At 45.0% G+C, this 66,861-nt stretch overlaps 2 protein-coding genes across 3 annotated transcripts; both read right to left on the bottom strand.

The window, feature by feature from the left end:
• Nucleotides 1-5,390: 5,390 nt before the first annotated feature.
• On the bottom strand, nucleotides 5,391-8,272 carry LOC135563717 (putative proline-rich protein 21). The gene is made up of 2 exons (XM_065006831.1): nucleotides 7,289-8,272; nucleotides 5,391-5,405 (listed from the first exon to the last, which is right to left on the bottom strand). Exons 1-2 carry the CDS (start codon nucleotides 8,270-8,272, stop codon nucleotides 5,391-5,393), a joined length of 999 nt encoding a protein of 332 aa, XP_064862903.1.
• A 12,175-nt stretch (nucleotides 8,273-20,447) lies between these two features.
• LOC115105893 (putative cytochrome P450 120) lies at nucleotides 20,448-66,275 on the bottom strand. Of its 2 annotated transcripts, none has more exons than XM_029628366.2 (11): nucleotides 65,738-66,275; nucleotides 65,105-65,182; nucleotides 64,713-64,797; nucleotides 64,567-64,602; nucleotides 62,935-63,074; nucleotides 61,558-61,681; nucleotides 61,302-61,446; nucleotides 61,035-61,142; nucleotides 53,847-53,974; nucleotides 30,933-31,020; nucleotides 20,448-22,980 (listed from the first exon to the last, which is right to left on the bottom strand). In XM_029628366.2, exons 1-11 carry the CDS (start codon nucleotides 65,925-65,927, stop codon nucleotides 22,810-22,812), a joined length of 1,293 nt encoding a protein of 430 aa, XP_029484226.1. In that variant the 5' UTR covers nucleotides 65,928-66,275; the 3' UTR covers nucleotides 20,448-22,809. The 2 variants fall into 2 exon arrangements, with proteins under 2 accessions (XP_029484226.1, XP_029484225.1); XM_029628365.2 differs by having other exon boundaries at nucleotides 61,035-61,145; nucleotides 65,738-66,274.
• Nucleotides 66,276-66,861: the final 586 nt, after the last annotated feature.

Raw genomic sequence — 66,861 nt, 5'->3', positions numbered from 1 at the left:
TGTAACTTCTGCTTAGAAATTTCAGACTTCATTTTCCCTTATATAAAATATAGAAACCAATACAAAAATCGGCGTCGATGTCCACGGTCCTGCAGAAATCTAATTAGCATAATAAACATTTCCCATCAAAATCTGTCTGTTTAAGCTTGAGATATGTTTTTTCATGGGTTGCGTCTCAATCCACCTCATCCACCATAATTCACATTTCATGTTGCTGCAGAATTATTGTCCTGTTGTGTGTGTCCGGTATGTTTTTGTCACACAGCTATTTGTCACAGGCTTTAAATTCAATTGAAATGCCAGACAGACTGATTTCTCCTAGGATTGCTGCACTGGGCTGAGGGAGCAGGGAGTTGACTCTATGTTTGGATCGAGAACCATTCAAAAAGGCCAGACGGTCAATTCATCTAATCCTCTTCAAGTGGAAACACCTCAGGGTTTTGTTTGGGTCATAGAGGGGTTGCCCTCTCATCATGGCCAAATATGTATTAGCCAGGGTAGGGTGGCAGGATAGCCTAGTGATTAGAGTGTTGGACTAGTAACCGGAAGGTTGCAAGTTCAAACCGCCGAGCTGACAAGGTACAAATCTGTCGTTCTGCCCCTGAACAGGCAGTTAACCCACTGTTCCTAGGCCGTCGTTGAAAATAAGAATTTGTTTTTAACTGACTTGCCTAGTTAAATAAAGGTTAAATAAATAAAAAATACATTATTCCCTACATCGGGTTATGGGAAAGGAGGATACCTAGTCAATTGCAGAACTGAATGCTTTTAACCGAAATGTGTCCTCCACATTTAACCCAACCCTTCTGAATCAGAGAGGTGCAGGGGGCTGCCTTAATCGACACCAATGTTATCAGCGCCCAGGCAGCAGTTGTTGTTGGGGGTTAACTACCTTGGTCAAGGGTAGAACAGCAGATATTTCCACTTTGCCAGCTCAGGGATTAAAACTAGCAACCTTTGGTTGTTAATGCTCTTAACAACTAGGCTACCTGCGGATATGAGATACATATGGTGTATCATAAGGAAGTAGATTCAAATGAAACCCAACATTTGGGAATATTGTACACATCTAGTGTATGACCTTTAACGTCAATACACTACAGGAGCAGCAGTGGTGTAAAGTACTTATGTAAAAAGTAGTTTTTTGGGGTATCTGTATTTTTCTTTATTATTTATATTTTGACTACTTTTACTTTTACTTCACTACATTCCTAAAAAAAATTGTTTTTACTTTTTACTCCATAGATTTTCCCTGACTCCCAAAAGTAATTGTTACATTTTGAATGCTTAGCAGGGCAGGAAAAGGGTCCAATTAACACGCTTATCAATGCAACATCCCTGGTCATCCCTACTGCCTCTGATCTGGTGGTCTCACTAAACACACATGCTTGGTTTGTAAATGATGTCTGAGTGTTTGGAGTGTGCCCCTGGCTTTCCGTAAATTAAAAAAAACGTAACATGGTGCCATCTGGTTTGCTTAATATAAAGAATTTGAAATGATTTGCACTTTTACTTTTACTTTTGATACTTAAGTATATTTTAGCAATTACATTCACTTTTGATACTTAAGTATATTTAAAAACAAATACTTTTATACTTTTACTTTAAGTATTATTTTACTGGGTGACTCACTTTTACTTTTTTCTATTAAGGTATCTTTACTTTTACTCAAATATGACAAGTATGACAACTGGGCACTTTTTCTACCACTGCAGAGCAGCAAAATACTGTGTGTTTTTGGAAAGTCTGTGAGTTAATCAATGACAGTTTGTGTGTCAATAACCCCAACCCGTCTGTTGACTTCTCATTCATTTGCTGGTGCTGGATCTGTATAAGATAGTATTGGTTGGGCAGCAGGCTTAATTCTCGGCATGGAATGTTCACCCTAGCCTCCATGGTGTTATTGACTTATTGAGGTTGTGAGTCTGGAATCTACAGCTCCAGCTCTATTGTGGATGTTATGTGACTTGACAACGTCCATCTCTTTATGTACCATGCATTCATGCAGGTTTTGAATTGTTGAGGTACGTTCAATGCACAATAACAAGCAAAAATGGAATTCGCAACTCGCTGGTTTGAAAGAACATATTTTATGTGTCTGAGACCTTGAGATGAGTGTAAGAATAGAATAGGAAGGCAGGCATTGTGTTTCTATAGCCTGTAAAGGCAAGCCAGGGAACTCTCACTCTTGATGGAACCAGCTCAGACTCAGAGCAGAGGTCATTTCATTACAATGGTGTATAAAGGGGGATCGGAAGAGATCATGCATTCCCTACTTTGCTCAATGTCGAACAAATGTTGAGTCCTGTAGTCTAGGGAGTCAGGACTATAGTCTTGTAAAGCTTTCCCCTATAGCTGTATTGCTCAGCCTCAGACAAGCCAATTGTGTTCTGCCCACAGATGCCAGGCATTGTGGTAGAGACACAATGAGAAACCGCAGGCTCAGTTAAGGCTGAGTAATATTTTCCTAATCAGTCATCTAGTCCTGAGGAACAGTCTCTCTTGTTCACTCCTATCCTCTTCAGTTATTCCTGATGGCCTGCGTGTTTCTGCTGACTGTTACAACAATTACAGACAACACAGCTAATTTGTGCTCAGGCTATTTATTCAAACTGAGGGTTTGAATAAATAAAACAGCCAAAGCCTTTGTCCAGCCTCTGTCCCTAGCTTTCTCCCCACAGCCAAAGCCTTTGTCCAGCCTCTGTCCCTAGCTTTCTCCCCACAGCCAAAGCCTTTGTCCAGCCTCTGTCCCTAGCTTTCTCCCCACAGCCAAAGCCTTTGTCCAGCCTCTGTCCCTAGCTTTCTCCCCACAGACAAAGCCTTTGTCCAGCCTCTGTCCCTAGCTTTCTCCCCACAGCTAAAGCCTTTGTCCAGACTCTGTCCCTAGCTTTCTCCCCGCAGCAAAAGCCTTTGTCCAGCCTCTGTCCCTAGCTTTCTCCCCACAGCCAAAGCCTTTGTCCAGCCTCTGTCCCTAGCTTTCTCCCCACAGCCAAAGCCTTTGTCCAGACTCTGTCCCTAGCTTTCTCCCCACAGCCAAAGCCTTTGTCCAGCCTCTGTCCCTAGCTTTCTCCCCACAGCCAAAGCCTTTGTCCAGCCTCTGTCCCTAGCTTTCTCCCCACAGCCAAAGCCTTTGTCCTGCCTCTGTCCCTAGCTTTCTCCCCACAGCCAAAGCCTTTGTCCAGCCTCTGTCCCTAGCTTTCTCCCCACAGCTAAAGCCTTTGTCCAGCCTCTGTCCCTAGCTTTCTGCCCACAGCTAAAGCCTTTGTCCAGCCTCTGTCCCTAGCTTTCTCCCCACAGCCAAAGCCTTTGTCCAGCCTCTGTCCCTAGCTTTCTCCCCACAGCCAAAGCCTTTGTCCAGCCTCTGTCCCTAGCTTTCTCCCCACAGCTAAAGCCTTTGTCCAGCCTCTGTCCCTAGCTTTCTCCCCACAGCAAAAGCCTTTGTCCAGCCTCTGTCCCTAGCTTTCTCCCCACAGCCAAATCCTTTGTACAGCCTCTGTCCCTAGCTTTCTCCCCACAGCCAAAGCCTTTGTCCAGCCTCTGTCCCTAGCTTTCTCCCCACAGCCAAAGCCTTTGTCCAGCCTCTGTCCCTAGCTTTCTCCCCACAGCCAAAGCCTTTGTCCAGCCTCTGTCCCTAGCTTTCTCCCCACAGCCAAAGCCTTTGTCCAGCCTCTGTCCCTAGCTTTCTCCCCACAGCCAAAGCCTTTGTCCAGCCTCTGTCCCTAGCTTTCTCCCCACAGCAAAAGCCTTAGTCCAGCCTCTGTCCCTAGCTTTCTCCCCACAGCTAAAGCCTTTGTCGAGCCTCTGTCCCTAGCTTTCTCCCCACAGCAAAAGCCTTTGTCCAGCCTCTGTCCCTAGCTTTCTCCCCACAGCCAAAGCCTTTGTCCAGCCTCTGTCCCTAGCTTTCTCCCCACAGCCAAAGCCTTTGTCCTGCCTCTGTCCCTAGCTTTCTCCCCACAGCTAAAGCCTTTGTCCAGCCTCTGTCCCTAGCTTTCTCCCCGCAGCAAAAGCCTTTGTCCAGCCTCTGTCCCTAGCTTTCTCCCCACAGCCAAAGCCTTTGTCCAGCCTCTGTCCCTAGCTTTCTCCCCACAGCCAAAGCCTTTGTCCAGCCTCTGTCCCTAGCTTTCTCCCCACAGCAAAAGCCTTTGTCCAGCCTCTGTCCCTAGCTTTCTCCCCACAGCCAAATCCTTTGTACAGCCTCTGTCCCTAGCTTTCTCCCCACAGCCAAAGCCTTTGTCCAGCCTCTGTCCCTAGCTTTCTCCCCACAGCCAAAGCCTTTGTCCAGCCTCTGTCCCTAGCTTTCTCCCCACAGCCAAAGCCTTTGTCCAGCCTCTGTCCCTAGCTTTCTCCCCACAGCCAAAGCCTTTGTCCAGCCTCTGTCCCTAGCTTTCTCCCCACAGCCAAAGCCTTTGTCCAGCCTCTGTCCCTAGCTTTCTCCCCACAGCAAAGCCTTAGTCCAGCCTCTGTCCCTAGCTTTCTCCCCACAGCTAAAGCCTTTGTCGAGCCTCTGTCCCTAGCTTTCTCCCCACAGCAAAGCCTTTGTCCAGCCTCTGTCCCTAGCTTTCTCCCCACAGCCAAAGCCTTTGTCCAGCCTCTGTCCCTAGCTTTCTCCCCACAGCCAAAGCCTTTGTCCTGCCTCTGTCCCTAGCTTTCTCCCCACAGCTAAAGCCTTTGTCCAGCCTCTGTCCCTAGCTTTCTCCCCGCAGCAAAAGCCTTTGTCCAGCCTCTGTCCCTAGCTTTCTCCCCACAGCCAAAGCCTTTGTCCAGCCTCTGTCCCTAGCTTTCTCCCCACAGCCAAAGCCTTTGTCCAGCCTCTGTCCCTAGCTTTCTCCCCACAGCCAAAGCCTTTGTCCAGCCTCTGTCCCTAGCTTTCTCCCCACAGCCAAATCCTTTGTCCAGCCTCTGTCCCTAGCTTTCTCCCCGCAGCAAAAGCCTTTGTCCAGCCTCTGTCCCTAGCTTTCTCCCCACAGCCAAAGCCTTTGTCCAGCCTCTGTCCCTAGCTTTCTCCCCACAGCTAAAGCCTTTGTCCAGCCTCTGTCCCTAGCTTTCTCCCCACAGCCAAAGCCGTTCTGAGAAATGAATCCTGGGATCTTTGCCAAGTGGCTGCATTAATTGATAATGTCCAGACATGGTAAATATAAATGTTATCACAATGTTGCATTCTTTGATGGACCACAAAAAGTTCAAGCTCATCTAGGTAGAATAGCGAAGCTGGTGGTTTATGATGTGATAGGTCACAGAACCACAGCCTCGCTGTATCCTCATTCAATTTCCCTGTTTCGAATAGTCAAATCTGTCAGAGCATATGGCAAGACCTGTTCGGGTCAGGCCACTGACAACATATAATTGGATGATATTACTGGATAAAGCTCTTGGATAAAACACGAACCAATTCATTCTTCAGTGATCTGTAACCATGGGAGATTGGAATGTTCACAGAGTGGATTGCAGAACCTCATACTTTACCTAACCAGTTTATACAGCAGAACCTCATACTTTACCTAACCAGTTTATACTGCAGAACCTCATACTTTACCCAACCAGTTTATACTGCAGAACCTCATACTTTACCCAACCAGTTTATACTGCAGAACCTCATACTTTACCCAACCAGTTTATACTGCAGAACCTCATACTTTACCTAACCAGTTTATACTGCAGAACCTCATACTTTACCCAACCAGTTTATACTGCAGAACCTCATACTTTACCCAACCAGTTTATACAGCAGAACCTCATACTTTACCCAACCAGTTTATACAGCAGAACCTCATACTTTACCCAACCAGTTTATACTGCAGAACCTCATACTTTACCCAACCAGTTTATACAGCAGAACCTCATACTTTACCCAACCAGTTTATACAGCAGAACCTCATACTTTACCCAACCAGTTTATACAGCAGAACCTCATACTTTACCCAACCAGTTTATACAGCAGAACCTCATACTTTACCCAACCAGTTTATACAGCAGAACCTCATACTTTACCTAACCAGTTTATACAGCAGAACCTCATACTTTACCCAACCAGTTTATACTGCAGAACCTCATACTTTACCCAACCAGTTTATACAGCAGAACCTCATACTTTACCTAACCAGTTTATACAGCAGAACCTCATACTTTACCCAACCAGTTTATACTGCAGAACCTCATACTTTACCCAACCAGTTTATACAGCAGAACCTCATACTTTACCCAACCAGTTTATACAGCAGAACCTCATACTTTACCTAACCAGTTTATACAGCAATCCCCAACATAAATAGTGCTGTGTAGTTCAGTCTTCAGATGATTCCAAGCAACTTTTCAAGACATCCAAAAACTGTGTCCAGTCTCTCTCTGTAACTTTCTCCCCACAGCCAAAGCCTTTGTCCAGCCTCTGTTCCTAGCTTTCTCCCCACACAGGTACATTCAATGCACAATAACAAGTAAAAACGGTGTCCGCATCTAGCTGGTTTGAAATAACATATTTATGTGGCTGAGACCAGCCTCTGTCCCTAACTTTCTTCCCACAGCCAAGGCCTTTGTCCATAATAAAGCGCTGTTCTGCCTTATTAACAGCATTATCAACAAGGCAGGTTCTACAGGCCCTAATTTTGTCGCACCTGGACTTCTGTTCAGTCGTGTTGTCAGGTGCCACAAAGAGGGACTTAGGATAATTGCAGTTGGCTGAGAACAGGGCAGCACGGCTGGCCCTTAGATGTACATAGAGAGCTAACATTAATAATATGCATGTCAATCTCTCCTGGCTCAAAATGGAGGAGAGATTGACTTCATCACTGCCTGTATTTGTGAGAGGTATCGACATGTTGAACGCACTGAGCTGTCTGTTTGAACTACTGGCACACAGCTCAGACACCCATGCATACCCCACAAGACATGCCACCAGAGGTGTCTTCACAGTCCCCAAGTCAAGAACAGACTATGGGACGTGCACAGTACTACATAGAGCCATGACTACATGGAATTCCATTCCACATCAGGTAACTGATGCAAGCAGTAAGATTAGATTTAAAAAACAGATACAAATACACCTTATGGAACAGCAGGGACTGTGAAGCAACACAAACATACTGTAGACACAAACACATGCATACAAACACACACAATAACATATGCACTATACACACATGGATTTTGTGCGGTAGATATGTGGTAGTAGAGTAGGGGCCTGAGGCTCTCTTTCCTCCATCCCTCCATCTCCAGTCTGTCCAGATTCAGGCTGTCTGCTCTGCTGTGCTATGGGTGGATGAACAGGGATTATCCCCGGCCCTGACCAGCCCACCAGGTCAGCCAGAGTGGGAGGCATGGAGAGAAGCAGTGCTATGGGTGGATGAACAGGGATTATCCCCGGCCCTGACCAGCCCACCAGGTCAGCCAGAGTGGGAGGCATGGAGAGAAGCGGTGCTATGGGTGGATGAACAGGGATTATCCCCGGCCCTGACCAGCCCACCAGGTCAGCCAGAGTGGGAGGCATGGAGAGAAGCGGTGCTATGGGTGGATGAACAGGGATTATCCCCGGCCCTGACCAGCCCACCAGGTCAGCCAGAGTGGGAGGCATGGAGAGAAGCGGTGCTATGGGTGGATGAACAGGGATTATCCCCGGCCCTGACCAGCCCACCAGGTCAGCCAGAGTGGGAGGCATGGAGAGAAGCGGTGCTATGGGTGGATGAACAGGGATTATCCCCGGCCCTGACCAGCCCACCAGGTCAGCCAGAGTGGGAGGCATGGAGAGAAGCAGTACTATGGGTTGATGAACAGGGATTATCCCCGGCCCTGACCAGCCCACCAGGTCAGCCAGAGTGGGAGGCATGGAGAGAAGCAGTGCTATGGGTGGATGAACAGGGATTATCCCCGGCCCTGACCAGCCCACCAGGTCAGCCAGAGTGGGAGGCATGGAGAGAAGCAGTGCTATGGGTGGATGAACAGGGATTATCCCCGGCCGTGACCAGCCCACCAGGTCAGCCAGAGTGGGAGGCATGGAGAGAAGCAGTGCTATGGGTGGATGAACAGGGATTATCCCCGGCCCTGACCAGCCCACCAGGTCAGCCAGAGTGGGAGGCATGGAGAGAAGCAGTGCTATGGGTGGATGAACAGGGATTATCCCCGGCCCTGACCAGCCCACCAGGTCAGCCAGAGTGGGAGGCATGGAGAGAAGCAGTGCTATGGGTGGATGAACAGGGATTATCCCCGGCCCTGACCAGCCCACCAGGTCAGCCAGAGTGGGAGGCATGGAGAGAAGCAGTGCTAAAGATTGGCTGTGGCACATGGCAGGCGAGCGGGGCGAACACTCAGGGATTAGGGAGTGGAAAAATACTTATATCAAACAACATGTGTGAGAGCTGACCCCCCTGGATCCAGGAAGCTGTAGAGAGGTCAAGAACACGTGGGCTCCTCTGTCCAACACTGCTGCTGCTGCTCAGGTTTTTCCATGCCCCTCTTTGACTCACTCCTGTACAGAGTAGGCTATGTCTGACGCTTACCGCATACCCCACCCTCGGAGCAAAGGGGTGGTTGGATCAAGATGGTTATTTCAACTTGTTATGACCGTTATCATGTTGCATCAACATGGCCAGTTGGTTGAATTAGGTTTGGTTGGTTTTGTCTTATGGCTCTCTCAACTAACATTTGTTTCCATGGTTACCCTGCAATTGCGTTTGTATACATAGTCTACTAATGTACTGCTCACTTTTAGATACCTCTTTCATATAACAAAATTATGCAGATTTCCTTTGAACAGTGAAGGCTGGTGGGGGGAGTTACAGGAGGACGGGCTCATTGTAATGGCTGGTATGGAATTAATGGAACTGAGTCAAACATGTGGTTTGATATAATTTGATACCGTTCCATTTATTCCATTCCAGCCATTACAATGAGCCTGTCCTCCTATAGCTCCTCCCACCACCCTCCACTGCCTTTGAAGCAGGGACAATGTGAGTGTGTGAGCATGTGTATGCTGTGTGCATGTACTGTGTGTCTTTCTTCAGATGTTCAGACTCATGTAGGATATTTTACCACACACAACAGTGATTTACGATGATTTGTTTTGATGAGAAATATTTCAGATTTATCTTTATACTGTGAGGGATCCTGTACTCCTGGAAGTATTACATCTAATGTTGCATTTCCTGGGTAGAAGCTCTCAAGGGTGCTTAACAATAATATTTTATTCATACAGATATTTATTTTCATAGCCAAGGTATCTTAACTAACAGGAAAGCAGGAAACTGACGTTAATCGCTAATGACATAGGCAGGAAGTGGGTTCTAACTAACGGCTCAGTACCTTGACCTTATCATCTCTCTCTCTCTCTCTCTCTCTCTATTTCTCTCTCTATTTCTTTCTCTTTCTCTCTCTCTTTCTCAGTGGATAAGGAGGTTACAGTACAGCACCCCATTCAGTCACGCCACAACCATTTTCTCCATAATAAGCAGGATATTGGAAATGAAGAAGTTTGATTTGTTGCTAAGCAACTGGAGATCTATGCACCAGACTCACCTATCTCTTATGGTAAGTATCTTCAGACGGGTGAGTGGTGAGTGGCGAAGTTACAAAATGGCTTCAGCATCTCAGCGGAAAAAATGAATCATACCTTGATGAATACTGATTCTGCTACAATACAATCTTTGTACGTGTCAAAAGATGTCCTTCCAAATACAGGAAATGGTGTGCTTAGGACCCAAAGCCTCATAAAATTAAGTGGAATGTTTTGGACAGATACATTATAAAATTAAAGATGAATTGAAATAAAAATGAAATCTCCGCCCTTTAATGCTCTGGCTTGAATGTGTAGTACAGACACTCACAGAACCAGCACCCAGAGATGTGTCATGAATCATATGCATAATACTGTCTGGCCGTTTTCTAACATTGACATCCTTGCCTTCACCGTGACCATGGACGGGATTCTATACTGCTTCTGGGAGGGGTTAAGATATTACAGCAGATGTCATGTTTTCTATCTTTGACATCCTTCCCTTCACTGTGACCGTGGACGGGATTCTCTGCTTCTGGGAGGGGTTAAGATATTACAGCAGCTGTCATGTTTTCTATCTTAGCGTTTTTCCAAATAGCTAGGAACACAGTAACCAAGGCGAAGCAGTCTGTCTGATGATGGCACATCCACTCTTACAGAAAATATGGTTAGCAACAGGAAATGATTAGAGATTATAATGAATGGATACATTTTTCATTAGGGCAAATCAAAATGGAAATTACAAACTTTAGAAGCTTTTTTAATCCTCAAATACACAACAAGTTTGCATTTCCTTCTGGTTGGGAAATGATCCGTTATGAAAGCGTGATCAAATTAAGATCCTACATCTGTAGCTGCAACGCCTGCTTGTATAGACTTTAGAAAAGCAAGCAATAACTAAATATACTGAATAAGACTCACATTCCTTTCAATCTTTTACCCAGATGTTAGGAGATATGCAGAGAAGCATATTTGGTTTTTAGAACCACCAGCCAGGTGGATACAGACAGCTCAAGAGGTATGCTTAGATATGTAGAAAAATATACAGATTTATTTTTCACGTAGAATTAAGCTTAATGATTATGGCTCTAGAATGCAGGAAAATGCAGTTACAGATGTTTGAAAAAATTCTCCAACAACCACCCCCCCCAGACATCCTCACACACTTTGTGATTCGTCAGATTTTTGGAGTGTATTATGCCCCTGCTCAAGATCTTGGCACCTCCATCACTACAGCACTAAGCATTCATATTTTAGAATAATGTCAAAGATAGATTATGCTCAGTATTCACTTGCACTGATATGCACTAAGGTGTCCTCCCTTTTATGCTTCACTAGACTACAAAGCGACAATGGCCAGACACAGGAAGCCTCCCTCTCCTGTCAGTGAACGTTAGAAGGGAGGAGGCAGACTTCAACGTGCAGACTTTTGGCACCTGGTCCCCTCCCTAGCAGGCTGGGGGTGCGAGTGTGGACAGGAGGGGTGATAGAGAGGGAGGAGCAAAGGAGCTCTTGCCAATGTGACAGTGGTACTTCCAAGTGATTGAATTTCCTTTCCTGACTGTTAATTGATTGGCGGGCCAAGACAGCTAAACACTTTGGAATGAATAATCAAACACCTGGGTGTGTACTATTGGCCAATAATTAAATGACACTTATACAGTCAACTGACATAAATCAAAATATGTTGTAATATTTTCCAAGGGAATATTAGCTCAGACACACCGGTAGGATTGTCAAACATTTGCCTGCCGACAGTACTTAGCACCTCTGAACAGATTGTCGGCAGTCAATCTCTTTTGTGTTCACACAGCGAAGACCTTGAAGTCGTCAGCCACTCAACCTTGTTAAAATACTCCAAACCAGAAGGTGGCAGTAGCATTGTTTGGCAATGCATGTCTGTGTGTGTTGCTTAGTTTATGGTCTAGATTCCAATGTAAGCTAGCTAGTTAGCTGCGCTAATTTTGTAGAAAGCTCTGGTTGATATTAGCCAAATGGCCACAGCTAGATAACTACCTAGCAAGATGAAACAATTTAATTCACTCTCTGTAATCACATACTGCCAGTTAGCATATTCGCTAGCTAGCACAACGTAGCTAGCTAGCTAAAGACACTGCACTAACTCTGCAGCTAACACAGGCAGCTGATTTATGATTGAATTAAAATGTCAATACTAGCTACAGTGGTTAGCTAGCTTGGAGGAAGTATTTTGTTTTTTGCATTGTCTGTGCACTTAGCTAACTACCATCCCATAGCCTACATTGCATATGAAGTGTGACTGGCTCATGACATTCAACCGTGATGTTATTGCCACTCATGTTGGCTCCCCACGTGGGGGTTCGTGCTCTCTAATTGGCTCAAAGTCAAGTTGTTGGCCACTGACATGATTTGCAATTCTACAAGTCAAGTAGAAACGTCAGGTTCGTTACTATCAGGTCGGCACACAGCAGGTGCCGCTTTTGTTTTAGTAAGAGAAGGAACGGCCTCCCACTGTGACAAGTACATATTGGCAGTCAATTAAATGTATTTATAAAAACCTGTTCCACCCAGCCAACACCAAAATAGGGCTGGACACAAAAACTGGTAGCTATGTGAGTGAGAACATTTTTCTGAAATTTGTTCTTATTTGTGAGCTATATTCCTCATTACTGGGTTGCATCCACTCAGCTGTGAATAGGGTGAATCATTATCTGACCTTGTAGAGATTTGACTTAACTAGCTAGGCTGGGGGTGCCCCTACTGGGCTATGCTGCAAGTTTCCCACAGAGGGAATCATTTTATGGTTTATATTTACCATGTCGGGATGATCCCCACTCACCCAGAATGAGTCAGGTAACTGACGACTGAGGAGTAATGAAAATGGAAGGAGACGTGCATGTAGGGTGTGTGCGTGCATGTGTGTGTGTATCTGTGAAGGGACTAGCTGTGACCTTGAGTGGCACTCTGTTTCACATGGGAAACGACAAGCTGCTAAAGCAAACACATCTGGCTCTGTTGGTCTAACTGCCACAGTGGGCTGAAACCGCTGTAAAAATGTGTGACAACTATCTGAGAACCTGGGAGTGTTGGATCAGGAAGGGACGGCAGGGGTTCTGGCAGACTGACAGTGAGGCAGTAGGTATAGGGACGATGCGATGTGTGATTCAAACCCACTCACACAGGGACAAGGTGATCATATAGACCAGTCATCATCAACTAGATTCAGCCGCGGGACCATTTGTTTCTTGAGCAGATGGTCAGAACATAATTACAAATAATTTGACTGCAAAATGACTTCAAGAATCCCAAACAGATATAATAGTAGATTAAAACGTAATAATTTCAAAACTCCTGGTGTTTTTACAGTCTTTAATGTAAAAAAATAAAATAAAATAAAAACTTTTTTTTGTTTTGTTGCTCAGACAACTTGGGGGACCAAATAAAACCACCCAGAGTAACATTTGGCTCCGGGCCACCAGTTGGGGAACCCTGATATGGACACTTCCTCTACTGATGTGTGTATTGGGAAATAAAATAAAATAAAAACAAAAAGTAAAAGCAGCCAAATATTGGTGGAGGTGCCAATGTTCCTGTTCAAGCTTTATCTAGTCAGTACCCATCACTGCCTCTTATTCATATCATTTTTAGGCTGTAGGCCCATGGATGAATCCATTGACTGTTAGAAAGATTGAAATTCAAATCTCTACAGAACAAATAGGACCATAGGACAGGGGTGTGGCTTGGTGGGATTTTAGAGAGAAGAGAGAGGTGATGCATCAAAGATGTCCATTCTTGACAGGAAGACAAGTTGTTGTGGTAACACCTCAGTGGAAATGTGAATGCCCTGGCAATATGTTTGTAAGATAGACTAAATAAAGAATACAAGAACAAGTGAAGACAACAAATTCAGGGTACAATGTAGCCTTCAGAAGAGAGGTTCTCTTCATGCTGTATAATTACTTTTAATTACTGCATATACCTGTAATCACAATGCAGAGAGAAATGATGAACTCTACACAGAATCACCTTAATTCAGTCCTTTCATTTTCACTAACTATTCCTGTCCAGCTTGTCTGAAAGATTATAAAAGTTTGCAATATAATGTTCTTAGACTAATCTGGCTGGAATGAAGGGTAATCTGGAAGGTTAATATGCGGTGATCATTTCAAGTGAAGAATAGTGAAGTTGTTTGAGTGGGCTGTTCATGACCACATGACCATCTATGTGTGGATCTATCTAGCCTATAATGGTACCTTGTGGGGAAATGACAGTTACTCACAGTTTTCCAGGTGATATGCTGCCTATTTATACTGTTGAGGAAGGAAGAATAGGCAATTGCCTAACCATGACTCCAATATGTATTCTACTCAGGGATCATAGTAACCCACAAACTTCCCATGAAAGGCTTAATTATGCAAACAGCTCAACGTGAATTCCTAACTCGCCCACGCTACCAACTACTCAGATCGTACCATCAGGAAGCAAAATTCCCTGGTACTTTTTCCAACTCATACTTGGCTATACTTAAATTTACATTGTAGGCCTATTGCAACAAACTGCCTTTCACTTTACAAGGAAAATGTGAATATCCAAGGAGCCGTGTGAATGTTGTGCCACATGGTGTTAGTGGTACAGTCATGTTTGTAACAGGCAACCAATAACATTAATAGTCAAAATAATAAAAACTATTATTTTTGTTAATTTAACCTAATCACAAACTATGAGGTTTATAAGGACAAATACTAGCTTGGCAACTGACATCCTTGATCTGAAAGGAACATCAGAAATGTGTCTGACCCCTTTAACTGTGCCCTGGTCTGGTCTGGCCTGCTGCAATGGTAAAAGCAAGGCCACAAAAACAAGTGGCCTTTTTGTTGGGTCTTTCTCAGTGAGTGTTTATAAACCCTATTTCTCAACCAGGATAAAGATACTTATTTCCTGGGCCCTCTGACCCAATTAAAAGGTCACAATGAAGCTTTGGTATAAATGAAGTAGAACATACAGCAGAACAAACACATCGCAGAACACACAGTAGAACACACAGTAGAACAAAAAGTAGAACACACAGTAGAACAAACACACAGCTGAACACACAGTAGAATAAACACACAGTAGAACAAACACACAGTAGAACACACAGTAGAACAAACACACAGTAGAACACACAGCAGAACACAAAGTAGAACAAACACACAGTAGAACAAACACACAGTAGAACACACAGTAGAACACACACACAGTAGAACACACAGTAGAACACACAGCAGAACACAAAGTAGAACAAACACACAGTAGAACAAACACACAGTAGAACAAACACACAGTAGAACACACAGCAGAACACAAAGTAGAACAAACACACAGTAGAACAAACACACAGTAGAACACACGGCAGACCAAACAGCAAAACACACAGTAGAACACACAGTAGAACACACAGTAGTCTTCACCCTTATGAATGAGGCCAGCCATATGCTTTATATTCTTGATTGGATAAGGCTGACAACTGTATAGTCAGTTCCAAATCAGATGATAATGACCATTGTTATAGACTAGGCTTCTGTTAGAAGTACTATTATGATATATATTATATTATGAAGTAGTACTAGGCTGGAGAGTCTGATGCATATGTTTGTCACATAGTTCCTTTTTAAATAGTTTGCCTGCTGATTCTGAGAACCATTTGTTTCCGCAGAATCTGACCGAATCGGACTACCATTTATTATTTACATGTCTAATGGGGGGCAGGTAGACTAGCAGTTATAACATTGGGCCAGCAACCAAAAGATCTGTTGATGTGCCCTTGAGGAAGACACTTACAGTGCCTTCAGAAAGTATTCATACCCCTTAACTTATGGTTTGGATTTTTTTCTCTCAGCCATCTACACACAATACCCAAATAATGACAAAGTGAAAACATATTTTTAGAAATGTTAGCACATTTTTTTGAAAATGTAATACAGAAATATCTAATTTACATAGGTATTCCTACCCCTGAGTCAATACTTTGAAAAAACACCTTTGGCAGTGATTACAGCTGTGTCTTTCTGTGTAAGTCTCGAAGATGGGCGACATTGCCCATTATTTCTTCAAGCTCTGTCAAATTGGTTGTTGATCATTGCTAGATCATTGCTACAACCATTTTCAGGTTTTGCCATAGATTTCCAAGTAGATTTAAGTCAAAACTGTAACTCAGCCACTCAGGAACATTCACTGTCTTCTTGGTAAGCAACTTCAGTGTAGATTTGGAATGTTTTAGGTTATTGTCCCGCTGAAAGGTGGAATCAAATCAAATCAAATGGTATTAGTCACATGCGCCGAATACAACAGTGAAATGCTTACTTATGAGCCCCTAACCAACAATGATGTTAAACAAATAAAAACGGGAGGAAGCTTGGCCCCAGTGATGTACTGGGCTGTTCACACTACCCTCTGTAGTGCCTTGCAGTTGGAGGCCGAGCAGTTGCCATACCAAGCAGTGATGCCACCTGTCAGGATGCTCTCGATGGTGCACCTGTAGAACTATTTGAGCATCTGAGGACCCATGCCAAATATTTTCAGTCTCCTGAGGGGGAATGGGTTTTGTTGTTCCCTCTTCACAACTGTCTTGGTGTGTTTGGACCATGTTAGTTTGTTGGTGATGTGGACACCAAGGAACTTGAAGCTCTCAACCTGCTCCACTGCAGCCCGGTCGATGAGAATGGGGTGTGCTCGGTCCTCTTTTTCCTGTAGTCCACAATCATCTTCTTTGTCTTGATCATGTTGAGGGAGAGGTTGTTGTCCTGGCACCACACGGCCAGGTCTCTGACCTCCTCCCTATAGGCTGTCTCGTCGTTGTCGGTGATCAGGACACTGTTGCGTCATCAGCAAAATTAATGATGGAAACTTCCTCTCCCAGTGTCTGGTGTAAAGCAGACTGAATCCGTTTTTCCTCTAGGATTTTTCCTATTCTTAGCTACATTATGTTTCTTTTTTACCCTGAAAAACTTAATGATTACAAACATACCCATAACAGAGTTGAGTTATCACTTCAAATAAAGCTATTAGTCAACATATTAACATTGTGATGCAGATTTTCCAAAGAGGGAAATAAAGGACATTTTGTCCCTGTTAGATGTAATCAGTTCAAACGGCCTTTATCACAGGAGGAAGGAGAAGAGTCTCTCTGGCAACATCACATGCTCAGAAGCCAGTCATCCAGGTGTGTCTTGGCTCCTGAGAAAGGATGAATCATTCTGTTTGATATGCTGCAGGGCTGTGGCCTGTCAGCTCACCTGTAGTGAGTCACCACAGAGATATAGCCCACTCCTCATCGCCCGGTCGGCTGCCTGCCTACCACTGGAGATAGAGCTGATCAAATCACTGGAGGAGAGGAGAGGCATGTGTCATGTAAATGTTGACACTCTGCTTCTTACTTTAAAAAGCTGCTTTGAAAAGTTATCCAGGTTTTTACAATTTTTTGGTAATATCCTCTACCTATATCGGCCACGTTTAAAAAATATATATATATTTCCAGGTTTTGTAGATTGACTATGAATTATTGTCTCTTCAGGACGTGTTTGTAACCTTGGTTCACCTAACCTACTTGTCTTCCCCTTTCCACAGGTGAAGACACAGTTCAAGTGTTGTTCCATGGTGTTGCAATTAACGACTAGTGTTGATTGAGGAGACAAGAGAGAGCTGTGACTCTTGGGATGAAAAGTGACACAATTAAAGAGACCCCAGTGAGTAATTGGCCATCTTCCTGCCAGCTCTGGAGATCCAGCCAGCCATGCAGGCAACCACACACAGCAGGGAGACAGGAGGTGTGTATCTATGTGTGTGTGTCTGTACGTGTGCGCATGTGTGCGTGTGTACTTGAGCTGAGCTTGCTAGTGCAGAGAGAGACAGAAGATGTCAGTGCTGAGGGTCAATGAGGAACAATCAGTAGAAGGAGCTGAGTGAGCAGGTGTGTATGTAACGGTGTGTGTTTACCAGGCTTGATTTTACATGGCATAGGAGAGGTGCTGGGTATGGAAATAGTAGTTTATATCTCCTTCTCCTCCTTACCTGCCTGTGCAATACAACACAGTTCATGTTTGCTTGAAGGCTTGAATAGACTATTGGTATGAATCCACTTGTGGGTGTATCACTTGTCTCTGTGAATCCTAATGTTCTACTTTCTCACCCTCTCCCTTCCTGCCTAATGGAATGTGACAAGAAAGCCAGGAAAATAAAACCAAATGATCTCCTGTGCTCGCTGAGGTGACAGTGAAAAATGTGTTGTTTCAGGCCGGTAATTGATTTATTGCAGATTCTGCCATAACATTAGTAGGCATGTAGTGCACAAAACGATACATGGCCTACCTCTGCATGAGCTTCCAAGTGGCTGTAAATAGAGTACATGACTCAGCTGTGGGGTGAATGGACTTCTTGCAGTATTCATTACTATTAGCATGAACAGTCATATGGAAGGGTAGAGATGGTCCCCGCTACAGTGTGAGGAGAGAGAGCATGTTACCCATTCCTCATACCTCAGCAAATGCACATGGTGTGTGTGTGTGTGTGTGTGTGTGTGTGTGTGTGTGTGTGTGTGTGTGTGTGTGTGTGTGTGTGTGTGTGTGTGTGTGTGTGTGTGTGTGTGTGTGTGTGTGTGTGTGTGTGTGTGTGTGTGTGTGGGTGTGGGTGGGTGTGTGTGTGGGTGGAGATGGTTATTAGTCCCAGAGCTACACAGGAAGCCAATTCTATCTGTGATAATGGAATTGACCTGACCCTGAGGGATGAGCTCTGACATGGTCCCTCCTGGGCCTCTCTGAGGGAGAGATGGAAGGAGAGTTGGACAAAGGGATGTCGGGAGGGATGGACTTCTTCTCCCAGCACAGAGGGAGGTTACTTAATTTACTGGAGCAGGTGAGTGAATGGGACATGGCGTGGTGTGCCTTTGTAAACCCCCTTGTCGAAATCTACACGCTCACCACCCTAAATGTAAAATAAAAATGTCCCAATTTGGGATCAATAAAGTACTACTCTACTCTCTGAATGTAACCTGATTCATTGTGTATTGAAGTAATACAGTATATCGACCGTTGTTTTTATGTCCTATAAGGTTTATTGCACTAAATAGGTCTAAATGACCTATATCTAACAGCTCCATATCAATAGCACTACGCAGGACAGAACATGCTCAACATGTTAAAGTCAAATAAGGACAAAGCAGATCAATTATAGAGTGGTGTCCGTCCGTATACTACCCAGTCCCAGACCATGCAGGGGTGTATCCTGTGACCTCTTCCTCATCTGATTACCATGTGAAAGGTTGTCCTGTGAGGCTGAATGGCACAGGGCTCCTTGTAGCCACCATACTCTAATTAGGCATGATAATTAAAAGAGAGTCTGTCCCTTTGTAGTGACATCTGGTTCCCCGTCCACCTCCTGTATCAGGGGTGGAGAAACAGGCCAAACAAAACTAAGTGGGCTATGACTTCCTCATCACCATGACAGGACAAGGGGTGAGAGGTCAGGGAGACAGGAAGAGCGACCACTGGATCTCGAGGTGCTAAAACGTGTTTATGTGTGTATGTGTGGTGGTATGTGTGTTTTTCTCTCCAGTGTCCAGAAGTTTGTACATATGTAAACTGATCTTGAAGGGCTCCTCTGTATGTTTTCCGTTACAGCCGGACATGTGTGTTTCTAACCTGAGTGATATTATGTACGCATTCAAAGGCAGCTCATCTTAGAACTCTCATGCATGTGTTCATTCTTTCTGTTGACAGTGCTGAGTGCTAATACAGTACATGAGCCTTGGGCTCTGTAGGCGAAATGTATTGAGATATGTGCCCTCACTGGAGGCAGATGGCCTGCTATTCTGTTTCGTCTGTGTAGGAGTTAGAGAAGGAGATAGGAGTCTGCCCTACAGTGTACATCAAAATACAGAGCTATGTGTGCACAATGTTACATTAATGCAACAGGATCAAAACAGCGGTCTGTGAGAAGGTAAACGGAATGGGTTTAACTATTCTGCACAAAACATGGAAAAATACAGAACATACACAGACCAGAATGTCGATACTACAGATGAAGGATCTTAATTTGACCCAGTTTTCTACAGCAGGCAAATAATCCTTTAGCAACAGGAAATGTGAATAATGATGTGGATTATAATTAACAGACATTTTTTGTAGGGTGTAATACATTTTTCGTTAGGGCAAATCAAGTCTGACATATTAAAGTGAAAATTACAGACTTTATAAGCCTTTTCAAGCCTTGAACACACTACAAGTTTGTATTTCCTGCATTTATATTCAACATGAAACTTAAATGGAAAACAAGAGTGACTCATGCATTTCTACTATTGACACAAATCAGCTATTATTTACCTTCTGTCTCCAGCCTGTCTGTAATAGTGCAAGCAATGTCTAAAGTGTGTTCATGTGTGCTGACAACAGGTTTATGCAGTGTCCACATGTAGGATTTTAATTTGATCACCCTTTTCAAGGAGAACTTTCCCTGAAATGCAGGAAATGTAAAACTTGTAGTGTATTTGAGGTTTAAAAAGGCTTCTGAAATGTGTAATTTCCACTTTGAAATTTCAGACTAGATTTTCCCTTCATGAAAAATGTATCAACCCCTACAAAAAAATCTTAATTCAAATCCACAAAATAATACAAAATTCCTGTTGCTGCAGGATTATTTTCCTGCTTTTGCAAACTGGCTCAAATTAAGTTCCTACATCTGTAGCAGCGCTGGACAATAGTGTCCTGTAGACTTTATAGGAACATCTTCCAGGATAAGCAGAATAACTTGCATTTAATAGATTTGTTCACTAACTAAGACTGAACTACTGTTGTGCTAGTGTTTTTCATAAGAAAGTGAGAGTTTCTACATTCAAATAGCTTGCATTCTTAGGGATTTACTACTTGTGATTGACAGAAAAACAGAGTGGAAACATTATTACCTACAAAATATCAGTACATAGTAAATGCATAATAAAAATTTGATAGAACTTTTAAAATGAACATTACATTTTTTTTATTTTTAAGTATGACATCTGATGGAATTGTGTTTCCAGGTAATACAGAGGATATTACATGACCTGAAGAAATAAGATATGATTTATATTATCACAATCTGTCTAATGAAAAAATAGCTCAATTACTATCGTAATGATCAGATACATAATCATCTTTTCACAGTTTATCATAATCTTTAATAAAGATGGATTCAAATATATTATACAGTGCTAATATTGAACCTTTAAGAGTAGTCTAGAATGGCTATCATTTCAGAGTAACTATTGAACAGAAAAAATACATCAGAAAACATGTACATTATGAGATATCCATTGACATATTCATATTCACATTCACCTAAAACAGCTTGCACTTCATTGCCATTCATAAGATATTTCCGTTCCCTCCGATATATTAAACAAAAGGTTTAATGTGAAGATGTCTGTCTGTGTGAGGGTGAGAGCTGCATGATAATAAGCAGCCAGACAATAGCATGGGCTAGGTTCCTCTGAGTAGCTAGGACGAACCGTTGCTAAGCACTTCTGGTTGCTAAGTGAGAGTGAGAGGGGGAACATTTCAGGAGCCCTTGGTGCAATGCTGAAATCTGAGGGCATTCCTTGACTTCTGGTGCTGCAGAACTGTTAAAACCCCTGTCATATGACAGGATAACGGTGCAGTGATAGAGACAGTCCTAAAGCATCCAAAGTGTGATACAGTAGTTTTTTCCCAAGGTTAAATAAACACACATATAAACAACAACGATCTTAAAATAGGGCAACATCATCTAATTTAGGCTGCAGTATGTACCTATATTGCAATCATTTGCAGCAACTTGACAATAAAAAAAAATCAGCATAATTTATTTTATATAGTGCTTTTCATTACAAAGAGAATCTCAAAGATGAATAAAAAACAAACAAAACAAATGATCTGGTAGGTCTTGGGCAATGTTCTTCCACAGCTTCAGATGATAATGTGTTGTTCAGCCAGGAAGTTCAGAAAGGCTGGGCAGTAGATTTAGCGGAGAAAGCTCCGATGACACAGAGGGAACAGCGACAGTTATTTAGACATGCCCGGAGCTCTTCATCGGGTAGCTGTGTGCTTCTGAAGTGTAGCACATACCTGGGTACAGGGCCAGATCTAGCCTTTTGGGGGCTCTAATCGAGATTTGGGTGGCGGGGCCGCCCCACCAAGCCTGCAAAAAAAAATTTGTGTTCCCCCTCTCTTCCTGCAGTTCTACACATTTTGCCATGGGGCTTGGAGAGACATTTTAAATATTTTATAACAAATTTCATGCAATTCTACTAATTTAGCTTCAGAGATCAATCAATGGGGGCCCAATGGAAGTCAAGGCCACTGGGCATGTGCCCTGCTTTCCCAGTCGGTATTCGGCCATGATTAGCCTACTACTAGTTTAGAAAACTCGCTAAACTAACTTACCAATAAAAAAAGTGTTCGCTGACATGGCTAATTGAGGTCAGGGGCCTCCTAGTGGCCAGGGGCCCTAAGTGACAGCTTATGTAACTTATGCCTGAAACAGGCTCTGCCTGGGTGATGCTTCGGCAGCTAAAAGCGCTAGAAAGACCACCACACCTCGGCAGTAGTCAGGAAACAGTCCCCTACGAGGCGGACTCAAGAACAGAGATACAGTTGAAGTAGGAAGGTTACATACACTTAGGTTGGAGTCATTAAAACTAGTTTTTCAACCACTCCACAAATTTCTTGTTAACAAACTATACTTTTTCCAAGTTGGTTAGGAAATCTACTTTGTGCATGACACAAGTAACTTTTCCAACAATTGTTTACATACAGAATATTTCACTTATCGATTGTGCAACCAGGGCTGGTAAAACCTTAGATCATTGCTATTCTAACTTCTGCGACGCATATAAGGCCCTACCCCGCCCTCCTTTCGGGAAAAGCTGACCACGACTAAATTTTACCAACAACGACGAGACGGCCTACACGGAGGAGGTGAGGGCCCTCGGAGTGTGGTGTCAGGAAAATAACCTCACACTCAACGTCAACAAAACTAAGGAGATGATTGTGGACTTCAGGAAACAGCAGAGGGAGCACCCCCCTATCCACATCGATGGGACAGTAGTGGAGAGGGTAGTACGTTTTAAATTCCTCGGTGTACAGATCACAGACAAACTGTATTGTTTGACACAGTTGGACAATATACAGTATCAAGATGTGAACAGTGATCCATATCAACATTATCTTTAAATCAGGAAGATCGAGTGACGGGTAATAACTAAGATCTGCACATACTGGTGTCCTTGAGAGACCATTAGGACCACTGCTACAGCGGGGCCTCTCCTCGTCCTATCCACCTGCCTCTCAGTGTCCATGCTTTGGTCTTTAGGGTGGACCATCAGGCAGGTCTGTGGCACTGCTCTCCAGCTCCAGCTCAGTGAAGCTCACCATTGGAGGGACAGTGGGCCGGGACACAGGCAACCATTTGTACTGGAGGTCCTGTGAGTAGGGGCTCAGGTCCCAATCATAGTGCTGGAGCAGGTACCCACACGCTGCCTGAAACACAAATACACATGTCTTTCTGGTGGCAATAGAGATGTACCATAAGACACAACACATTATGTCCCTTTAAGACGCAAAACATTATGTCCCTTTAAGACACAAAACATTATGTCCCTTTAAGACACAACACATTATGTCCCTTTAAGACACAACACATTATGTTCCTTTAAGACACAACACATTATGTTCCTTTAAGACACAACACATTATGTCCCTTTAAGATGCAACACATTATGTCCCTTTAAGACAACACATTATGTTCCTTTAAGACACAACACATTATGTCCCTTTAAGACACAACACATTATGCCCCTTTAAGACAACACATTATGTTCCTTTAAGACACAACACATTATGTCCCTTTAAGACACAACACATTATGTCCCTTTAAGACAACACATTAGGCTACATGTACAATAGAGATGTCCCTTTAAGACACAACACATTATGTCCCTTTAAGACAACACATTAGGCTACATGTACAATAGAGATGTCGCTTTAAGACAAAACATTATGTCCCTTTAAGACGCAACACATTATGTCCCTTTAAGACACAACACATTATGTCCCTTTAAGACAAAACATTATGTCCCTTTAAGACAACACATTATGTTCCTTTAAGACGCAACACATTATGTTCCTTTAAGACACAACACATTATGTCCCTTTAAGACAACACATTAGGCTACATGTACAATAGAGATGTCGCTTTAAGACAAAACATTATGTCCCTTTAAGACGCAACACATTATGTTCCTTTAAGACGCAACACATTATGTCCCTTTAAGACGCAACACATTATGTCCCTTTAAGATGCAAAACATTATGTCTCTTTAAGACAACACATTAGGCTACATGTACAATAGAGATGTCCCTTTAAAATGCAACACATTAGGCTATATCTACAATAGAGATGTCCCTTTAAGATGCAACACATTAGGATACATGTACAATAGAGATGTCCCTTTAAAATGCAACACATTAGGCTACATGTACAATAGAGATGTCCCTTTAAGATGCAACACATTAGGCTACATGTACAATAGAGATGACCCTTTAAAATGCAACACATTAGGCTACATGTACAATAGAGATGTCGCTTTAAGACAACACATTATGTCCCTTTAAGACAACACATTAGGCTACATGTACAATAGAGATGTCCCTTTAAGATGCAACACATTAGGCTACATGTACAATAGAGATATCCCTTTAAGATGCAACACATTAGGCTACATGTACAATAGAGATGACCCTTTAAAATGCAACACATTAGGCTACATGTACAATAGAGATGTCCCTTTAAGACACAACACATTATGTCCCTTTAAGACAACACATTAGGCTACATGTACAATAGAGATGTCCCTTTAAGACAACACATTATGTCCCTTTAAGACAACACATTAGGCTACATGTACAATAGAGATGTCGCTTTAAGACAACACATTATGTCCCTTTAAGACAACACATTAGGCTACATGTACAATAGAGATGTCGCTTTAAGACAACACATTATGTCCCTTTAAGACAACACATTAGGCTACATGTACAATAGAGATGTCCCTTTAAGATGCAACACATTAGGCTACATGTACAATAGAGATGTCCCTTTAAGATGCAACACATTAGGCTACATGTACAATAGAGATGTCCCTTTAAGACAACACATTAGGCTACATGTACAATAGAGATGTCCCTTTAAGATGCAACACATTAGGCTACATGTACAATAGAGATGTCCCTTTAAGATGCAACACATTAGGCTACATGTACAATAGAGATGTCCCTTTAAGACAACACATTAGGCTACATGTACAATAGAGATGTCCCTTTAAGACAACACATTATGTCCCTTTAAGACAACACATTAGGCTACATGTACAATAGAGATGTCCCTTTAAGATGCAACACATTAGGCTACATGTACAATAGAGATGTCCCTTTAAGACAACACATTAGGCTACATGTACAATAGAGATGTCCCTTTAAGATGCAACACATTAGGCTACATGTACAATAGAGATGTCCCTTTAAGACAACACATTAGGCTACATGTACAATAGAGATGTCCCTTTAAGATGCAACACATTAGGCTACATGTACAATAGAGATGTCCCTTTAAGATGCAACACATTAGGCTACATGTACAATAGAGATGTCCCTTTAAGACAACACATTAGGCTACATGTACAATAGAGATGTCCCTTTAAGACAACACATTAGGATACATGTACAATAGAAATGTCCCTTTAAGACACAACACATTATGTCCCTTTAAGACAACACATTAGGCTACATGTACAATAGAGATGTCCCTTTAAGATGCAACACATTAGGCTACATGTACAATAGAGATGTCCCTTTAAGATGCAACACATTAGGCTACATGTACAATAGAGATGTCGCTTTAAGACAACACATTAGGCTACATGTACAATAGAGATGTCCCTTTAAGACAACACATTAGGCTACATGAACAATCACTCTGGCCAATCTGGCTAATGAACGACAAATAACAGCGCTGCTTGTGTCGTAGTGTCTTGTTCGTCCACTGCAGAGTGGCATTTTGGCAGGATCTCTGAAGTGACCAGTTTGATGCTAACAGTACATGAGTGACAGATCGTCCTTGCCTCTCCTCTCTCTCCCGAGAGAGTGCCTTTGCCAGAGGCGGTAAGGGGGAGGGAAGGGGGAAAGATGACTCACAGCTTCTGACCTACATCCCACTGCTCTCCAGAGTCCCCTCACTGGTCTCTGGTCACACCCAACCCATGCACTAGTCTGGCCAAAACAGAGACAACCAGCCACCTCTCTAGTGATTGTGCCTCAGTAATGACCACACTGCTGCAGTTGGGATGGGCCAGGTAATAAATCACAAGGATAAGGACAGAGCATGTTCAGGACAGATTCCATCAGGCTATTATTCCAATGCATGTCATTTAAAAAGCTTTAAAAAATGTTGATGCATGGCACTAATTTAGTGTCACACTAACATGACACTAACCCCATTTCTCTTCTCGTAATATATCCCTTCATGCTTAAAGGGAAATATATGATTGGCTTTACTTAGATATAATATATATCAACCCTTAGAGTATATCCATGAGTCTCACATCTTGTCACCTCTCATACCACTCTTATACAGTAGTAGAGTTCTTGGTTTTGCTGTAGAGAGAGAGCCCACTGGGCACAGATGTCAGTTCAAAACATGTCACCATCTCACTGGATTTAGATACAAAGTTGGGTGAAAAAAATACAAAATTCACTTATGTTGATGACCATTTGCAAATCCAATCAGTTTTCCACGTTGATTCAACGTCATCACATAATTTTTTGTTGTTGAAATTGGCCCAGTGAGAAAGCACTGCTGATGTGTGTGTAGGTGTGGAGGCTGCCATGTGTAAAGTAGGATGACAAATGGACTGTCCCCTCAGGGGTGGCCTGGGTTTGGGGGACTGGCCACGCTGGATTTCACTAAGCCAAACAGTGATGCCTCATCTCTTCCATGACATGAAACCGCCCTGTCACCCCCCGCTCCTCAGAATGGGTATGTCTGGGTGCAATGTTACCGTCACCGCCCACTGCAGCTTGTTAGCAGCCTTGACATGACAAGACAGTATATCACTTCTTTATAATGCAATATCACCTAGGATTTGAACTTAAGCATTGTGAATCTGTCTCAAGTACCACAATGGACACGTATAGGGCCTATACAGTATATACCATCAAAACCTGTTACTGGGTGTCTGTCCACAACAGGGAGGAATTGCATTCTAGTCAATGTATTATTACTTTTACAAAACATCAACATTACTTTTATCGCTTAAGATTTTGACCTGAGCTAGGTAAAGTGGCTGTTTTGATACAACAGGCTCAGTACAGCTCATCCTCTCAAACCACTGTATGTCTGTTGCCATGGTAACTGTCTCAAAGATATGCTTTCTGCTCTGGCTGTCATCAAATATCAGTTACTCAGAGAGACACAATATCTCATATATGAGTTTGAGACCTATACAGTATTTTCCCTATAAACCTACCTACACCATAATTAAGCAATGACACAATGGATTGCATTCCATTCCAACAAACAAAACACCTAAGCCAGCTAACCAGTTCTTATAGCAGCCATATGGCCGCCTTTGTCAGTCAGCACATCTGTATGCAGCGTTAGTATAGTTCAGCATCAACTCTCCCATGATAAGATGATCAGGGTTGAGTCATCCCTCACTACAGCCTTGTCCGTCCGCATGCACTAAATCATTGAACAGGAGAAGGGAGGGTGATTATTTTCTCCTAGAAAAAAAAAGATGTATGGAAGTTGATGACGTCCGTAAGCACACACCAGCTCCTCCTGTTACAATGCTGTGCCTTTGGAGTCTCTTACTGCTGCATAGTTCTGAACATCTGCAATTCCCAGGGTGAATGACAGGCTGAATGAAGTACTGTGGTGGTACCTACTGTTTATTTGACTGACAGTATCTAGTTCTATTCGATAAAAAGCAATAGAGAGTGAGTCATACTCCCTGCTGAGTGGATGATAATCTCCCAGATCCTTGTCTATCAGTGGGCATTAGAGAGCTCAGTACAGACACTCAGTTCAGTACGTCAGAGGAAGCAAGCTGATCTGGCAGGATAACGCTGCCTTCCAAATGGCACCTTATTCCCTATATAGTGCACTATTTTTGACCAGAGCCCCATGGGCATCACTACGGTGTCCCTATGGGCCCTGGTCAAAAGTAGAACGCTAAAAAGGGAATAAGGTGCCATTTGGGACGCAGGCAGGGTAGTAGGAACCCAACCTCCCCGCAGAGGCCTGATATGATCTGCCGACCAGGCCAGGGTAGTAGGAACCCAACCTCCCTTGCCGCCCCGCAGAGGCCTGATATGATCTGCCGACCAGGCCAGGGTAGTAGGAACCCAACCTCCCTTACCGCCCCGCAGAGGCCTGATATGATCTTTCGACCAGGCCAGGGTAGTAGGAACCCAACCTCCCTTACTGCCCCGCAGAGGTCTGATATGATCTGCCGACCAGGCCAGGGTAGTAGGAACCCAACCTCCCTTACCGCCCCGCAGAGGCCTGATATGATCTGTCGACCAGGCCAGGGTAGTAGGAACCCAACCTCCCTTACTGCCCCGCAGAGGTCTGATATGATCTGTCGACCAGGCCAGGGTAGTAGGAACCCAACCTCCCCGCAGAGGTCTGATATGATCTGCCGACCAGGCCAGGGTAGTAGGAACCCAACCTCCCTTACCGCCCCGCAGAGGTCTGATATGATCTGTCGACCAGGCCAGGGTAGTAGGAACCCAACCTCCCTCACCGCCCCGCAGACGTCTGATATGATCTGCCGACCAGGCCAGGGTAGTAGGAACCCAACCTCCCTCACCGCCCCACAGAGGTCTGATATGATCTGTCGACCAGGCCAGGGTAGTAAGAACCCAACCTCCCTCACCGCCCCGCAGAGGCCTGATATGATCTGTCGACCAGGCCAGGGTAGTAGGAACCCAACCTCCCTTACCGCCCTGCAGAGGCCTGATATGATCTGCCGACCAGGCCAGGGTAGTAGGAACCCAACCTCCCCCTTACCGCCCCGCAGAGGCCTGATATGATCTGCCGACCAGGCCAGGGTAGTAGGAACCCAACCTCCCTTACCGCCACGCAGAGGTCTGATATGATCTGTCGACCAGGCCAGGGTAGTAGGAACCCAACCTCCCTCACCGCCCCGCAGAGGCCTGATATGATCTGCCGACCAGGCCAGGGTAGTAGGAACCCAGCCTCCCTTACCGCCCCGCAGAGGCCTGATATGATCTGCCGACCAGGCCAGGGTAGTAGGAACCCAACCTCCCTTACTGCCCCGCAGAGGTCTGATATGATCTGCCGACCAGGCCAGGGTAGTAGGAACCCAACCTCCCTTACCGCCCCGCAGAGGCCTGATATGATCTGTCGACCAGGCCAGGGTAGTAGGAACCCAACCTCCCTTACTGCCCCGCAGAGGTCTGATATGATCTGTCGACCAGGCCAGGGTAGTAGGAACCCAACCTCCCCGCAGAGGTCTGATATGATCTGCCGACCAGGCCAGGGTAGTAGGAACCCAACCTCCCTACCGCCCCGCAGAGGTCTGATATGATCTGTCGACCAGGCCAGGGTAGTAGGAACCCAACCTCCCTCACCGCCCCGCAGACGTCTGATATGATCTGCCGACCAGGCCAGGGTAGTAGGAACCCAACCTCCCTCACCGCCCCACAGAGGTCTGATATGATCTGTCGACCAGGCCAGGGTAGTAAGAACCCAACCTCCCTCACCGCCCCGCAGAGTCCTGATATGATCTGTCGACCAGGCCAGGGTAGTAGGAACCCAACCTCCCTTACCGCCCTGCAGAGGCCTGATATGATCTGCCGACCAGGCCAGGGTAGTAGGAACCCAACCTCCCCCCTTACCGCCCCGCAGAGGCCTGATATGATCTGCCGACCAGGCCAGGGTAGTAGGAACCCAACCTCCCTTACCGCCACGCAGAGGTCTGATATGATCTGTCGACCAGGCCAGGGTAGTAGGAACCCAACCTCCCTCACCGCCCCGCAGAGGCCTGATATGATCTGCCGACCAGGCCAGGGTAGTAGGAACCCAGCCTCCCTTACCGCCCCGCAGAGGCCTGATATGATCTGCCGACCAGGCCAGGGTAGTAGGAACCCAACCTCCCTTACTGCCCCGCAGAGGCCTGATATGATCTGTCGACCAGGCCAGGGTAGTAGGAACCCAACCTCCTCCCTTACCGCCCTGCAGAGGTCTGATATGATCTGTCGACCAGGCCAGGGTAGTAGGAACCCAACCTCCCTCACCGCCCCACAGAGGTCTGATATGATCTGTCGACCAGGCCAGGGTAGTAGGAACCCAACCTCCCTCATGCCCCACAGGGGTCTGATATGATCTGTCGACCAGGCCAGGCCAGGAGGACGTAGTGTGGTGTGTATGAGGGGGTTTAAGCAGCTGATGTTGTTAAAACAATTGTTGCTGTGTTGGTTTTCAGAGTGCAATTACTGGACATCATGTGTCACCACCACCGGCCGACCCTGACTGCGAACAGCAAACATGGGACATCAATATTCCTGTCAACAGAGCCTGTCTCACATCTCTCTGTGCCATAGACAGATAAGCAGAGCGAGCTCTGATGATCAGATACTATGACTCCTGCCTCCTGCCCATCTAAGCCACCGCATATATACTACCAGTACACACCCATACACACCACGTTATCATAGACACCAGAAACAGGAAGTGGATCCCCTCCCACCTTACTGTCATTATGGCTGCAGCACACCTGTCCTCTTTCTCACCTGCCTCCCACTGAGTGTTCCAGGTCTGGACAGACAGCGTCTGTAACCCAAATGGCACCCTATTCCCTTTGTAGTGCACTACTTTTGACCAGGGCCTCTGGTCAAAAGTAGAACACTATATAGGGAATAGGGTGCCATTTGGGACGCAGTCGGACAGTCTCAGTCAGCGGTTGCTAGCCTGGTAATGACGCCTCAGAGGGCCCTGCACAGCTGGCCTTTTCTTACAAGCAGCCAATAGAACATCCGCAGCAAAACTTACCACCATAACAACATTACCCCTTTAGCCAAGAGGAATTCCTACTGAACATCCCTGTCCCTCTCTCCTGAGGGGTGCTTTACTTTCTGGAGAAACTGTAGACTTCAGGCACTGCAGACAGACCATTCCTATCTAAATGGTCAGTAATGTAGGACTTTGTTTTATCAACAAATGTACATAGAGCTTATAGTGTTAACATTTAAAGGACATTGGTAGCGTCATGTTAAATCCATTAAAAAAGATCAACGATAACTTTGGTGGAGAAAAATAAAATAAGAGTGATGAGAGGAGAGAAAAGTGATTAGAGTAGAACGATGAGGGAGGAGAGGAAAGTGATTAGAGTAGAGGAAAGGAGAGTCACCTTGAGAAAGACGTTGTTCAGCTGGACTCCGATGCAGTTCCTGGGGCCATTGCCTAGGCTGCAGAGGAGGTGCTCCTGTCCTGCGTTTCTAAGACAGACAACAAAGCACAGCATAACCAATCATTACATAACAGTGTTCTCTTCCCACTCGGTTTCATTTCTCTGTCCTCATGACTAGAGCTGAGACCTCGGGGTGCTGTGGTTTGTAGCTGTCATGTCCTGCCACGGTGCAGAGATGTGAGGTGACGACCCTGGTGATTAAGTCAGCAGCATCAGGGAGCCAACAGATCAGACAATGCTATCACTACCTTTAGGAAGTAGAGCTTGCCTACCATGTATGTAAAGCAGTGCTATATATTCATATCATACACAACAATGATTTGTGCCTATTCACAAATCCATATAATTGACATGTTATGTTGTCGTAGTACAGTATATGTCCATATACAGGTGCAGGATATTAATTTGAGCCAGAATCCTGCAGCAACAGGACATTTTAATTGTTATGTGGATTATGATTCATTTACATTTTTGCAGTGGTTGATACATTTTTTGCAGGGGAAATTAAGTCTGAAATTTCTACACGGAAATTACAAACTTCAGAAGCCTTTTAAAACCTCAAATACACTATACGTTTAAAATGTCCTGCATTGCAGGAAAGTTCTCCTCCAACAGGGTGATCAATTTAAGATCCTACATCTGTAGCTGTTGGACTGACAGCAGGAACTTACTTACTCGTCTCTGCACCACACACATTAACTAACATGTTTTTGATATAATTCTCTTTCTCCACTCGCATTACAGGAAGGAATTAAGTGGAGTGAGAAGAAACATATTGGCTTGCTCTGAGACAGGATTATGGACTAATGCACTAAGTGGACAGAGATGAAGTGCAAGTTCTGAGTGGCTGGCTTCCAGAATCATGCAGAGCTGTGTTTCCGACCAGATCATCGGATCCTGTGGTCAGTTTCAACAATGTTATTCTAATGTGTGAAATGGTTTTCCATCCCCCTTGTTGTGCTTCCTGGGAGTAATGCAACTGTGATAATGTAAACCATTTTGAACAAACATACTTGCAACAGAGTGTAGGGAAATATATACAGTATGTTCATGTAAGTATTTTCTACACTCAAGCTGACATAAAGGCACCAAATAAATAAGTGTTGCCTCCCCTTCTCTATCACTGTGTACCAGTGAGTGTGCAGTCAGTCACTATGACGCAGGGAGGGGGTCCAACAATCTGCCATGAGTCACACCTGCAGATGACTGACATATCAATCACCTCAGGGGTCAAGCATATCACAGTCTCCAGAAAGCAATATAGAAGAGGTTAAAAATCCACACAAACAATAACTGAATGTATAAAACCGTCATTGTTCAGTCAGAATGACTACTGTTTAGAGTGTCTGAGTCTTTAGAATGTATGCTTGCTCAAAATGTCTGCATGTTTAGTTACAGTAGAATGTCTGATTGTGTACATGCGTTTAGATCAATATGTTTATCGTCGTTATTAAGGTCAGGGTAAAAAAGATGCTTCCGGAGGAGGACCTGCACACTGCATGTGGTGTAGACAGGCACATAACGCGATTCCTGCACCTGGTGATCAAGCCTCGTTACATAATGGTGACCAATGTTCAAAGCCACAGTAATATCAGACATGCACATTTCCTAAATTAAACAATGTCATGATTAATACATATCTGTAGCAGTGACCCGCTCTGTGACTCACTGCTCAGAGAGGAAGGGCAGCTTTTGAGTCCCCTGAGCTCAATGTTCAAATTGGTTTATACATATGGTATATGGTGTCCCCATCTGAATAACATGCTGATTACGATGACATGATGAATAAAAAATAGATAAATGCACAATATTCTTTGTTAAACTATATATTGTCATATCTAATCAAATCTTGTTGGTCGCGTACACACACACACACACACATATAATATATACATATATACATACACATATATACATACACATATATACATACATACATACAGTGGGGCAAAAAAGTATTTAGTCAGCCACCAATTGTGAAAGTTCTCCCACTAAAAAGTTGAGAGAGGCCTGTAATTTTCATCATAGGTACACTTCAACTATGACAGACAAAATTAGAAAAAAAATCCAGAAAATCACATTGTAGGATTTTTTATGAGTTTATTTGCAAATTATGGTGGAAAATAAGTATTTGGTCAATAACAAAAGTTTATCTCAATACTTTGTTATATACCCTTTGTTGGCAATGACAGAGGTCAAACGTTTTCTGTAAGTCTTCACAAGGTTTTCACACACTGTTGCTGGTATTTTGGCCCATTCCACCATGCAGATCTCCTCTAGAGCAGTGATGTTTTGGGGCTGTTGCTGGGCAACACAGACTTTCAACTCCCTCCAAAGATTTTCTATGGGGTTGAGATCTGGAGACTGGCTAGGCCACTCCAGGACCTTGAAATGCTTCTTACGAAGCCACGGTGTGTTTGGGATCATTGTCATGCTGAAAGACCCAGCCATGTTTAATCTTCAATGCCCTTGCTGATGGAAGGAGGTTTTCACTCAAAATCTCACGATACATGGCCCCATTCATTCTTTCCTTTACACGGATCAGTCGTCCTAGTCCCTTTGCAGAAAAACAGCCCCAAAGCATGATGTTTCCACCCCCATGCTTCACAGTAGGTATGGTGTTCTTTGGATGCAACTCAGCATTCTTTGTCCTCCAAACACAACGAGTTGAGTTTTTACCAAAAAGTTATATTTTGGTTTCATCTGACATTCTCCCAATCTTCTTTTGGATCATCCAAATGCTCTCTAGCAAACTTCAGACGGGCCTGGACATGTACTGGCTTAAGCAGGGGGACATGTCTGGCACTGCAGGATTTGAGTCCCTGGCGGCGTAGTGTGTTACTGATGGTAGGCTTTGTTACTTTGGTCCCAGCTCTCTGCAGGTCATTCACTAGGTCCCCCCGTGTGGTTCTGGGTTTTTGCTCACCGTTCTTGTGATCATTTTGACCCCACGGGGTGAGATCTTGCGTGGAGCCCCAGATCGAGGGAGATTATGAAGGTAGCGGAGTGAACATGCCGTGGCTCAGGTCCTCGATGATCTTCTTGGACTTCCTGTGACAGCGGGTGCTGTCGATGTCCTGGAGGGTGTTGGGCTGACCGCACCTCCTTCTGGAGAGCCCTGCAGTTGCAGGCATTGCAATTGCCTTCCCAGTTGGTGATACAGCCCGACAGGATGTTCTCAGTGGTGCATCTGTAGAAGTTTGTGACTTCGGGACTAAGCTGAATTTCTTCAGCCTCCTGAGGTTGAAGAGGCGCTGTTGCGCCACTTCACTGTTATGTTGTCAGCAAACTTGATGATTGAGTTGGAGACGTACATGACCAAGCAGTCATTGGTGAACAGGGAGTACAGCAGGGGGCTGATTAAACATCCTTGTGGGGCCCCCGTGTTGAGGATTAGCATGGCGGGGGTGTTATTGCCTACCTTCACCACCTGGGGTTGGCCAGTCAGGAAGTCCAGGACCCAGTTGCATAGGGCGGGGTTCAGATCCAGGGCCCCGAGCTTCGTGATGAGCTTGGATGGCAGTATTGTGTTGAACGTCATATCAAATGTTGTAAATATCATATTAAGAATACACAATGAATTACAACGCCCATGTATCTTATTTTTGGGAAGTTTGATGCTTCTGATGTAACTCAATAGATTAAAGCAACATTGTAAAGTGCAATAATTTTCAAATACAAAATACATAATTTCTACTTCAATGTGAAACGGTGGATGAGAGTAAGTAAGATTTCTCTCAAGCATGAAGGAAATTGCACTGACATTCAACATGAATGGGCTCATACTGAATGTCAAGGGTTTAGTGTTCTAGGGCTCCACACTTCTCTCTTCCTCCCGCACAACACACATTATCAATGACTAGCCAGGTGTGAATGAGCTCCAGCAGGACATCTCGCTGTCATCCTTCTTCAGGCCAATGCATTGTCACACTTGGCCAAGCATCCCCACTCAGACAAGCATCCCCACTTGGGCAAGCATCCCCACTCAGACTTGTCCAGTCTCTACATCCCTCTGTATGGTATCACAGCCGACGTTTCCACAGCTGCTCGTTATTTATTTATCCGTTATTTTACCAGGTAAGTTGACTGAGAACACATTCTCATTTACAGCAACAACCTGGGGAATAGTTACAGGGGAGAGGAGGGGGGTGAATGAGCCAATCGTAAACTGGGGATTATTTGGTGACCGTGATGGTTTGAGGGCCAGATTGGGAATTTAGCCAGGACACCGGGGTTAACACCCCTACTCTTACGATAGGTGCCATGGGATCTTTAATGAGATCAGGGTTGTGGTCCATGCATAACACCTCATAACAGGACTGGACAGTCATTAGTGCTGCTTAGGCGGCTGATCCAGCCTTAGAGCTGACTGAAACCCAGCACACTGCTTTCTCCATCTGATGTCCACTGAGGAGACAGAGACAGTCAGAAGAGACAGGGACATTCAGAAGAGACAGGGACTAAGGGAGGAGAGAAGAAAAAGGGGAGAGACGAGAAAGCAGAATATAAAAAGAGGAGAGGAACCCAATGATGGGAAGAGAGCAATGGATACCATTAAAAAGAGGTAGGGCATTACTCTTCCTTCTGCATTAATTGAGCACGACGAGGCGCAGAAGAGGAGTGTGACAACAACCAGGACAAGAGGGAGGGAACCCCAGCCTGGAGTAAAGGTGTAAAGGCAGGGCCGGCTCGAGGCATAAGCAACCTCTGTGGTTGCTTAGGGCCCCGGGAATCAGTCAAAAATCAAAATACATTTTATTGGTCACATACACATGGTTAGCAGACATTAATGTGAGTGTAGCGAAATGCTTGTGCTTCTAGTTCCGACAGTGCAGTAATATCTAACAAGTTCACACACATGTAACCTTATACACAAATGTAAAGGGATGAATAAGAATATGTACATAGAAATATATGGATGAGCCATGGCCGTGCAGCATAGGCAAGATGCAGTAGATGGTATAGAATACAGTATATACATATGAGATGAGTAATGTAGGATATGTAAACATTATTAAAGTGGTGTTATTTAAAGTGACTAGTGATACCTTTATTAAATCCATTATTAAATGTATTAAAGTGGCCAGAGATTTGAGTCTGTATGTTGGCAGCAGTCACTCGATGTTAGTGATGGCCTGATGGCTCTGATGGCTCTGATGGCCTTGAGATAGAAGCTGTTTTTCAGTCTCTCTGTCCCAGTTTTATGCACCTGTACTGACCTCGCCTTCTGGATGATAGTGGGGTGAACAGGCAGTGGCTGGGTGGTTGTTGTCCTTGATGATCTTTTAGGTCTTCCTGTGACATCTGGTGCTGTAGGTGTCCTGGAGGGCAGGTAGTTTGCAGACCGCACTACCCTCTGGAGAGCCTTGCGGTTGTGGGCGGAGCAGTTGCCGTTCCAGGCAGGGATACAGTCCGACAGGATGATCTAGATTGTGCATCTGTAAAAGTTTGTGAGTGTTTTAGGTGACAAGCCAAATTTCTTCAGCCTCCTGAGGTTGAAGAGGCGCTGTTGCGCCTTCTTCACCACGCTGTCTATGTGGGTGGACCATTTCAGTTTGTCCATGATGTATACGCTGAGGAACATAAAACTTTCCACCTTCTCCACTACTGTCCCGTCGATGTGGATGGGGGATGCTCCCTCTGCTGTTTTCTGAAGTCCACGATCATCTCCTTTGTTTTGTTGACATTGAGTGGGAGGTTATTTTCTTGACACCACACTCCGACGGCCCTCACCTCCTCCCTGTAGGTCATCTCATCGTTGTTGGTAATCAAGCCTATCATTGTAGTGTCGTCTGCAAACTTGATGATTGAGTTGGAGGCATGTATTGCCACGCAGTCATGGGTGAACAGAGAGTACAGGAGAGGGCTGAGAACGCACCCTTGTGGTGTCCCAGTGTTGAGGATCAGTGGGGTGGAGATGTTGTTTCCTACAACTGGGGGCGGCCTGTCAGAAAGTCAAGGACCCAGTTGCACAGGGCGTGGTCGAGACCCAGGGTCTCAGGATGTATGGTTTCCAGTTTACATAGAGTCCAGTGAAGTTCTTTCAGGGTCGTCGAGGTATTTGCTTGGGGGATATACACGGCTGTGACTATAATCGAAGAGAATTCTCTTGGTAGATAATGCGGTCGGCATTTGATTGTAAGGAATTCTAGGTCAGGTGAACAAAAGGACTTAAGTTCCTGTATGTTATGATCACATGAGTCGTTAATCATAGGCATACACCCCCGCCCTTCTTCTTACCAGAGAGTTGTTTGTTTGTAGGCACGATGCGTGAAGAAACCAGGTGGCTGTACCGACTGACAACACATCCCGAGTGAGCCATGTTTCCGTGAAACAGAGAATGTTAAAATCTCTGATATTTCTCTGGAAGGCAACTCGTGCCCTAATTTCATCACCTTGTTGTCTAGAGACTGGACATCGTCGAGTAATATGCTCGGAAGTGGTGTATGGTGTGCTCGCCTTCTATGTCTGTCCAGTAGGCCGCTCCGTCTGCCTCTCCTGCGGCGAACGCGTTGTTTTGGGTCGGCCTCTGGGATAAGATCCCACGTCCAGGGTGGAGGTCCGAACAAAGGAAAGTTGTATTCCTGGTCGTAATGTTGGTAAGTTGACATCGCTTTTATATCCAATAGCTCTTCCCGGCTGTACGTAATAACACTTGAGATTTTCTGGGCTAATAATGTAAGAAATAATGCATTTAAAAAAAACGAATTACTGCATAGTTTCCTAAGGACCTGAAGCAAGGCGACCATCTCTGTTGGCACCATCACATACATTTCGGGGTGTCAACTTATTGTTGAGAGTTACAATAGTTGAATACACAAGGTGCGAGCGCATCAGCAGTTCTCTCTTGTTTTGTCAGTCACTGACAGTCACTTAATTAACAATGTCAGCTAACAATTTTTGGATTGGTAACTTAGTCTAGCCAGTTATCATGGACGAATACTGACAGGGCACGCCTCTACCCAGATGCCCTGACCTTGGTAACTTAGTCTAGCCAGTTATCATGGACGAATACAGACAGGGCACGCCTCTACCCAGACGCCCTGACCTTGGTAAATTAGTCGAGTCAGTTATCATGGATGAATACCGACAGGGCACTCCTCTACCCAGGCGCCCTGACCTCCAGGGAGCCCCCATTGATTTTGTTAGTCACTCTCACTCATATCATTAACATGGCATAAGTCATTGCAAAATGTGTAGAATTGCAGGAAATTTGCTTTAAATCTGCAAATATTTCTCTACACCACATGGAAAAATAGAAAGAATTGCATGATATGTTCTCTTCACCTATGGCAAAATGTGTAGAAGTGCAGAAAACTAACTTTAAAACGTACATTTTTCTCTCCGCTGTCAATAGGGGGGCCACTTAAACATTTTGCCAACTTGGTGGTGGTGGGGGGGCAATCTTGCTTAGGGCCCACAAAAGGCTACAGACGGCCCTGTGTAAAGGGTCATTGTACTCTGTATGCTGATGAAAAACACTACAGTCTCAGAGGTTTTATGCAGATGAAGAGGGTGAAGAGGGTTTATGCAGATGAAGAAGGATGTTGGTCCTCGAAGAGCGAGCGGATTGATTTGAAGAGGCAGTTGATAAGGAGAGTAGGAGAGGGTCTGACGGCCTCCCAAATGATGCACTAGAGCACTACTTTTGACCAGGCACGATATACGGAATGGTGTGTCCTTTGGGACAGTCTCTGAAATATTCATCACGCAGAGCGAAACAGAAGCTTGGCTTGTGGTCAGCGTATTGACTGACTTGATCCTGTGTCTCTCCCCCAAATCTTAAGGGTGTTACTTTCTAGGAAGGAAACCCAACTCAGAGGTCATTAGTCTGTGTGATGATGAGTCCCTGTGTCTCTGTGTCCTTCACCTCACTGCAGAAAGAGCAGCTGTAGAGAAGAGAGGAGCCTCATCCATCCCCCTTCTGTAGCTAAGGCAGGGGGGCAGAGGGATGCTCTGCTCTGACTCACTTCTGAATCATCCTCCTCCCCAGGGCTTCATACAAGAGAGAAGCATCCCTCTCTCTCAACTCACAAACACACACTTGGACGCTAACACACACACATAGACACACAGTTTTCCCACTAACAAACACACCAGTGCACACACACACAGACACATACCAATGGACATTGCATGGATGCAAATGGATGTATCGATAAAGAGACATGCAAGATATATGAAGACTTCATTCATAAGGCTAATACAACATAAGAATGGAGGCCCAGCCATATGCATAGGGGAATCCCCATTGGTACAGACACAGTCAGGTTACCAGTTGCCATGGCAACAGTTATCTACTGCGTGTGGAGAGAGAGAGACACTCACATTTGATATGGTACAAATCTGACAGGATAAAGGAAAACAATTCACAGTTTTAAGATAATTTACAATAACCTATTGCCACTACAATACATGAATTTTGATGGAAGGCAGATATCCCCTTCGGAGAGTGACGATGAAATATATTTAATTATATGAATAAATGACAGAAGCTTTATGTAGCCATTATCACATCTCATATCCATTAACCTCTGTTTCATCATCATTCGAGTGCACCTTGAGAAATGACATAATCACTATTATTGAGGGACTTAAGGGTGGAGCCTGGACCTAATGTGCTGCAATAACGATCAACAGGAGCATTAAAGCATTTAACCTACAAATCTCGCACAGTATGAATTTCAGTGGATTTTCCTTATTATGTGGAGTGAGCTGGTGTCACAGGAGAGCTCGTAAATCTAATTCATGACTTCACGACTCACTCAGAGAATAATAAAGCAGCGGGCTAAACCAGCAGGACCTGCCATCAGCCTCTCTCTTTACCTGGTTCTGATCAGGACCTCCTGCCTATTGAGAACTACCAATGCTAGTAAGAGCCATACAAATCATTCATATCAGGGAGGAGGAGTGTTTTCTTCCTTTAAATGCATGGTAACAAGACTATTCATTTCCATGAATTAACTTGTGATGTGGGAGATTTTATAGACTATAGCTTAAATAACCTTTGGAATGGTGACAAGTTTATTCTTGTTTGTTTTTACTCCCTTACAATGTTGTCACAGTCAATGCGTATATACTGAGCTATCAGTGAAACGGAAGCTGTCCTTGAGTTACTTAGTGAAATGAAAACCCAGACATACGTCTGAGACTAACCTAAACCACTTGATGTGGCCTCCTTCAACAATGGCTGTAATGGATGTATCCAAATGTCTTCAGGCTGCTATCTATTTTTTGGTCAGAGTTTCAGAAACACTGGGGCTGTCTGCTAAGACAAACTAAGCTTACTGCCCTGCCCAACACACATACACACACACATGCACACAGCTGCACACAACATCTGTTGCACAGCTGCACTGAAACCACAGCAACAGCAGCCAAAAGGACCATCCTGTCTCGTCCGAGGAGGAAATTATTATGATTATTTATTAAATGACAGAGTAGCAGACACAGCAGGTACCCTCCGTTACCCCAGATCAACATCCTGTCTAGATGGAGAGATGGAATCTATGGGGCTCTAATAATGCTGGATGTCTGGCAAAACAAGAATAGTCAAGTAAAAGTCAAATGGTTTATTAGGTTGTTTATTAGCTTGCTTCTATTCTTGGAGGTGCTAGAGAGAGCAGTACTAAGCAGTTGAGAATTGTTGATAACCTCCTCTCTCCCACACTGTCCTCCCTACAAAACTGTCACATCCCAGTCTGCCAGTCCTGATAATGGTGCCATGCTACAGTGAAAAATGGGAACTAGATTGTCATTTTCCATTAATAAAAATGATGTGACTTGCTTCAGCTCTTTGAAAGTATTTATGTGGCAGTGGATAGGATAGCCTGAACATGTGAAAGTTAGTTTGGTGTCTCTATCTTGAATGGTACAAGAGTTATTGTTGATGGGTTCAAAGTTGGTTTGGTGTCTCCAGCTTTTTTAAATGTTCTTTTACCCCCTTTTTTCTCCCCAATTTCATGGTATCCAATTGTTTTTAGTAGCCACTATCTTGTCTCATCGCTACAACTCCCGTACGGGCTCGGGAGAGACGAAGGTTGAAAGTCATGCGTCCTCCGATACACAACCCAACCAAGCCGCACTGCTTCTTAACACAGCGCGCATCCAACCCGGAAGCCAGCCGCACCAATGTGTCGGAGAAACACCGTGCACCTGGCAACCTTGGTTAGCGCGCACTGCACCCGGCCCGCCACAGGAGTCGCTGGTGCGCTATGAGACAAGGACATCCCTACCGGCCAAGCCCTCCCTAACCCGGACGACGCTAGGCCAATTGCCCCATGGGCCTCCCGGTCGCGGCCGGTTACAACAGAGCCTGGGCGCGAACCCAGAGTCTCTGATGGCACAGCTGGCACTGCACCACCCGGGAGGCCCTGGTGTCTCCAGCTTAAACAGTTCATTAGTTACTGTTAGTGAGTTATTTTAGGTTAGTAGTAGCAAATTGATATAGTTATATTTGATAAAAGTTTTTTTTTAAAATTGAAATTAAGACAGCCTGAATATGTTAAAGTTGATTTGGTGTCTCTAGCTTGAATGGTTCAAGAGTTACTGTTGGCGAATTATTTTATATGATCAGACCAAAACATGTGATCAGAAGTGATCGCGTGAAATATTAAGGAAGACGATGTGTATCTGCTTTCTTGGTGTTCACAATTCTTCATCATCATAAAATATGTTGTTTTAAATTCAATCACCCTCTTCAATATTTTTTGCCTGCGCTGCCCATGTGCTCCTCTGCATGTGTGAGTATCCATAGCAATGGCTCTGTTTGGGCTGCTCAATGACGACATGAGAGAGCTGTTAGCTGGCAATATCTAGCTACTTTTCGCCACTATAAACTCAGAAAAAAAAGCTGTAACTTTTGATTAGTGCCAGATAATCCTGTTCTGATTCCAAATTTGAATAGCAGAGAAGTATACCAATGTGTCTGGAAAAGCGGTTTGGAAAACGTAAGGGAACATTTTGTTGATGTGGTTACTTAATCAACAGTTGTAACATTTGATCGATACTAGATAATTCTGTTCTGATTTCAGATTTGAATTGCAGGGCAGTTAGACCTTTTTGGGAAGTAGTCAAAGTATCTGATTTGTATCAGAAGTTGCATTGTTGCATTCACAGTGAATGGAAGGTTGGAAATGATGATGTCACAATGGAAGCTTTAGAATGTTGAAGAAATCCCATGAAAGTGGATCCCATGAAATCCCATGAAAGTGGATCCCAAGAAATCCCATGAAAGTGGATCCCATGAAATCCCATGAAAGTTTAATAAGTTTAACTTCTTGATGACAGGGGGGCAGTATTGAGTAGCTTGGATGAATAAGGTGCCCAGAGTAAACGGCCTGCTACTCTGTCCCAGATGATAAGCAGTTACATATTGTCAAAGTTACATTTTGTAAAATAATTGGTCTGATTACTTTGATAAACTACTGTATCAACATTATTACTTTGAATTATGGGTTAGATACAAAAAAAAAGTATAAACTACAGTTTTTGCATGTGAAAACTGAAAGAAGAAAGACATAGGACAAGAAAATGGGAATAAAAGGTAGGATCATGTGGACGACACTTTTAGGAAAGCAAAGCAACTCTGAATCATTCATGCTGTGGGTTTCAGATAAATAGATGTATGATTTCCTTTTGTAAAACGTTCAGTGTAAATTAAGTTTCATTTTAATTTAATTATGATGTAATGATTGGAAAGTTTTAGGCTATTATTTGGGGAGAGAAATATAATGGTGCATCTAGTGATGACAGCGCTTTAAAATGATTTTTGTGGTAGTTGAAGAACTACTGATAGCTAGCTTTAGTTCTATCTAATAAATAAACTATTTAGGCTAACATCTAATGCACATTGCCATGTAATGCCCATTGCCATCTACTGCACATTCAAATGTCATAAATCAACACTGCAGAGCTCTCCCTGTCCTCTGCCATGCCTTGATTGTATTACTGCTGGTTATATCTGGAAATGTGCATGTACACACTTGCCCATCTACTGTTGCTAGGCCCAAATTATGAATTGTGCTCTCATATATGCTTCATTGATTTCTGCTCTCGTAAAAGCCTGGGTTTTCTGCACGTTAACACTAGAAGCTTATTACATAAAAATTATCAATTGAAAGTGTGAGCTCACAGCTCCAATCCAGATGTGTTGGTCATTACTGAGATGTGTTTTGAATACGGATGTTAACCTTTCTGGTTATAACCTTTTTCAGCAAAACAGATCTTCCAAAGGTGGGGGAGTGGTAATCTTTACCAAGGATCACCTTCAGTATTCGGTTGTCTCCATCAAGTCGGTCCCCAAACAATTTGATTTGCAGGTTTTAAGCATTATACTTTCAAATAGCTCTTTGTTGACTGTTATCGTCCTCCATCAGCACCGGCCTGTACACTACCTGCCCTAAGCTCTCTCCTGGCCCCTTACACTAAGTCTGAATTTGTCCTGCTAGGTGACCTAAACTGGGACAAGCTTAAACCACCTGACCAAGTCCTAAAGCAATGGGACTCCCTAAATCTTTCTCAGATTATCAGCAATACCACAAGGTATGACTCCAAACACCCGAAAAGGCTACTCTCTTCGATGTTATCCTCACAAATAATCCTGATAGGTGTCATTCTGGTGTTTTCTGTAATGACCTTAGTGATTACCGTTTTCGTAATGGCTGCTCAGTGAAACGACCTGTCCTGATTTGTCATAGACGCTTGCTAAAAAACTTCAATGAGCAAGCCTTCCTTCATGACCTGGCCTCTGTAATTGTTATAGAGTCAGCTTGATCCCCTTTGTTGAATACGCTTGGACGCTTTTTTAATATTTTCAGTGGTATTGTTAACAAACACGCCCCCATAAAGGAAATGAGAATTAAAATCAGGTTCAGCCCCAACTCTGATCGTGATCTTGCAGAGTTAAGAACTGCATTTGGCGAAAGGCTCGGCACACACACTCAGGCTCTCGTTCAGACAAATGATAAATAAGTACACTCAGTCTATCCCGAAGGCCAAAGTTAGTTTCTTTAACTTGTTATGGCTGCCATCCCGTTAACCAGTTGGATTTAGGGGGCGCTATTTTAATTTTTGGATGAAAAACGTTCCCGTTTTAACCTTTTGCAACTAGGGGGCAGTATTTTAATTATTGGATAAAAAACGTTCCCGTTTTAAGCGCAATATTTTGGCACGACAACATGCTCGACTATGCTACGTTTCCAAAACTGCAAAGATATTGTGAGTATAACAGAACTGATGCTACAGGCGAAACCAAGATGAAATTTCAAACAGGAAGTGCCCCAGATTTTGAAGGTGCTGTGTTCCAATGACTCCTTATATGGCTGTGAATGGGCCACGAATGAGCTTAGACTTTCTGTCATTTCCCCAAAGTGTCGACAGCATTGTGACGTATTTGTAGGCATATCATTGGAAGATTGGCCATAAGAGACTACATTTACCAGGTGTCCGCCCGGTGTCCTTTGTCTAAATTGGTGCGTAATCTTCAGCTGCAGGCATTTTCCCATGGGATTCAGAGGAGAAAGCACACTTCCACGAACGATATATAATCGAAGAGATATGTGAAAAACACCTTGAGGATTGATTCTAAACAACGTTTGCCATGTTTCAGTCGATATTATGGAGTTAATTTGGAAAAAAGTTTGGCGTTTTGATAACTGAATTTTCGGGGTTTTTTGGTAGCCAAACGTGATGTACCAAACGGAGCGATTTCTCCTATACAAAGAATCTTTTTGGACAAACTGAACATTTGCTATCTAACTGAGAGTCTCCTCATTGAAAACATCCGAAGTTCTTCAAAGGTAAATGATTTTATTTGAATGCTTTTCTGGTTTTTGTGAAAATGTTGCCTGCTGAATGCTAACGCTAAATGCTACGCTAGCTATCAATACTGTTACACAAATGCTTGTTTTGCTATGGTTGAGAAGAATATTTTGAAAATCTGAGATGACAGTGTTGTTAACAAAAGGCTAAGCTTGAGAGATGGCAGATTTATTTCAATTCATTTGCGATTTTCATGAATAGTTAACGTTGCGTTATGGTAATGGGCTTGAGGCTGTAGTCACGATCCCGGATCCGGGATGGCTCGACGCAAGAAGTTAAGAGCTATTCGGAAGATAACAGCTCTATAAATATTATTTCGTGGTGCCCGACTCTCCAGTTAATTACATTTACATGATTAGCTCAATCAGGTGATATTAATTACGGAGAAATTATTTTATAGAATAGCATGTCATATCACTTAATCCGGCATAGCCAAAGACACAACAGTATTATATGCTAATTTAAGCATATTTAAGTAGTTATAATTTAGTGCAGACCAGAGCTAGTGCGAACCAGAGCTAGCTAGCTACGCCCAGGACCAGAGCTGGACCCGATCTAGTGCAGGCCAGAGCAGTAGTTGTGGTCATTAGTTCTGATCAGTAGTTGTGTGGCTGTGGTCAGTAGTTGTGGTCAGTAGTGGTTAGTAGTTTTGGTCAGTAGTTTTGGTAAGTAGTAGTTGTGGTCAGTAGTTGTAGTCAGTAGTTGTGTGGTTGTGGTCAGTTGTTGATTGATTGGTTGGTTATGCGTAAACTAAAACAGCTGTATCGTTAGATTGGTATTAGATATTTTTGTTTCCGTCTTCAGATTTCAGATAGCAAAGAAGGGCTACAAGATGTCATACCCCCCCTTAGAGATTGTGTCTAAGTTGTTGGCAAAGTGGTCATAAGTTGCATTGTTGAATTTACAGTGAATGGAATGTTGGAAATGATGATGTTATAATGGGGCCTTTGGAATACTGAGGAAATCCCCTGAAAGTGGATGGAGGACAAAAAGATTAGTAGTGTAAAAAGTATCAAATAGATCAAAAAAGTTATATACAAGCAACTCCAATCCAGTCTCCACGTTTTAAGGTTTCAACGGTGTAAAAGGTGTAGCATGCTAAAAAATAATAATAATTAGTCAGAATGTGGAAGAATGTGGAACAAACTCCCTCACGACGCCAGGACAGCGGAGTCAATCACCACCTTCCGGAGACACCTGAAACCCCACCTCTTTCAGGAATACCTAGGATAGGATAAAGTAATCCTTCTCACCCCCTTAAAAGATTTAGATGCACTATTGTAAAGTGGCTGTTCCACTGGATGTCTTAAGGTGAACGCACCAATTTGTAAGTCGCTCTGGATAAGAGCGTCTGCTAAATGACTTAAATGTAAATGTAAGACTTAAATTGGGGACTCTTGCTTCACAAGCCCCTTTAACTATAAGTCAGAAATAAGTGATACAATATTTAAAGTGTAGCTGCTTTCGCAAGCCAATTTAATGAATGGTTGAATCACTTTCTACAGTATTTCTGCTTTACTATCAAACTGCATGAGAAGCAGACAGCTCTCCTGACTTGAGCAACGCCACAACAATAAAAACAACACCATTAACCCCTTTATTTAGTTTTCCTATACAGCACATGGGCACTTTCATATTAAAGTCAACCGAAATGAAAACTAGCCAGCCTGTCTGTGTACAGATGTAGGATCTTAATTTGATAACCCTGTTGCAGGAGAACTTTCCTGCAATGCAGGACATTTTTAACTTGTAGTGCATTTGAGGTTTAAAAATGCTTCTTAAGTTTGTAATTTCCACTGAAATGTCAGACTTGATTTTCCCTTACGAAAAATGTATCAACCCCCCCCCTACAAAATAATAATTCACATTTCCTGTTACTGTATATACTTGACATAGCGAACTGGCTCAAATTAAGACCCTACATCTGTAGCTCTGAACTCATCCACATTACTCTCAGACAGTCACTGTTTGTAAAACATAAACACGTAAACATAGCCCCTCCCTCTCTGTTTATGCAGTGCTTTTAAAAATACAAAAAAATAATGAACACAATTCCATTTATGAAAAATGTATTAGTTATTTTCCCCCTGGTTTTTATTAAAATGTGTTTTTCTAACGCATTCCCACCTGAAAGTCTCTCTATTCTTCATGTGACACAGACAGTACTGAAAGCTTCCCCTCACTTAAACCTTGTGTGTGTGTGTGTGTGTGTGTGTGGGCATATAGAAGGATTACAGTGGCCAATCATCCTGTTGATGACTACTGATTGATGACTACTTGATGACTTTCCATTGGTGCATATCCATACAATATTCTCTATCGCTCTACTTTTTCCTCCACATATTGTTCCATGTCTCATTTTGACTCAAAATACTTAGAAGCACTACAGGCGAGGGAGATATGAGTCAATATAATAAAAAGAGCAAAACTGAGCTTCAACTGCCTAAATGAGTGAGTCTCTAGACTAGTCTACCTCATATTTTCCATCCTGCTGCCACAGAGCATGATGCTCATGGATAATCACCAGAGCAGTGTGTAAAAACTCTCTTCTTGTTCACTTTCCTTACCAGCAGATGGGGCTTTATTTTCCCTGGGGGGGAGCACTGCTACCCCCATCCCCTGCCATCCTCAGGCCTCTCTCCTCTTACTGAGCACTGCTACCCCCATCCCCTGCCATCCTCAGGCCTCTCTCCTCTTACTGAGCACTGCTACCCCCATACCCTGCCATCCTCAGGCCTCTCACTGAGCTCTGCTACCCCCATCCCCTGCCATCCTCAGGCCATCCTCAGGCATCTCTCCTCTTAATGAGCTCTGCTACCCCCATCCCATGCCATCCTCAGGCCTCTCTCCTCTTACTGAGCACTGCTACCCCCATCCCCTGAGATCCTCAGGCCTTTCTCCTCTTACTGAGCACTGCTACCTCCATCCTCAGGCCATCCTCAGGCCTCTCTCCTCTCACTGAGCACTGCTACCCCCATCCCCTGCCATCCTCAGGCCTCTCTCCTCTTACGGAGCTCTGCTACCCCCATACCCTGCCATCCTCAGGCCATCCTCAGGCCTCTCACTGAGCTCTGCTACCCCCATCCCCTGCCATCCTCAAGCCTCTCTCCTCTTACTGAGCACTGCTACCCCCATCCCCTGAGATCCTCAGGCCTTTCTCCTCTTACTGAGCACTGCTACCTCCATCCTCAGGCCATCCTCAGGCCTCTCTCCTCTCACTGAGCACTGCTACCCCCATCCCCTGCCGTCCTCAGGCCTCTCTCCTCTTACGGAGCTCTGCTACCCCCATCCCCTGCCATCCTCAGGCCTCTCACTGAGCTCTGCTACCCCCACCCCCTGCCATCCTCAGGCCTCTCTCCTCTCACTGAGCTCTGCTACCCCCATCCTCTGCCATCCTCAGGCCTCTCTCCTCTCACTGAGCTCTGCTACCCCCATCCCCTGCCATCCTCAGGCCTCTCACTGAGCTCTGCTACCCCCCATCTCCTGCCATCCTCAGGCCTCTCTCCTCTTACTGAGCACTGCTACCCCCCATCCCCTGCCATCCTCAGGCCTTTCTCCTCTTACGGACTGCTCTGCCATCCTCAGGCCCCCCATCCCCTGCTACCCCCATGCCATCCTCAGGCCTCTCACTGAGCTCTGCTACCCCCACCCCCTGCCATCCTCAGGCCTCTCTCCTCTCACTGAGCTCTGCTACCCCATCCCCTGCCATCCTCAGGCCTCTCTCCTCTCACTGAGCTCTGCTACCCCCCATCCCCTGCCATCCTCAGGCCTCTCTCCTCTTACTGAGCACTGCTACCCCCATCCCCTGCCATCCTCAGGCCATCCTCAGGCCTCTCTCCTCTTAATGAGCTCTGCTACCCTCATCCCCTGCCATCCTCAAGCCTCTCTCCTCTTACTGAGCACTGCTACCCCCATCCCCTGAGATCCTCAGGCCTTTCTCCTCTTACTGAGCACTGCTACCTCCATCCTCAGGCCATCCTCAGGCCTCCCTCCTCTCACTGAGGACTGCTACCCCCATCCCCTGAGATCCTCAGGCCTTTCTCCTCTTACTGAGCACTGCTACCTCCATCCTCAGGCCATCCTCAGGCCTCTCTCCTCTCACTGAGCTCTGCTACCCCCATCCTCTGCCATCCTCAGGCCTCTCTCCTCTCACTGAGCTCTGCTACCTCCCCCCATCCCCTGCCATCCTCAGGCCTCTCACTGAGCTCTGCTACCCCCATCTCCTGCCATCCCCACTCTCCTGCCATCCTCAGGCCTCTCTCCTCTTACTGAGCACTGCTACCCCCATCCCCTCCCATCCTCAGGCCTCTCTCCTCTTACTGAGCACTGCTACCCCCCATCCCCTGCCATCCTCAGGCCTCTCTCCTCTTACTGAGCACTGCTACCCCCATCCCCTGCCATCCTCAGGCCTCTCTCCTCTCACTGAGCTCTGCTACCCCCATCCCCTGCCACCCTCAGGCCTTTCTCCTCTCACTGAGCACTGCTGAGCACTGCTACCCCCATCCCCTGCCATCCACAGGCCTCTCTCCTCTTACTGAGCACTGCTACCCCATCCCCTGCCATCCTCAGGCCTCTCTCCTCTTACTGAGCACTGCTACCCCCATCCCCTGCCATCCTCAGGCCTCTCACTGAGCTCTGCTACCCCCATACCCCCCTGCCATCCTCAGGCCTCTCTCCTCTTACTGAGCACTGCTACCCCCATCCCCTCCCATCCTCAGGCCTCTCTCCTCTTACTGAGCACTGCTATCCCCCCCCCATCCCCTGCCATCCTCAGGCCTCTCTCCTCTTACTGAGCACTGCTACCCCACTCCCCCCATCCCCTGCCATCCTCAGGCCTCTCTCCTCTCACTGAGCTCTGCTACCCCCATCCCCTGCCACCCTCAGGCCTTTCTCCTCTCACTGAGCACTGCTACCCCCATCCCCTGCCATCCACAGGCCTCTCTCCTCTTACTGAGCACTGCTACCCACATCCCCTGCCATCCTCAGGCATCTCTCCTCTTACTGAGCACTGCTACCCCCATCCCCTGCCATCCTCAGGCCTCTCTCCTCTCACTGAGCTCTGCTACCCCCATCCCCTGCCATCCTCAGGCCTTTTTCCTCTCACTGAGCACTGCTACCCCCATCCCCTGCCATCCTCAGGCCTCTCTCCTCTTACTGAGCACTGCTACCCCCATCCCCTGCCATCCTCAGGTCTCTCTCCTCTCACTGAGCTCTGCTACCCCCATCCCCTGCCATCCTCAGGCCTCTCTCCTCTTACTGAGCTCTGCTACCCCATCTCCTGCCATCCTCAGGCCTTTCTCCTCTTACTGAGCTCTGCTACCCCCCCATCTCCTGCCATCCTCAGGCCTTTCTCCTCTTACTGAGCTCTGCTACCCCCCATCTCCTGCCATCCTCAGGCCTTTCTCCTCTTAATGAGCTCTGCTACCCCCATCTCCTGCCATCCTCAGGCCTTTCTCCTCTTACTGAGCACTGCTACCTCCATCCTCAGGCCTCTCTCCTCTCACTGAGCACTGCTACCCCCATCCCCTGCCATCCTCAGGCCTCTCTCCTCTTACTGAGCACTGCTACCCCCATCCCCTGCCATCCTCAGGCCATCCTCAGGCCTCTCACTGAGCTCTTGCTACCCCATCCCCTGCCATCCTCAGGCCATCCTCAGGCCTCTCTCCTCTTAATGAGCTCTGCTACCCCCATCCCCTGCCATCCTCAAGCCACTCTCCTCTTACTGAGCACTGCTACCCCCATCCCCTGAGATCCTCAGGCCTTTCTCCTCTTACTGAGCACTGCTACCTCCATCCTCAGGCCATCCTCAGGCCTCTCTCCTCTTACTGAGCACTGCTACCCCCATACCCTGCCATCCTCAGGCCATCCTCAGGCCTCTCACTGAGCTCTGCTACCACCATCCCCTGCCATCCTCAGGCCATCCTCAGGCCTCTCTCCTCTTAATGAGCTCTGCTACCCCATCCCCTGCCATCCTCAAGCCTCTCTCCTCTTACTGAGCACTGCTACCCCCATCCCCTGAGATCCTCAGGCCTTTCTCCTCTTACTGAGCACTGCTACTTCCATCCTCAGGCCATCCTCAGGCCTCCCTCCTCTCACTGAGCACTGCTACCCCCATCCCCTGCCATCCTCAGGCCTCTCTCCTCTTACGGAGCTCTGCTACCCCCATCCCCTGCCATCCTCAGGCCTCTCACTGAGCTCTGCTACCCCCATCCCCTGCCATCCTCAGGCCTCTCTCCTCTCACTGAGCTCTGCTACCCCCATCCCCTGCCATCCTCAGGCCTCTCTCCTCTCACTGAGCTCTGCTACCCCCCATCCCCTGCCATCCTCAGGCCTCTCTCTTACTGAGCACTGCTACCCCATCCCCTCCCATCCTCAGGCCTCTCTCCTCTTACTGAGCACTGCTACCCCCCATCCCCTGCCATCCTCAGGCCTCTCTCCTCTTACTGAACACTGCTACCCCCATCCCCTGCCATCCTCAGGCCTCTCTCTCCTCTCACTGAGCTCTGATACCCCCATCCCCTGCCACCCTCAGGCCTTTCTCCTCTCACTGAGCACTGCTACCCCCATCCCCTGCCATCCACAGGCCTCTCTCCTCTTACTGAGCACTGCTACCCACATCCCCTGCCATCCTCAGGTCTCTCTCCTCTTACTGAGCACTGCTACCCCCATCCCCTGCCATCCTCAGGCCTCTCTCCTCTTACTGAGCTCTGCTACCCCATCTCCTGCCATCCTCAGGCCTTTCTCCTCTTACTGAGCTCTGCTACCCCCCCATCTCCTGCAATCCTCAGGCCTTTCTCCTCTTACTGAGCTCTGCTACCCCCATCCCCTGCCATCCTCAGGCCTCTCTCCTCTCACTGAGCTCTGCAACCCCCATCCCCTGCCATCAGGCCTTTTTCCTCTCACTGAGCACTGCTACCCCCATCCCCTGCCATCCACAGGCCTCTCTCCTCTTACTGAGCACTGCTACCCACATCCCCTGCCATCCTCAGGTCTCTCTCCTCTTACTGAGCACTGCTACCCCCATCCCCTGCCATCCTCAGGCCTCTCTCCTCTTACTGAGCTCTGCTACCCCATCTCCTGCCATCCTCAGGCCTTTCTCCTCTTACTGAGCTCTGCTACCCCCCCATCTCCTGCCATCCTCAGGCCTTTCTCCTCTTACTGAGCTCTGCTACCCCCATCCCCTGCCATCCTCAGGCCTCTCTCCTCTTACTGAGCTCTGCTACCCCCCATCTCCTGCCATCCTCAGGCCTTTCTCCTCTTAATGAGCTCTGCTACCCCCATCTCCTGCCATCCTCAGGCCTTTCTCCTCTTACTGAGCACTGCTACCCCCATCCCCTGCCATCCTCAGGCCTCTCTCCTCTTACTGAGCTCTGCTACCCCATCCCCTGCCATCCTCAGGCCTCTCACTGAGCTCTGCTACCCCCATCCCCTGCCATCCTCAGGCCTCTCTCCTCTCACTGAGCACTGCTACCCCCAACCCCTGCATTCCTCAGGCCTCTCTCCTCTCACTGAGCTCTGCTACCCCCCCATCCCCTGCCATCCTCAGGCCTCTCTCCTCTCACTGAGCTCTGCTACCCCCGACCCCCCAGTAGTCTGAAGCCCTACCATCAACAGAGGACGTCACAGCTGGTGAGATAGGAACCGGAAGTGAACCACCACTCACTGTGACCTCATACACGGCGAACAAGCCAGGTCCCATCATGGATCATGCCATGCAGCAGTGGGCAGCATCTGTGTGCATCCAAATGACAATTAGGCCAGTTCCATTCACCGTCTCCACCATTCTAACCGTCTTACTATTTTTCTCTCTCTCTCTCTCTCAGTGCCCCCCCATCATCAGAGCACCTACCCTGAACATTGTTTATTGATTCATCAGTCATGGTATGAATTTCACACATTGTTATAATGCGCTTATCAGACATTATCACAGTTTTACCACAGAATTTCACTGTAACACTATAACTGTATTACTAATTTTGTCTCTTGCCAGATCTTTGGGCGCTAAGCATTGACAGCCTTAGCAACAGTATCTCTGATACTCAGTTGTTCTCATGATCAGCCTCTCCCATAGAATAGAGATAAAGATAAATCCCATATATATTAATGTATCTATTTCTATGGTAAATCCTTCAGAACAGGACAAGATGAGCTCACAATATAGAAGTCCCTCCTTTAGAACCACAGGCAACACCAGATGGTAACTCCATTGAATAGATCAATCATCAGCATATTTAAAATGTTCATCTCAAGCTCATCATCCAATAATGGCAAAAATATAAAATCCTTCCATTACATGGGGTATATTCTAAAGGTATTAGACAAAATAGAGTACATTTGTGGATATGTTATTGGAAATTTGAGAGTATGTGAGAGTTGTCCTGAGACCTTTATAATTGGCTGTTTTTCCAGCCTGGGCTCCATGATGCACTCAGAGGACACACTCTCTAATGATTCAAGGGAACTCATGAACACTGGAGTAAAGAGTCCAACCTAATGTATACACACACAAACACAGGAAGCTTCAACGCAAAAGAAAGCAAGTAAGTAAGAAAGAGGGAGGACGAGAGAATACATAACATGTTCTCAGCACAGAGGGTGTTATTTTTAAACCGGAGCCCCAGGTGTCTGTGAAGTGAGCTGGAGAATGCAAGGGGTCAACCAGGTCACGGTAAAGAAAAGAGGGAGAATAATACCAGAATAAAACCCTGCAGAGAGAGAGAAAGCTGTTAGACAAAAAAAAGCTGAGAGAGAGAAATAGAGAGACGGAAAGTGAGAGAAAGAGACAATACTGATAAAACTGCTTAACTCCAGCTGCAGCCTGGCTACCGGCATGGACAGAGGCACACACACAGAGACAGGACAAGGTCAGAACAAAACATTCCTTTTGATTTGGTAAACTGTTTAACACTGAGGCACAGCTGTGTGCTCAGACAGAAGATCTTAGTATAGGTGGAGGTTGGCCTGTTTGAGCAAAGAAGTGAACGATGCTACTGTAAAAGCAAAAAGAGAAGGGTTTCTGTGGAAAGTCCTCACCTTCCACACCACCTCTCTGGCAGGAAGTCCTCTGGCTGGTGGAACACTTCCGGGTCGCGGTGGACGGCGTGGCTGATGTACATGGCAGCGTAAGCCTTGGGAATGTGGAAGCCTCCCAGAGTAGTGTCCTTTGGAGTGAATAAAACAGTAGGAGACTGGCATTGAGTTGTGAGGGCAGTCATTTGAGAACTCAACGTGGTATAAATACTATAGTACTTTAGTGTTTTTGCAGACTTGACTGAGGTATTCACTGTAGTATTTACTGTAGTATACTGTAGTATTTACAGTTAACTATAGTATAAATACTGTAGTAAAATAAAACTGTAGTATACACTCAATTAGTATTTGGTAGCATTACCTTTAAATTGTTTAACTTGGGTCAAACATTTCTGGTAGCCTTCCACAAGCTTCCTACAATAAGTTGGGTGAATTTTGGCCCATGCCTCCTGACAGAGCTGGTGTAACTGAGTTAGGTTTGTGTGCCTCCTTGTTCGCACATGCTTTTTCAGTTCTGTTAGAGCGGTGGACTAGTAACCGAAAGGTTGCAAGTTCAAATCCCCGAGCTGACAAGATACAAATCTGTCGTTCTGCCCCTGAACAGGCAGTTAACCCACTGTTCCTAGGCCGTCATTGAAAATAAGAATTTGTTCTTAACTGACTTGCCTAGTTAACTAAAGGTTAAAAAAACGTTAAAAAAACATTTAGAGGCAGCGGGGTGTTTGTTAAGGCATTAATTCAATTAGAGGCAGTGGGGTGTTTGTTAAGGCATTAACTCATTTAGAGGCAGCGGGGTGTTTGTGTTTCATTTAAGGCATTAACTCATTTAGAGGCAGCGGGGTGTTTGTTAAGGCATTAACTCATTTAGAGGCAGTGGGGTGTTTGAGGCATTAACTCAGCGGGGTGGGGTGTTTGTTAAGGCATTAACTCATTTAGAGGCAGCGGGGTGTTTGTTAAGGCATTAACTCATTTAGAGGCAGCGGGGTGTTTGTTAAGGCATTAACTCAATTAGAGGCAGTGGGGTGTTTGTTAAGGCATTAACTCAATTAAGAGGCAGTGGGGTGTTTGTTAAGGCATTAACTCAATTAGAGGCAGTGGGGTGTTTGTTAAGGCATTAACTCAATTAAGAGGCAGTGGGGTGTTTGTTAAGGCATTAACTCATTTAGAGGCAGTGGGGTGTTTGTTAAGGCATTAACTCATTTAGAGGCAGTGGGGTGTTTGTTACGGCATTAACTCATTTAGAGGCAGTGGGGTGTTTGTTAAGGCATTAAGTCCATCACAGAGAAGCACTGAGATGTCATTATTGAAAAGCTGCTTCCTGTTTATCAAGGGCAGACAGAGAGCCTCCTCTCAGAGCAGAGCAGAGATCACTCTCACACACACACGGTTCACACTTACGCAGGCATGAGCACACACACAAACACACACACACACACGGGCTCTGAAAAACACTGCTTAATGTGTCTCCACACTCTGCAGAGTGCTAGACAAAACACTTCTCGGAATACCGATCATTGTTTTTTTTAAAGGAACACTGATCATTGTACAGTAGCAGAGATTCTGGGGAAATAAGATTCTATGAAAACGATTTAAAAACTGGGAAAAGAGATTTATTTAGGATGTCTGTATTCATGATCCCTGGCTTTTAAAGAGGGCTGATTGAAGCTGAGGAGCTACAGTAATGTATCACAGGTCCCCAGTAGACTACAGCCCCTCATCAGGCCTGGTCCTTATTTCCAGTGACATGCACATCCTTCTATCAGGAAGCCAGGCAGGCAGTTGGCCAGATCAGGATGTTTTATGTATAACCCCATTAGCAGGCAGCATATGGGCCCACCTGGGCTGGGCTGGGGCTGTCTGGGGCTCTGGGTTCTGAGGGAAAGAAACACAACATGGGCAGAGATGGGTCTGGATTTCAGGAGTTGCTGTCTGGACCTTCTCTGATCATAGGCTGGCACAAAGGGGATGCAGCAGCTGACGTGAAACATAAAGCCTTTCATGAGCTCCAGAATAAAGGGTGAGTCCAAGAGTGATTGTTGCAGAGGACTTTACAGAGGCAAAGTGTGCTGATGTCCAAGAGTCCAGGGCTAAGTCAATGAACGCAGTGGCCTAGCTAGAGCAGGAAAGAAGAGGCGATGGTCTGTCAGTGTTTCCTCATTATTTCTGACTGTCCAGAGTGGAAACATCTCATCTCCAGTCAGTCCATTGTAGAGAACAGTGAGACTCACTGACCTCAGTTAATATTCCACCAGCAAGCAACAACAGGACATGCTCAAAATGCAGCTGCACACACCCCCGTTCCATTTGAGAGGATTACTCACGTCTTTCCGAAAGCTCAGGAATCTTAATCCGCCACCTTAATGATGCCATGTAAGGCCTGGCGCCTCTGATGACTGTTGAATAGCTAATCAATGGCTACCCAGATTATCTGTATGGACTATCTGCAGTGACTCTACCTGCACTGGCAATATGCACACTCACAGGTCTCTATCCACACACACACACACACGCAAACACATACAGTGCCTACAGTGACATTTACAATCCCCAGCCCTTAACAATTACAAGCATACCCATAACATGATGCCCCAAACATAACACTTTAATTTCAGAGCATTTTTTTTGCAGTATTACTTTAGTACCTTGATACAAACAGGATGCATGTTTTAGAATATTTGTACTCTGTACAGGCTTCCTTCTTTTCACTCTGTCAATTAGGTTAGTATTGTGGAGTAACTATAATCAAATCAAATTGTATTTGTCACATGCACTGAATACAACAGGTGTTGACCTTACCGTGAAATGCATACTTACAAACCCTTATCCAACAATGCAGTTCAAGAAATCGAGTTAAGAAAAGATTTACTACATAAACTAAAGTAAAAAATTAAATAAAAGTTACACAATAAAATAACAATAACAAGGCTATATACAGGGGGTACCGGTACAGAGTCAATGTGCGGTGGTACAGGTTAGTCGAGGTAATTTGTACATGTAGGTAGGAATAAAGTGACTACGCATAGAAAATAAACAGCGAGTAGCAGCAGTGTAAAAACAAAGGGCAAGGGGGGAGGGTGTCAATGTAAATAGTCCGGTGGCCATTTGATTAAATGTTCAGCCGTCTTACGGCTTGGGGGTAGAAGCTGTTAAGGATCCTTTTGGACCTAGATTTGGCACTCCGGTACCTATGACTTGGGTGACTGGAGTATTTGACCATTTCTTGGGCCTTCCTCTGACACCGCTTAGTACATAGGTCCTGGATGGCAGGAAGCTTGGCCCCAGTGATGTACTGGGCCATATGCACAACCCTCTGTAGCGCCTTACGGTCGGACGCCGAGCAATTTCCATACCAGGCGGTGATGCAACTGGTCAGGATGCTCTCGATGGTGCAGCTGTAGAACCTTTTGAGGATCTGGGGACCCATGCCAAATCTTTTCAGTCTCCTGAAGGGGGAAAGGTGTTGTCGTGCTCTCTTCACAACTGTTTTGGTGAGTTTGTTTGTAGTCCACAATCAGCTCCTTTGTCTTGCTCACATTGAGGGAGAGGTTGTTGTCTGGCACCACACTGCCAGGTCTCTGACCTCCTCTCTATAGGCTGTCTCATCGTTGCCGGTCATCAGCAAACGTAATGATAGTGTTAGAGTCATGCTTGGCCATGCAGTCTTGGGTGAACAGGGAGTACAGGAGAGGACTAAGCTTGCACCCATGAAGTGCCACCGTGTTGAGGATCAGCGTGGCAGATGTGTTGTTGCCTACCCTTACCACCTGGGAGCGGCCCATCAGGAAGTCCAGGATCCAGTTGCAGAGGGAGGTGTTTAGTCCCAGGGTCCTTAGCTTAGTGATGAGCTTTGTGGGCACTATGGTGTTGAATGCCAATGGTCAATGGGAAAGGGCTGTGTGGAGTGTAATTGAGATTGCGTCATCTGTGGATCTGTTGGGGCAGTATGTAAATTGGAATAGGTCTAGGGTTTCCGGGATGATGGTGTTGATGTGAGCAATGACTAGCCTTTCAAAGCACTTCATGGCTACGGTAGTCATTTAGGCAGATTACCTTTGCTTTCTTGGGCACAGGAACTATGGTGGTCTGCTTGAAACATGTAGTTATTACAGACTCGGTCAGGGAGAGGTCTAAAATGTCAGTGAAGACACTTGGCAGTTGGTCCGTGCACTCTCTGAGTACAGGTCCTGGTAATCCGTCTGGCCCCGCGGCCTTGTGAATGTTGATCTGTTTTAAAGATCTTACTCACATTGGCTACAGAGAGCGTTTTCACACAGTCGTCTGGAACAGCGGGTGCTCTCATACATGCTTCAGTATTTCTTGCCTCGAAGCGAGCATAAAAGGCATTTAGCTCGTCTAGTAGGTTTGCGTCACCGGGCAGCTCGTGGTTGGGTTTCACTTTGTAGTCCGTAATAGTTTGCAAGCCTTGCCACATCCGACGAGCGTCAGAGCCGGTGTAGTAGGGTTACATTTTAGTCCTGTATTGACGCTATGCCTGTTTGATGCTCCATCTGAGTGCACAGCGCGATTTCTTATAAGCTTCTGGATTTGTGTCCTGCTCTTTGAAAGCGGCAGCTCTAGCCTATAGCTCGGTGCGGATGTTGCCTGTAATCCATGGCTTCTGGTTGGGATACAGTCACTGTGAGGACGACGTTGTCGCTGCACTTATTGATGAATCCGGTGACTGAGGTGGTATACTCCTCAATACCACTGGATGAATCCCGGAACATATTCCAGTCTGTGCTAGCAAAACTGTAGCGTAGCATCCGCGTCATCTGACCACTTCTGTATTGAGTGAGTCACTGGTACGTCCTGCTTTAGTTTTTGCTTGTAAGCAGGAATCAGGAGAAGAGAATTATGGTCAGATTTGCCAAATGGAGGGCGAGGGAGAGCTTTGTATGTGTCTGTGTGTGGAGTAAAGCAGGTCTAGTTTTTTTCTCCTCTAGTTGCATATGTGACATGCTGGTAGAAATGAGGTAAAACAGTTATAAGTTTGGCTGCATTAAAGTCACCGACCACTAGGAGCGGCGTTTCTGAATGATAATAGTCTTTTTTGCTTATGGCCTTATACAGCTCGTTGAGGGTGGTCTTAGTGCCAGCATCGGTTTGTGGTGGTAAATAGATGGCTACGAAAAATATAGACTCACTTGGTAGATAGTGTGGTCTACAGCTTATCATGAGGTACTCTACCACAGGCGAGCAATACCTCAAGACTTCCTCAATATTAGACATCACAAACCAGCTGTTATTGACAATTAGACACACACTCCCACCCCTCGTCTTACCAGACATAGCTGTTCTGTCCTGCCGATGCACGGAAAACCCAGCCAACTGTATATTATCTGTGTCGTTGTTCAGCCACGACTTGGTGAAACATAAGATGTTACAGTTTTTAATGTCCCGTTGGTAGGATAGTCTCGAACGGAGATCATCCAGTATATTCTCCAGTGATTGCACATTGGCCAATGGAGCGGAAATATTACCTCCCGGGATAATTTTCTTCGCTCATCATCACTGCCGTGTACGTTCCCCCCCAAGCAGACACCACGACGGCTCTCATGGAACTACACTGGACTATGTGCAAACTGGAAACCGCATATCTTGAGGCCACATTTTTTTGTAGCTGGGGACTTTAATTAAGGAAATCTGAGGAAAACCAAATTCTATCAACACATCACCGGGGCTACACGTGCATCACAAACTCTTGATCTTTGCTACTCTCCCTTCCGGGATGGCTACAAGGACCGCAATTTGACGTCAAGGACACCAGAGAATTAAGGATTAAAAAGGGAAAGCCAGCCAGCCACTGACGCCTCCGTTGCCGACGTAAGTCATTTAAGCGTGTTAACTCTCAGAAAGCTGTCAGCCTAGACAGCATCCCAAGCCGCGTCCTCAGAGCATGTGCGGACCAGTGTTGCTATGGCCCAAAGGCAGAAGAGGCCCAGCTGTATTTTCCTGTGGCTGCTAGGTCTACTGGGAGCTGGGCTCTGAGGCAAGACGACCAGAAACTCAGGGCTCCTCTCCTCCCCGCCTCTCCCTTCCTCCTTCTCCATCCCTCCCTCCCTCCTCCCCTATCCCTCTCTATCATCCTCTCCCTCTCCATCCTCCCCAACACTCTGTCACCCTGACAGTTCACTCTGCACAACAGATTCATATTCATGAACTATTTTGATTAAATATGCATCTATAACCACCTGTTTGGGCCTGATTAATCTCAATACTTGTTTTTTTCTGCTCCTAGTTGTGTCAACACCTCACCGGCTGGTTGAAGTCCAAAGTCACTTATTATTAACAACCTCTCCAGGCCAGGACTCATACAGGGAGATATCTCTACATCAGACCAATTGAAGAATTTTCCTAATAAAAAATCAAAGTTCAAAGATTATGCTAACTATACTCACTCCATGTTAAAAAAGGTGAAAAAGAAATTACACAGCATACTAGCTAGTAAACAATTTAAGCCATTGCAAATGCTATTACTTTTTCCACTCATAAAGCAAACACAGCCCTTGGGTAAGAGGGTCAATCAATTTGAGCCCAATCAATTCCCCTCATGGGCTGTTGTTGTTGCGTGAAGAGGCATGAGGTCACACTATTCCAAGATGGACGTCATCAACTGGACCATTTTCATTACAAAGCCAGCCAGTGAACAATGAAGAGATGACAATGACAGTAAGCCAATAATCTACTGGCTGACAGCTCAATTACTAAAAACAACCATTATACAATATTCAATAGCTTATTTTTTGTCACACAATGCATTCATTTCTGCATCATAAACATTGACTTGGATGTAGGAGGCCTGTTTTAATTAATAGCCTTCCTGTTATCAGACATAGAATACAATGAGATGAACAGAGTCGATAGCTGTATACTCATGCTTGGGCTGCTCATGCAATATTTCAGAAAGATAATCATTCATAGAGGATATCAACTGGGGAACATGTGAACATACTTGTCATTCATCATTTTAAACAACTTAGAAAGAAGTTAATTGTCACTGCGTGCCGCAGGGAGATCACAGTTTGCTATCATAAGTCTAGGAAAATACATGATGTTCCCTTTACAAGCAGACTTATTTAGAGATCTATTTGTGGGCATGCTACTCCCCCTTGAGCTCAGATCATGAATGGACAGAGAGAGGGAAGATATCAGATCAAATGTTATTGATAACAAGCAATGTAGTGGACTCACTTGATTGGCTATTCTCCTTCCACCAATGAACGGAGGCCAAAGTCTCTGTACTTCCAGGAGGACGTAGTAAAGGTAATCCGGGTCTGCCCTCGCACGATTCCTAATTTCCTTCTGACAAAAAAAAATGAAGCGTTAGTGTTCGTACAGGATTGCCGCAGTACTAGACTAATCCAAAGCTGTGTAGTTGTTACTACAATGTAAGGTCAACATGATTTAAAGTACGTTCCCGTGCTCTGAAGGTTTAGTAAGAGAACCGGGCCGTCTCACCTTGCCTGCGCCACTCAGAACCAGGGTGAAGGAGGTGAGTAAGGATGCCAGGGCTTTGGGGATCAGAGCAGAGATGAACAACAGCAGATGCTGGGAGGCACAACTGGCATCAGGGAGAGGTAGATCACGGAGATAACCTACAAACCTACAGAGCGATAGAGAGAGAAAGAGATAGTAAATGAGAAAGCATTAATAAGAGAAAGTGACAATGTGACCACAAGGTTGTGTGTCTATGACAACATATTTATGGACTCACCCCTGTCTCTGACACTCCAGCTTGTCTTTAATGATGTCCATGAGCTTGTCTTTAGCCTCCAGCGCTGTGCAAAAGCCAGAGGACCACAGAGGAACCTTCACACTGATTGGAGTTGAGATGATCCCTGTAGGGGAAGTACAGGTCAAAGGTCACATTCTGACAAAATATATGTTTCTATCTCTATGTTTACATCAACCTGAAAAGGGGCCTATGTCTACCTATAGAAAAGAAACCACTACAGTTTGATTAGAATAATATCCCCTTTTGAAAAGTATATTGGCCCCACAATTACCACATTAAACATGCTGTGTTAATGTAATAGTTATTGACACCTACTAGGTTTCCCCCGAGATGCCTAAGGCAGTGTTGTCAATGAAGGTGTTGAGATCTAATTACCACTGTCGCTCAGCTAATGCACAGATCTGTGTGTCTATTCCACTCCCTTTGAAAACAGGGCTCCTTTAATGCAGAGCAGTCTGTTTTGTCAGACATCTATCTGGCTATACATATATTCACCACCTTCAGGGGGCAGTAAGTTCTTTGAAAGAAAGTGAGACTAAAGTGTTTCTTCAATTGCTGGTATGCTGAAATTGTAGTTGTGATTGTTCATTGAGGCCCAGTGTGGACGGCATGCCTTCCATTGTAAGAGGGGAAAACCTACAGGTGGCAGAGACTGATCTCACCGTGCCAGTATAGGGTACCGAGCATGTAATCTCACTGTGCCAGTGTAGGGTACCGAGCCTGTAATCTCACTGTGCCAGTGTAGGGTACCGAGCATGTAATCTCACTGTGCCAGTGTAGGGTACCGAGCCTGTAATCTCACTGTGCCAGTGTAGGGTACCGAGACTGTAATCTCACTGTGCCAGTGTAGGGTACCGAGCCTGTAATCTCACTGTGCCAGTGTAGGGTACCGAGCCTGTAATCTCACTGTGCCAGTGTAGGGTACCGAGACTGTAAACTCACCGTGCCAGTTCAGGGTACAGAGCATGTAATCTCACCATGCCAGTGTAGGGTACAGAGCATGTAATCTCACCGTGCCAGTGTAGGGTACAGAGCATGTAATCTCACCGTGCCAGTGTAGGGTACAGAGCATGTAGTCTCACCATGCCAGTGTAGGGTACAGAGCATGTAGTCTCACCATGCCAGTGTAGGGTACAGAGTATGTAATCTCACCATGCCAGTTCAGGGTACAGAGCATGTAATCTCACCATGCCAGTTCAGGGTACAGAGCATGTAATCTCACCGTGCCAGTGTAGGGTACAGAGCATGTAGTCTCACCATGCCAGTGTAGGGTACAGAGCATGTAGTCTCACCGTGCCAGGTACAGAGCATGTAGTCTCACCATGCCAGTTCAGGGTACAGAGCATGTAATCTCACCATGCCAATGTAGGGTACAGAGGGCTGTAATTTCCTGGAAAAGCTCTGGTGTCTCATCTGGGTTCACATTCAGGAACAGCCCCAACACCAGTTCTGTTCCCAGTCGTTTAAACAGAGGGTACACCGACACAGGCTCCCCACTACACAAGAAGTGGTTATCAGAGAAGTGAACATACATGGAAATACAGTGCCTTCAGAAAGTATTCACACCCCTTGACTTTTTCCACATTTTGTTGTGTTACAGCCTGAATTTAAAATAGATTAAATAGAGATTTTGTGACAATGGCCTACACACAATACCCCATGGACTCCCTCTGTGTGCAATAATAGTGTTTATCATGATTTTTGAATGACTACCTCATCTCTGTAACCCACACACACAATTATCTATAAGGTCCCTCAGTCGAGCAGTGAATTTCAAACAGAGATTCATTGACTAAGACCAGGGAGTTTTTCCAATGCCTGCAAAGAAGGGCACCTATTGGTAGATAGGTAAAAAAAAACAGACATTGAATATCCCTTTAAGCATGGTGAAGTTATTAATTACACTTTGAATGGTGTATCAATACACCCAGTCATAGCCACGGGAAATAGGGGTGCTGAATCACCCCCTGATAAATAATTAAAAAATGATAAATATATATATTTTTTAAATAAGGAAACATTTCAACACATCACTGAGTACCATGCGTCATATTTTCAATCAGTGGAGGCTGGTGGGAAGAGTTATAGAAGGACGAGCTAATTGTAATGGCTGGAATGGAATAAATTGAATGGTATCAAACACATCAAACATATGGAAACCACGTGTGACTCCGTTCCATTAATTCCATTCCAGCCATTACAATGATCCCGTTGTAATGGCTCCTCACACCAGCCCCCACTGTTTTCAATCATGGTGGTGGCTGCATCATGTTATGGGTATGCTTGTCATCGGCAAGGACTATGGATTTTTTGGAGTGGATAAAAAGAAACGGAATAGACCTAAGCATAGGCACAGTCCTACAGGAAAACCTTGTTCAGTCTGTTTTCCAGCAGACAAATTCACCTTTCAGCATGACAATAACATCAAACACAAGGCCAAATATACACTGGAATTGCTTACCAAGATGACATGAAATGTTCCTGAGTGGCTTAGTTACAGTTTTGACTTAAATCAGCTTGAAAATCTATGGCAAGACTTGAAAATGGCGGTCTAGCAATGATCAACAACCAACTTGACAGAACTTGAAGAATTTTGTGCAAATATTATACAATCCAGGTGTGAAAAGTTCTTAGAGATTCACCCAGAAAGAATCACAGCTGTAATAGCTGCCAAAGGTGATTCTAACATGTCTTGACTCAAGGGTGTGAATGAGAAATGTCTGTATTCATCTTAAATAAATGTGCAAAAATGTCTAAAAACATGTTTTCACTTTGTCATTATGGGGTATTGTGTGTAGATACTGTAGGAGAGAATTCTTTATTTTTTTAAACATTTTGAATTCAGGCTGTAACAACAAAATGTGGAATAAGTCAAGGGTTATGAATGCTTTCTGAAGGAAGTGTAGGTGAAACATTTCTGGTATGGTCCTGCTAGTGTATGTTGAGTAAGACAGAAGTGCATGAAGTGGGGATTTCAAGGGTTCTTACGTTGCAGAAAGGTTCTTCAAGCACCGTTCAGAAACACTGTGCAGGAAAGAAAAACAGAGAAACAAGCATTGTTATCCTTAATGAAGGTATATTTATAATGACATTTGGTCACCCTGTAATACTCAATAAATGAAACGAGTCTTTACCTGTTAATGAGGTCAGAGCCTGAGGCCAGACACTTTCCTGTGAAAAGGTTGGTGAGAGACAGACGCAGCAAGCAGGCTTCCTCGCCTGGATGAACCATATAGAATAACATTATGGAGTTGCTCATAGCAGAAATACAGAGAAAATGTGCAATGACTCCATCTATTGGTCTAAATAACGAATATTCTGTTTGTATGTTTTTCAACTTCGGATAAATTAATAAAACAAGCAAATAGTGTGAAGGCCTAAAGCAGTTTTACCCTGTGAACATGTACAATCAAATATGTTTTTGTAAAGGCCAGAGCAGGTGTAGGCTCTCTAATACAACCCCTATACCCTTATAAGCAAATTGCATGCAAGTTGCACCCTATGGACCTTTGGGACATCAACTCACCATTAGCAGTCACTATGTTGTCTCCATACATGTTGTGCATTACATCAGTGGGGTCTTTCAGGAACACAGATGACTTCTCTGAAATACAGTCATGATCACATAAGTTGCAATGTCCTCTTTCAATGGGGAAACACACAATTCTCACCCCTACCCCCTAGGCAAAGTCACAGGTCCATCTCTTGACATGGTCAGTTACCAAGCCATGTCTAATCAATGGACAAATCATATATTATTTTTAAATGTATTTTTAATTTAACCAGGCAAATCGGTTAAGAACAAATTATTATTTAAAATGACGGCTGACACCGGCCAAACCCTGACGACGCTGGGCTGATTGCGCACTGCCCTATGGGACTCCCAATCACGGCCAGCTGTGATACAGCCTGGATTCGAACCAGGGTGACGCCTCTCGCACTGAGATGCAGTGCGCCACTCGGGAGCCCATCATTGATGTAATCACATCACTTCCTACTAATGCGTTAAAAATTGAAATTGACTCTAAACTGATATGTGGACCGAAAAGCAAAAACTATGAATGTATAAAATGTTGGCCTATTAGTCAAAACTTGTTACCGTTGAATTTATTAGGTTATTGTGACACACACGCACATACACACGAATACGTGGCTATACCGCAAAGTAATTCCTTCATCCCTTCCACCGAACAGACGAATGAAGTTGGTTTGTTCAGAAGTCTTGATTGAAATATCCGTGTCCCATGCTTTTCAATACGTTGTTCACAAAAAGCCACTGGATCTCGGTAAAACTCCAAAGATTTGTCGCCCAACACAGAGACCCCCACAGTGCCCACTAGTTTCGACATTATTTAAAATGAGTTTACTGCTGGGGTTAGTTCAGTGATAAATTAAACCACACAGTTGTTGGATTAGACAACAGATGGTCCAAAACAACGCTTATGCTGCATCTATTCTGCATATACTATTGATCCATTCTGCAACAAGGTTGACGATACACATTACTATTTGTCTAACTATGCCATGAAAACAAACTCAGAAAAAAACCTCAGGATTAACGTTACGAAATGTGTTTAGTTTTTTCTAAAAACTGGCATATTGTATTACACAGAACTATCACATTACTGCTATCTCATCATGATATCTCGATGGCAACTGAAAGTATTCAGCAAAACGCTTCCTGGGTGGACTTCAGTTAGTCCCACCCCCACCACTTCATCAGGCGCAGTGCCTGCAGTTCGAGCCTCCTGTAGCAGATTGGCACACGTTTGTCTTCTTCTTCGATGAGGTTTAACGGCGGTTGGCATCGAATGAATGTTGCAATACCGCCACCTACTAGACTGGAGTATAAATCCCTCATCCTTTGATACATTTATTTATTTATTTAAATAAACAAATACACTACCATCTAACACTACACTCACAAAAAAGAAACAAGAAAAGAAAATAACACCCTATTCCATTATTTAAATATATTTATTCCTACCTCAGGCCAACAGCCTGAAAGGATGGGACACCACCACTTAACACACCCTGTAACTCTTCTGATGTCAAGACTCACACACCCAAACACCTCCCTGCACACTCTTACGTTCCCTCCCTGCACTAAATGCTAAAAAGCCAATCGTACTGAAACATATATCACTTATTGGTTTATTCTCACACCACTCCTCTCAGGACCCCTCCCCCATGACCCATTTTCCTCTACTTTCTTCACTGCCTCAGCATATGACAACTTCTGCACTACTCTAAACCTGGAAACCCCAACCGACCTCTCTAGCA

This window comes from Oncorhynchus nerka, linkage group LG22 (assembly GCF_034236695.1).
Source record: "Oncorhynchus nerka isolate Pitt River linkage group LG22, Oner_Uvic_2.0, whole genome shotgun sequence".
NCBI classification, from domain to species: Eukaryota; Metazoa; Chordata; class Actinopteri; order Salmoniformes; family Salmonidae; genus Oncorhynchus; species Oncorhynchus nerka.
The sequence above is the reverse complement of the archived record's forward strand: the minus strand, read 5'-3'. Positions and strand labels throughout refer to the sequence as shown.

Excerpts from the sequence above, each read along its gene's own strand:
- LOC115105893 (XM_029628365.2), bottom strand. The coding sequence starts at position 65,927 with ATGTCGAAACTAGTGGGCACTGTGGGGGTCTCTGTGTTGGGCGACAAA. Across the intron at positions 64,798-65,104 it reads CAACATAGTGACTGCTAATG|GCGAGGAAGCCTGCTTGCTG; the intron begins GTGAGTTGATGT and ends TGGTTCATCCAG. Across the intron at positions 61,146-61,301 it reads TTCTGAGTGGCGCAGGCAAG|AAGGAAATTAGGAATCGTGC; the intron begins GTGAGACGGCCC and ends TTTTTTTGTCAG.
- LOC135563717 (XM_065006831.1), bottom strand. The coding sequence starts at position 8,272 with ATGTGCCACAGCCAATCTTTAGCACTGCTTCTCTCCATGCCTCCCACT.